Below are 71,760 nucleotides of genomic sequence, written 5' to 3' on the forward strand. Positions count from 1 at the left end.
TAGCCATCTTGTCTGGACCTGGGTTTTCATGTTGCCTCCCCCAGTCCCCCAGAGACTCTGAGCTCCCCCACAGCAGGGAAGATTTTGGAACCCCAATGGAATCTTTGTATCTTCAATTGTTAGCTTAGTGCCTGACACACAGTAGGCACTTAATAAATGCTTGTTGGCTGACTGACAAATGGGATTTCCAGGTTGCTGGGCCCCCAGGCAAGAATCTGAACAGCCACAGGGCAGGCTGGAGTGGCCTGGGTAAGGAAGGGCAGACCTTGTGGGGGACATTGGGACTGGACCTGGGCAGGCACTGATAGAGGGGAGTCCCGGGGAGGAAACTCACTTCTGCAACTTGGAGACTCAACAAGTTGCCTAGCTCTGAGAGGTCAGTTTTGGCCAGTAAGTGTCACTGTGAGATCTGAACCCAAGACTGCCTGACTTAAAGGGTCTCGCCTCCTCTTCCTTCTTCTCCTCCTTCTCCTTCTCCTTCTTCTTCTTCTTCTTCTTCTTCTTCTTCTTCTTCTTCTTCTTTTCTCTCTCTCTCTCTCTCTCTCTCTCTCTCTCTCTCTCTCTCTCTCTCTCTCTCTCTCTCTCTCCCCTTCTCCTTCCCCACCCCTCCACCATATCCCTCTGAAGGAAGAGCAGGTATAAGAATAGCAGAACCATCACTTTCATTATTTGATAAAGCAGTTGAGTAGGTAGGTGGATCAGTAGATAAAGCACTGTGCCTGGATTAGGAAGACCCGAGTTCAAATCCAGCCTCAGACACTTAATAGCTGTGTGACTCTAGGCAAATCATTTAACCTCTGTTTGCCTCAATTTCCTCAACTGTAAGACAGAGATAATAATAGCACCTATCCTCCCACAGCTGCTGTGAGAATCCACCAAGACATTTGTAAGATGCCTGACTCGAAGCAGGTCCTATGATAATGTTCATTCCCTTTCCTAAGATTGTTTTTTTGTCTACCACATCAGTCTTTGGACTCATGGTGAGCTTATAGTCATTAAGAGCCCCAGATTCTTTTCGTTACAATTGCTTTCTAGCCACACCTTCCTCAGTGTTCGTTTGGGATACTGACTTCATGAACCCCAGTGTGAGACTTTACATTTATCCTTGCTGAATTTCATCTTTTGGGAGTCAGTTCAGCTTTCTAGCTTAGTGAGATCTTTGGATCCTGACTGTCACCCAGTATATCAATGCTCTTTCCCAGTGTGGGCATCACCAGTGAATTTTAGAAACGTGTCACATCGCGGAACTTCAAAGGGGTTCAGCCTTAGCCAGCATCCAACCCAACCCATCCCTACTCAGGGATCTCCTACTACAACCTCCATGAAAAATGGTCTTCCAGCTTCTGCTTGAAGATCTCCTCCATAGGGATCCTTCTGCCTAAGATGGCCCATCCTTTCCTATCTCCCAGCCTAAATTTGTCCCTGTTTACAACTTCCATGCATGGCTCCAGCTCTGTCTTCTGGGCACAGACAGAATGAGTGCAATCCCTCTTTCACATGACAACATTTCATACACTTGGAGACAGCTCTCATCCTATCAGCCCCCTCACCATGTCTCCTGTTCTTCAGTCTAAATGGGTTCTTCAGCAGGATCAAAACCCTTCACCATACTGATAGCACTCCTCTCTTTAGAGTGATTATCCGTAGTAACTGCTGCTGTTTCCCTCCCTGCCTGATACCACGCCCTGGCTACTTCTTAAACAGGCCTATTCAATGAATGGGCGTTGCAAAGACCTTGGCCTAAAGGGTCCAAGGTCTCCCAGTGGATCCTGGGTCATCTCCAGTCATCATGATGAATATCTGGTCACTGGATTCAGATGGCTCTGGAGGAAAAGTGAGGCTGGTGACCTGCACAGCCCTCACTCACTCAAAACAAAGTCAAGTGCAAGTCATGTCATCATTTCTCTGATGGCATGGTCTTCTTTGGCAACAAAGGATGAACACAAGTGCTCCTCTGGACACTCTGGACCCTCACCAGCTTCCTGGAAGACTCTCACAACAGGTGTCCAGAACTGAAGGAAATGCTCCAGATGACATCAGACCTGGGCAGAGAATGGTGGGAACCATTATCTGGAAGACAGCTCTGCCTCCTAACACAGTCCAAGGTCCAATTGCATCAGCTTTCTGGCAGCCACATCACACCCCTGACTCATATCAAATCCTCAGTCATTGCTAAAAATGCAAAATCAGTCAGTCAGTCAAGAAGCAGTTCTGTTAATGGCTTGATAACTAAGGCTTGCCAAGCACTTGCCTCACAACAACTGACTTGGGCAGGGCATAAAAGGACTATTATTCCCATTCTATAGACCAAGAAACTAAGACTTGGAGTAGGAAGTGGTCGAGGTCAAACGAGCCAGAACTCAACCAAGTTCTCTGGATTTCCGGCCCAGCATTCTTTCTGTGACCTCATCTGCTGGAGACAGATTTGCTTTGACAGGTTTGCTCTGAGATCTTACTTTAGGGGCCACATATCCCACGATGCCCCTGAAAAAGGGATGAGGAGAAGGCTGGAGAAAACAAACAGGTCCTGTCCTTGGACCCTAGAGGAGATCCAAAGTAGACCCAGGCCCCTGGGGTGCATGGGAAGGTCATTGGTGCCCACTTACTCCCCTCCCCTTCCTTCCTCTACCCACATGCAGACATGTACACACATACACATGTCACACATACATTCACATGTATACACTCATGCATGCAATATACATACTTGCCCACAGATACACACTTAGAACATGCATGCATGCTCATGTATATGCACATTTACTTACTCATAATACATATATTCACATATACATATATACATACACAACACACCCATCCATGCATATACATATACACATACTCCCACATACACACTTAGACATACTCACACATGCACATACATTCACATTCACACATATACACATATATACATAAACACCCACTTATAGACTCACAATACGCTCACTCATATACACTTATGCATGCTCACACAGACACACTCACACACAGACACACGTAACACAGGCAGTACAGGAAGCTCAGAAGCATGAGATTTAGAGTCTGGACCTGAGACTCCATCCTACCTCAGCTTTAGAAAGCTGTGTGACCTTGGTCCCTTTCCCTCTCTGGACTTCAGGCCACCCCAAAACTAAGAGGACCAGGCCAGTCTAGATTCCTAACAGACCCTACCAGTCGCACATCTGCATGTGGAGTTAGTCCTCAGTGCAACATTGAAGAAAGGACACAGATAAGCTAGGGAGGGGAGCCAGGATAAGGACAAGGCCAAGAAGCTAGACATGCCCAGCCTAGAGAAAAGAAGACTTTGGAGAACTGGAAGACTGTTCCAGTGTGTGGCCAGCTCTCATTGGGAGTAAGGATGAGCCTTGGTCTGCTGGGTCCCCAAGGACAGAACCCAGAGCCTCGGGAGGAGGAGACAAAGAGGCAGATTTCCTGGCACGTAGTAGGTGCTTGCTAGTTCCCAACAGTCTGCTTCCCTGGCATGTAACAAGGACAGGAATGGGGACTGAGCCTGTGATGTCCTTGGTACAGAGAATTCCCAAGGGAGGAAAGGCAGGTCAGTGCCTTCTCTGAAACTTAGGAGTCTAAGGAAATGGTAGAAGTGAAACTCGAACCCAAATCTTCTTGGCTTTGAGGGCCAATGTCTCTCCACCATACCCTGCACTAGATGCTCACAAAGTGCTCATTAGTTGATAAAGCTTGCTGTCAGGAAAACCCCTCCTTACAACGACAGCTGTCATGAAGTCTAATGGAAGGGGCTGCCCCAGAGGGGGTGAGTTCCCAGTCCTTGAAGATCTTCAAGCAGAGGTGGGATGACATGCTGGGGGACTGGGTTGGAAGAGATGATCTTCGCTCTTTTCCAATGCTGAGGTTCAGTGACAGATGACCTCTCCAGTCCCAGACAGCTCAAAATCCACTAATCCTGCCCTCCTGGGGCCTGCTCAACCCACTGCCAGTTCACAATTGTACTAATTTTCCATCCAATCCTGACAGTTTTCCTGGCCCCCAGCCTGGTGAAATAGTACCTGAGTTTTCCTGACTCAGGCTCAAAAGGGGGAGCTGGCACTTCCCTGCCTGAAGAGCAAAATTGGAGGTTGCCAGCCAGAGACGATGTGATTTTTTCAGTGAGATTCCATGGCACCTTAATCACCCCTTGCTTGCCAAGTCCCTGGATCCCTTCCCCAACATCTGCCAAGAGGAGCTTGGCCAAGGAAAGGAGGCTGGAGGCATGGGGCCTCCAGGACTTAGTCCTAAGACCCTTCCAGGACCCCAGGGTCTGCTGCTGCTGGCTGGCCCTGGCTCAGGCCTGCAATGCTTGGGGCAAAGGTCATATTCACACTTAAGAGGGCCAGATGGGGCTGCCTTCCTCACTAGCCCCAGAAGGGGCTTGCAAACACCCAGGCTACAGGAAGCAGCAGATGTCTGCTGCCCACATACAGCCAGGCTGGTCCGGCCAGAGAGGATCCCAGACACCATGGGAAATAAGAATAGAAATAAAATCAGGTTTCAATAAGGAAGGGACCCTGAAGGGACTGTTTCATCTGGTCCTTTTTATTTTGCAGAGAAAGAAACTGAGGTCCAGAAAAGGGTCTTGCCCAACCTCAAATAACTCAAAAGCATCAGGGTTGAATTCCCCAAGCCACGGTCTCTCAGCGTCCCATTTCTATCACTCTTTAAAGTAAGTGCCTTCCTCACAATATTATCAAACATTAAACAATGCGCATCTATTAAACACTTACTGTGTACCAAGTAAAGGCAAGGTCCCTGTCCTCAGAAGCTTAACATCTAGTGAGGGAAACAGCACATCCAGGCATATCCAGGCTTATTCAGGACAAAACGAAGAGAAGGCAACTTTGGGAGGGAAGGCATTAGCAGCTGGTCAGGAGTGGGGAGGAGGGATCACAAGTGGCCTCAATGTAGAAAGTGCAACAAATTCCATCTTTGGAAAGAGGCAGAAGAGAAGAGGGAGTGCATTCCAGGCATGAGGGACTGCCTAGGCAAAAGTATGGAGATGGGATTATGGATTGTTGTGACGGGGGAAACAGGGATGATATGTCTGGAAGCAAAGTGTCTGGGTAGTACAGTGCAGGAAAGAGAGAGACAGGAAGCGTAGGAAGAGTACAGGTTGTAAGGAGCTTTTAAAGGCCAAATAGAAGGGAAAGGGGCAGGTGGGGGATTGGGGGGCAGATGGGTTGTGGCCACTAAGGATTTTAGGAAACTGCCTGAAGGCAGGGATGGTTTCTCTGCTGTCTGTTACCTTCCACTACCTAGCCAGGAGGAACTTAGAGGAGGTATGTAAACTATGCTGGGGAATCGATTGATTTCTTTCTGACTCCAGATCCCACTCACTAGGCAGGCCCCCATGAGATCACAGATGCCTTTGGGTTTGGGAGTTATCATATCGACAATAATGCATCCTGTAATAAAACTATTAATAAGTCTCGTTGCTCTGGGGCTTTCAGGTTTATGAAAGGCTTGCCCTGGGAAAAAACCAACAAACCTAGGAGGTAGGGAATGCAAGGCCCACTTTACAGATGGAGAAACAGAGGTTCAGAAGAGGGTTGGTAGCAGAACCCTATTGAGAGAAAGAGAGAGAGATTTGTCCTGACTCCCAAAAGACACATGGTGCCTCTTGGGCTCCTGGGGAGCATTCAATCTTAGTTAAAAATAAATAAGTTCAATTATTGGAAAGAGACAGGCGTGGGAGAGTATTTACTACAAGCAGATCGAAGGGAACCACTTGGGGGAAAGTGCTGTCTGAGAATGGAAAGCAGGTCCTGGTGGCAGGCACGTTTGCTACAGCCCTGGGGACCAGGGAGCTTTGCACTGTTCCCTCCTCCTGAGTAACCTGGACCAGCAATTCCTGGGGAATCCCAGAAGCTTCTAACTGGTGTGGATTCCAGTTAGCAGCTAGTCTGAGCTATCCTGCAATGGCTGACCTTGACATTGTCCCTGACGCCCCCCATCTCTGGTTCAGCGCCCTAAGAGGCTAAGGTCCTAGCCTGTCTCAGATGACAACAATTCTGAAAAGTCCAGTTTGTTGGGGTGCAGAGGGAAACATGACTTCCAATGACTTTCCCACTGATAACACAATTAGTGCCGAACATAAATCGTAGGCCATCTATTTTTTTAAAAAATTCTGTTTTAAAAACGTGCATCAGATGCAAGTTCAATTTCGCCCCATGGGCCATAAAGCCCGTTTTCCAATCATCAAGTGCTGGTTTCCTCACATTCTTGATTAATCTCAGGGACTTTATGTGGAGTCATTACATCTGGGCCTGGAAATAATCAGGGCAGATCCAATCAGCTCCACTCCAACCATCTCCAAGAAACAAACAGATATAAACAGGTTAGGCCAGCTCAGGACACACCAAGAGGATGGGACTGGGGATGGCAGGGACTCAGGCTACATCCTGCCTCCTTTCTGAGCCTCCATTTGTGCATCTGTAAAATGAGGGCCTTGATCGTTGCTCTAGATCATTGCCTGGATCATTGCCTGATCATTGCCTAGATCAATCCAGGGCCCTTCTCAGAGGTCTCTCTCCCGGTTCTGGCATTCTCCATTCTAAGACTCCTTCCAGAAAAGTCCCTCTGTGACCCTAGAGGTCATAAAAGGAGAAGAGAACAGATCACCAAGTCCTTCCAACCTCTGTGTCCTCCCGTCTACACTTTCTGCTGTATCAGTCCTTCATGAAATAGGGTAGCCAGAACTTGCCACATTAATACAGACAGAGAAGGGACTCCTGAACCCTCCTGGTCCAAGTTCTACCTAGACAAGAATGCCTTGGTCATACCATAACTGAGGTGTGGTCACAGAAGAGGGGGAACCCACCTCACCCTGTCCCCTGGCAGACCCTTCTACCTGGGGTCAGGTCTCTTTGAGGGGAGTGTTTCTCAACATCCAGAACCAATGAGACTCTCTGTGCCTTCCCCCCATGGCTCTTGGTTCTGCCTTACGGGAGCTAAGCATCCTTCTTCCATGTGGCTAAATGTTAGGAGACAGCGATCATGTCCCCCTAAGTTTTAGCTTTTCCAAGAAAACATGCCCAGTACTTTCAACTGATTCTTTCAGACAGCTAGGTGGCGCCGCAATGGATAAAGCATCCTCTTGAGTCAGAAAGAACTGTGTTCAAATCCAGACAGACACTTACTGGCTGGATGACCCCTGGACAAATCACTTACCCTCTGTCTGCCTCAGATTCCCTATTTGTGAAATGGGGATCATAATAGTACGTTTATCCCAGGAGATCAAGGGAGATAATCGTTACGTGTTTTGCAAATCTGAAAGCTCTGTATAGAATAGTGGTCATACGCACAAAGACACATACTTGCATATACACGTACACACACACATATGCATACATAAAGCACTCCAAAAGTCTTAGTGTCATTTTAAACTATTAAAACTTCACAGCTATACTAAGATTTTAGGGACAGTCCATTGAGTGAGTGACCTGTATGGATGTCTCATCCCCCACCAGACTAAGAGCTTCATGAGGGGAGGGATCCTGTTATTTCCCCCTCCCCAGGACCCACCACAGGGCTCCCATAGAGTAGGTGTTGAATCGGCCAAAGAGATCGAGGCCAAAGGCACAGCCATCTGCCAATCTGAAGCCCCCAGGAAGCATTTCTTTCCCACACAGAGTGGGCTTGGGGCGTCCACAGCATCTCCTGATCCCTCCTGCTGCCACTTTGCTCCCAATCCTCCAGTAACTGGTCTTTAAAAACCATTCTCATGATTACCAAGGGATAACAATGAAAATACTGTAATTGAATCTCTTGGAAAAAATTACCATTTTTATAACTTGTGCCCAGTTCCAAAGAGATAAATCAAATTTCTCCCTTATATTGCTTGACTCTGCTCAAAATATGTCAGGATGGGATTAATATTGTCCTTGATCATTGATTCAAGGCCTTTTATGAAGAAGAATTTCTCAGTTCTTCCTTTTCAGGAATCCCTGGCTCCCAGGGCAACGAAGGAGAACAGCGGGGTCTTGGGGACATCTGTCAGATTGGAGCCAGCCAGACTCTGCATCCATGGCTTCCATGCAAGGCTGGACCCATGTCTTCTGATGGGTGAAGCTTCCTGAAACAGGGAATGAGAAGTGGCAAGACCCTATGAGGGAAAGGACCCAGAATGAGGGTCTAGGTTTGAATCTTGACTGCTACTGACTATCCTTCTCAGAGTTTGCTTCCTCCTCTGTGAAACATGAATGATAATCCTCCAACTCCCCACCTCCAGGAATGTGGTGAAGAAAGGCTTTGTCAGCAAGAGATACTGCCTCCTACCCCAGCTAGTGGGGACTAATCTCCCAACCTGGAAGCACTTAGTTGTTGTCATTCAGTCATGTCTGACTCTCTGTGACCTCATCTGGGGTTTTCTTGGCACATTTGATTAATGAGGTCAGATTTGAACTGATGAAGTCCTCCTGACTCCAGGCCCAGCTCTCCACCCACTGCACCACGTAGCTGCCCCACTTTGTACTTAGGCTATATCTTATTTTAACTTAAGTGGGTACAGGTTCTTTCACCCCAAGAGAATAAAGGGAACATATTTTCACTTTGTCTTTTTATCCCCAGGGCCTGGCACATAGTAGGTGCTTGGTAAATTCTTAGAATGAAATGGAAATTGATAACATTTTTGTAAAGCAGAGGAGATAGGGATCAGCCCTTGTATCACTTTATGTACCTCAGAGCTATTTTTGGGGATCCCAGAATTTCACCATGGGCTGAAGGAAAGCCTTGATATCACCCCAGAGTGAAGGGGGACGGAAGATGAGAAGTCTGACTTCTCTGTTCTTAGGGGACATCTGCTTGACAAGGTCATTCCCAGGATCTTCCTGGAAATGATGGAGAGGTAGGGACTACATGACCATAGGCTTGTAACAGCGGGCATTCCACAGAGCATTTGTGGGAAGAGGCTTCTTTCACCCTGGCCCTGACAAAGAATATGTACAGCCAGTGACTTCTGGATGGTCTCTATGTGCACCATTGCCTTGCCCTGAAACTGGAGAAAGCTTTAAAAGGGAATGGCCCCAAAGCCATGAGGAACGCTGCCCACCAACAGGAGTGACTCGATCCTCACAGGGAGCAACCTTCTTTCTCTTTTCTTATACGATAAGGGTGGAGGAAGCTCTTTGATCCCTTCCCTTAGATTTCAGGTATGAGCAGGGAGGGAGAGGAGAGAGAATCCTCACCCCCTGGCAGCTATAATAGCTACTTATCCAACATGGCAGGGAGAACATGTACTGTCTAGGAAAGCCTGAGCCTAGATCCCAGGGCCTTAGCAGCCTCTCCCACTTTGGGTTTCTTTCCCTGAGCATAAGTGACCAGACTTCAGGACTTCTCAAGATGATGGCAGCCTTCCAAGCTCAGGAGTTTCTCGGTTCCTCAGTCAGGGCAGAAGATGACTACCCACAGAGGAATGAACCATGCAGACCGAGATGGACAAAACAGAAAGACCGACAAAATGTAGAGTGCCTTGAGAGGTGCAGAGCCAAGGTGCAGGTGAAAGGCTTGTTCATACTTCTGTATTTATATGATGTTTTAACATTTATCAATGTGTGGGGGGGAGTCTAGAATTTAAGCATTCCTTTTGTGGTGGAGAAAATAAATAGCTGTCCTCTACCTGATCTCCTTGGAACATTGAGTGCCGCTAGATGTGCCAGACACTGTGCTAGGGATATAAAAAAGGGCAAAGGGTAATCCCTGCCCTCAAGGACCTCACAACCTAAATGGGGAAGATAATAAGTACATAAAAACAAGCTGTATGTGAGATAACCAGGAAATAATTAACAGAGAGAAGGCACCAGAATAAAGAGGGACTAGGAAAGGCTTCCTGCAGAAGGCAGGATTTTAGCTGAGATTTAAAGGTGAAGCAGAGGAGAGAGAGCGCAGTCCAGACATGGGAGACAGCCAGAGAGAATGCCTGGAGCAAAGAGATGGAGTACCTGGTTGGAGGACAGGCTCCTCCCCTGAGAAAGCAGAGGAACAAGGATAAACTTTTCAGCTATAGCTACTCCTGGAAGACGTTGATTGAGTCAGAGGGACTGAGGAATCAGAGGTTAGGGCAGGATAGGAGGATGTGAGTCATCAGCACAGACAGCAACTAAATCTTTGGGAGATGAGGGGTTCACCCAGTGAAGTACAGAGGGAGAAGAGAGAACAGAACCCTGAGGGATGTCTATGGGTGTGACCTAGAGGAGGGTCCAGCAAAGGAGACAGAGAAGGAACCAGGATCAGAGAGGGAGGAGGAGAGTCCTGAACACCCAGAGAGGAGAGAGGATCCAAGAGGAGAGAGTGGTGAACGGTATCCAGCGCTGCAGAGGGGCCAAGGAGGAGGAGAATGGAGAAAAGGTCATTGGGTTTGGTCTCTTCTTATTCCCCATCAACACTAGACACTAGAGACACTAGACAAGAGTAAACCTAAGATTTATTCAAAAGATTGTCCCCAGGGTTCTCATCTGGAGTGGGCATACAATGAACCAGAGAAGACATTCAGAGTGCCTCTCTTTGGAGACTGAACCTGGTCCCTATGAGCCCAGAGGTGGGGCCTTTGATAGAGAGAGGTCATCCCTATGCCATGAGACTATAGGTTTGATGCGATCATAGATGTAGAGCTAGAAAGAACCTTCAAGGTCATCTAATCCAACCTTCTTATTTTACAGATGAGGAAACTGAGGCCCAGAGAGATTAAGCAACTCACTCAAAGTCACACAGATTGAAAGTTGCAAAGTCAGGATTGGAACTCAGGAAATAAAACAGTCTCCACAAGACTACACGTAAATAAACAAATATCTACATTTTGGATATTTGGGTTAGACTCAAAGAGTGGGGAAGTGATGGAAGGAAGGAAGGAAGGAAGGAAGGAAGGAAGGAAGGAAGGAAGGAAGGAAGGAAGGAAGGAAGGAAGGAAGGAAGGAAGGAAGGAAGGAAGGAAAGAAGGAAGGAAGGAAGGAAAGAAGGAAGGAAGGAGGGATTTACTAAGTGCCAAACTTATGTGCCAAGCACTGTGCTCAGCACTTTACAATTCTTACCTCATTTGATACAGTAACCATGAGAGGTAACTGCTATTTTGATCCCCGTGTCTGAAGCAGACTGGTGAAGTGACTTGCCCAGGGTCACACATCTAAGCTAGATTCAAACCTAGGTTCCTTGATGCCAAATCTGACCACATATCCTCCAGAAACCAATGCCCGCCTCCATGCTCTGAGGAGGCATCAGGGAAGGGTGTCAGTGAAGGACAGTCACCTCAGACAATTCTATTTTTTATAAAGAACTCAACATATAAATCTAAACATATATGACAGTGATAAATGTCACCCATGAAATCCTGACTACAAATCCTTTTGATGTGTGACCTTACTCTATGATGGACAAAACACAGGCTCCACATGGCCACACCCACACACAAATCCCCCTACCCACATGCCCCCCACATACGTTCCCACACTCACACACACACACACACACACACACACACACACACATACACACACGCCCCCATAAACATACTTACACTCACTCTCACACAAATACATTCAACCAAGAGCACATGGGGCTTTAAAGAATCATAGATTCAGAGATGAAAGAAGACCTCTGAGCTCATCCAATCCTTATCAAACCCTTATCTTGCAGATGGAGAAACTGAGGCCCAGAGAGATTAACTGATTGACCAAAGTTACCCAGGTAGCAGAGACAAGATCTGAACTCAGGTCGTCTATGCGAACCCAGTGCTCTGAACACTACACAATAGCACATGTAGAGGGATTTGGAACCACTTCCTTGGATAGACTCAAAGACTGCCTATTGATGGGCCAAGAAAGTCTCTAAAAGAGGGTCCCATGGATCAGCCCTTGACCTTGGATAGTTCAATATTTGTTTCCCTGATTTGGATAAAAATCTCAAGAGAGTAGATATCCAATTCAACTCAATTCAAGTCTCTATTCAAGGGCTTGCCTGAGAATAAAAAGACAATGGAAAACAGTCTCTGTTCTCAGAGGACCAGAGGAATGTAAGCATTCCACCAGGAAGGCCAATCTGGATCCAGGCAAGTAGACACAAAAAACACACAGAGTAGACACAAAGTATTTTTTTTAAATTGGATAATTTCAGAATTTAATTGGATTTTATTTGTTACTGGAAACAGTAACAAAGAGGGCCAAATCTCACCAGGAATTTTGCATGCTCAAATGGGAAATTCAACAGGGGGAATAACTGTCCTTTTTGTGAGCTCATCTTCTGAAATCTCATCTCCATGCAGATGGACCAATGCCTTCTTCCCACCCCCTCCTCCTCTCCCTGTGGATGGGGCAGGATAGGGAGGCAGGGAGGGAGTGGGAGCAGGAACATCCTCCCAAAGCCATCCATATTTATAGAGGCTCCTCAGAACATCCAGGCAGCTCCCCACTTTCCATCATCAATGTTATCCCACCTTCTTCTCCTTTTTACCACCATTTCTGTATCTATTGTCATCCCTCATCAGATTGTAAGCTCCTGTGGGGCAGGGGCTTTCCTATAGTTATTTGAATTCAAATCCTCAGCTCTTAGGACAGGGTCTGGCACCTTGCTGGACCTGAATGAAGGTTTGTAGTTGAAGGGACCTGCAGTGGAATGTATCTAAGGTTGGCCCCTGGGAAAGAATGAAAGGATTCTCTTATTGTTTTCAGTTCTATCTACTCGGTGTTCAGGCAGCTAGGTGGTGCTGCAATGGATAGAGCACCTAGCCTGGAGTCAGGAAGCCCTGAGTTCAAATCCAGCCTTAGACGCTTACTAGTCATGTAATCCTGGGCAAGTCACTGCTTGTCTCTATTTCCTCATCTGTAAAATGAGCTGGAGAAGGAAATGGCAAATCACTCCAGGATCTTTGCCAAGAAAACCTCAAATGGGGCCACAGAGTCAGACACAGCTGAAACAACTGAACAACAAGCTATTCCATGTTCACATATCCTACAATGCTTTTGTTTTATCATTGACGTGTTCTTCAGTCGTGCCCAACCCCGTCTGGGGTTTTCTTGGCTGAGATACTGGAGAGGTTTGCCTTTTCTCTCTTCAGTTGATTTTACAGAGGAGGAAACTGTTGCAAACAGAGTAAAGTGACTTGCCCAGGGTGACCCAGCTAGGAAGTGTCTGAGGCTGGATTTGAACTCAAGATGATGAGTCTTCCTGACCTCAGTCCTGGTATCCTATCCACTACACGACCTAGCTGCCCTATAATGCTAGTGTTCTATATTGTTCTACTTTAGAGTACCAGGTCTGGAGTCATAAAGACCTGAGTTCAAATCCAGCCTCAGATACTAGCAGTGTAACCATGCACAAATCACCTCAGTTGCCTCAGTTTCCTTCTCTGTAAAACAGGAAAGATAATAGCACCTACCTCCCAGGGTTGTTATGAGGATCAAATGAGATAAAATTTGTAAAGTCTCATAACACAGTACCTATTCATCGAATGGGTGTATCTCACTCAAAGTGAGACTGTGATTAGACCTTAGCCTGAAAGAGCCAGGGTCTCCTACTGCATCCTGGGCCATCTCCAGTCATCCTGATGAATATCTGGCCACTGGACCCAGATGGCTCAGGAGAAGAAAGTGAGGCTGATGACCTTGCACAGCCCTCCCTCACTCAAAGCAAAGTCAACTCTAAGTCATGTCATTATCTTGATGTCATGGTCCTCTTGGAGAGCAAAGAACAAATACACAGTGTCTGCACACAGTAGAGGCCATATAAATATTAGCTATTCTTCTTAGTATTTTTTTTTAATCAACTCCACAAAAACGAATTTAAGATGTGGTCACCTCTGCTCAAGGGCTCTGTCTCCCAATCATAATCGACAATGTGGGGATCAGGATCCTGCCTCATACAGGATAGGAGAGACTCTGGCAGAGCTTCCGGGCATAGAGGCTGAGGGCTGGCAGCCTCCAGAGAGTCTGCACACTTTCATGGCTTTGACGTTCACACCTGTGTGCTGTATACACTCAGATTTACATGTCAGGTTCTTTTATAAAAAAATAAAAGAGACACTTGTTTACAGTGACCGTCCTCCACAGGCACCTTCCTCTAAGAGTTTATCAGGCACCAATGGAGCATGCACCATCTCCGGTCCCTGGTGACTCCCAAGGGAGCACAATGGGAAAGACCTTAAATGCAGAGTCAGAATGAACCAGATTCACTTGGTACATGTATGCATATGTAATGCACATATATACATGCAGATGTATTTTGTGTGTCTTTGTGTGTGTGTACACATACACATATATGAATAAGGGAAGGGAATAAGCATTTATGCAGCACCTGTTATGTACAGGTGCTGTGATCAATCCTCTACAAATATTATCTCATTTAATCTTCACAACCACACTTGGAGGCAGGCGCCATAATCATCCCTGTTTTATAGTTGAGGAAACAGGAATTTGTATCCCCATTGCTTAGCATGGTGTCTGATACATAGTAGGTGCTTAATAAATACTGATTGATTGATTGATTAAACACAGATTAAACACTGCCCAGGGTTACACAGCTGGAAATTGAAGTTGGATTTGAACTCAGGTTTTCCTGACTTCAGCCCTAGTGTTGTATTCTCTGCACCACGAGCCACTTCCCTCTCCCTCTCTCTCTCTGTGTCTCTCTCTCTGTGTCTCTGTCTGTCTCTCTCTCTGTCTGTCTCTCTCTGTCTGTCTCTCTCTCTGTCTCTCTCTCTTTCTCTCTCTCTTTCTCTCTCTCTGTATGTATATATGTGTGTAAAATACATGTGTATGTACATATGTTGTTGTCCGGTTGCTTTTCAGTCATGTCTGACTCTTCATGACCCTATTTGGGGTTTTCCTGCCAGAGTGTTGTGGGTACCCACTGGAGCGTTTGATCTTTCCTTCTCTGGTTCATTTTACAGATGAGCAAGCTGAGGCAAACAGGGTTAAGTGACTTGCCCAGGATCATACAGCTACTAAGTGTCTAAGGCTGGATTTGAACTCAGTACTTCCTAACTCTAGGCTCAGTACTCTACCCACTGTGCCACCTAACTGCCCATGTATCTGTGTGAGCATGTATTTCTATGCATGATATAGATGTGTTTTGTGTGTATATACATGTATGAACATACATATTATATGTATGTGGGTGATATCTGTATATTGTGTATTATATGTGTATAGACACACATACATATATACATAATATATGGCATGTGTGTGTGTGTGTATGTCTTTAAGCAATCAGTTTTCTCTGGGCCTCAGTGGCCTCTGTAAAATGAAGGAGTCAGACTCAAGAGACTATCCAGTGTAGGGGGTACACCTGGAGACAGTAGACAGGGCACTGGACCTGAGTTTGAATCCTGCCTCTTGACCTTGTTTACTGTGTGACCTTAGTTATGTCACTTAATGTCCTTAAACCTCAGTTTCTCCCTCTGTAAAATGGGGTTGTTGGATGGGTGGCTTCCAAGATCCCTCCTAGCTTTAGATCTAGGACCTTGTGTCCCTAGGCAAGTCCCTTCCCTATTGGGGACAGGTTCACTATCTTGACAGCCTCTGGCGACCCCATGGCTTTCAACCCTCAATGAAAGACTTTCGGTCTGGCCCCAGTGTCCACTTGTTCATCTGCCAACCAAGGCCTGCCCAGCTTTCTGGACAGTCAGCTGTGGGGCAGGCTGCTCCTCGAGGCTATTCTCTGGGGCAGAGGGTCTGGGGAGCCAGGCTGGCCCATCCTCACAAGCCTCTCTAACTTGGTGGACCTTCCCAACCTTGGACTGCACTGATGGAGACTTTGAGTGCCTGGTCGTTGGAGGAAGATATTGGCACAGGTTTCCTTAAACATCCTGGCACCAGACTATGCTCTGGGACCCAGGTTTCAGCAGTAGTAGAGAAGAGCCCTGGGCTCATAGAGTTTTTCTGGGCCCCCGGCCAGCAACTGGGAGCCCTGGGGCATCCTTTGGATGTGGCTGAGTGTTACTGACCACCCCACAACTACCACCACCTGCCAGATTTCTCCATCCTTCTGAGTGGTCACACTGCCAGGGTCACAGGAAGCACCACCTCTTACCTGGGGAACATGGGAGCTGGCTGGCTGCCACATCCACCCTACTCTCCCTACCTGGTACTGACTTAGCAGGGCTGGAGTCTAGACTTTGTATTTCATAGGTATGAGGAACTTTCCACACCTGTGAAAGGCACTGACATATTTCTCTTTAACTCACAAAGAGTTGTCTGGAGCATTGAATGGTGGACTAGCTTGACCAGAGTCACACCACACTTCGGTACCAGAGGCAGGTTTTGAACCCAGGTCCCACTGTCTGGCTGTCATGTCTTGCCACCCATATACACACTTGCTTGTCCTGTCTGCATGTTGTCTCCCCAGCAGAAGGGATTCTCCTTAAGGGCAGGCAGAGACTTTCCTTTGTGTCTTGAGACCCCCAGCACCCAGTACAGAGCCTGTAACATAGTTGACATTTCGTAAGCATTTGTCATTTGACTGATGGATGGGACCGGAGGATGATGTCATCCTTCCCAGAAAGAATGTTTATCATTTTACTTGGGAAATGATGCCATGAGGCTGAATTGCAGACTCTGAGCTCCATCATCCAGGCTCCAGGTTTCAGTCTTGGGTTTCTAGGCTCCAGGTTAGCGAATCTTGGAATCCAGTTTCCAGATGATTGACTCCATGGTCCAGGCTCAGCGTTGGGCTCTGGATGCTGCCCTGTGAGCTCCAGGCCCCCAGCTGTGGGATCTATGCCCTGGCCTATGGCCGGGTCTTGCCTTCTCCGACAGATACACTTGTCTCTCTGTATGAATCACTTACCCTGGGAAATGAAAGGATCAATAAACAGCCTTTAATAGAAAACTGAGTGCACTGCTTACAAGCCCCACCCCCCAGTGGGCACAGGGTTCCTCAGCTGTGGACCCCACCCCCTGCATGTGGGTGAGGGAAGACCCAGAGCCAGGCACTCTGACATGCTCCATCTCAGCCCTGTGAGCCCTGGGCAAACATCACCTCAGAGAGCACGTGGGGGCCTGAGGGAACACCCTGGGGGAGGAGAGCCCTGGAGATGCAGTAAGTCCTCAGGGAGGCTGGAGGAGGGCCAGGATCACCACACCTGGAATCTAAAATATTGGGCTCAGATCCCACCTCTGTCACCTGTGGGAGTAGGGCAAGTCACGTAACCTCAGTTTCCTCATTTGTAAAATGAGATGGGGAAGGACTTTGGAAGAGATGACCTCAAAGGTCATCACGCTAACTGAATGACCCCATCCTGTCCCCAGCTGCCTCAAGTCATCCACGCTCCAGTCAAATTCCTCCTTCTCCAGTATTCTAGGCTTCACCCTTGGCTATTCTTGGAGAAAGATGCAGGGCCCAGAATCATACACTATCAAAGGATAGACTCAGAAAATGACAGGAAGAAACAGGATGTAGAACATAGAATATAGGATGCCAGAGTGGGGAGGGGACTTAGAACACAGAATGTTAGTGCCATGAGTAAAGCACTAGGAAGGGCCTTGGAACAGGGGATGTCAGGACTTGGGGGGGGCGGTCCTTAAAGTAGGGGATGTCAGAGCTGGGAGGGGGCTTAGGACAGAGAATATCAGAGTGGGGAGACCCCTTAGAACAGGGACCCAGTCAGGACCCACAGCATAGGCACCATGAACTGAATGAGAGGAGTGGTGAGGGTACCTGCTTCCCCTTTATTCTAGTTCTGAGATGCATCTCATTTATCCCTGTTTGCACCCATTATGTCTCATTTGTCCTCCCCAGTTTTAGGTGACAAAGGCCAGAGCTGAGCCTGTGTCCAGGAGGGAAGCCCAGAGAATATGGGACGCCTGGGATTCAAGCCAAAGGTAGGGTTTGGACTTGGTACTCAGGCTGTACTCTTTAGGGACTATGCTAAACTGTCTACATGTTTATTACATCCTTTTGAAGTACTTTCTTTGTAAAAATCTAATCCAACTGTTTGTAGTCATCAGTGAGGGTGGGGGAGAGAGCCAATGGCAGAAAGGTTGGAAAGCCCCAGCCCCCATCAGGGACTCAGAAAACCCTGGGGGAGAGGTGAAATGTCACACACTTGGCCATCAGCCCACGTGGGCCGGGATGGTCAGTGCTACATCATGCAATCTAACTCTCCCATTTTATGGAAGAGAAAAGAGAGAAACCCAGAGCAGGAAAGTACTTTCCCAAATCACTCAGAGAGTCAGTCACTGGGGTAATCAGAGGTCCTGTACCACTCAGGTTTCCCTCCAAAGGAGCGGACACTCCTAAGCTGAGGAGCTCTCTGGAAAGGTGATGAAGGCCGGGATGGAGGGTGGGCACTGAAAGGTCACATTCCAAATCCTCAGCCCCAAAACTGGATGTCTACCCTGGCCAGAGGAAGCTCTAGTTGGTCACAGGAGCTGTGGCCTCAGGAGTCGAGGTCTCAGGAACCAGGGTCTGGCCTTGTCTACCTTCCTTGGGGCTTGGAGGAAGCCAGGACCCACAGAGGGTAGGATGCCACAATCACCTCACTCACAGACAGAACCCTTGAAGGATTCAGAGCACCTTCCTCCACACAATGCCCAGTGAGGTGGGTGGAGGAAGAATTACTGTCCCCATTTTAGTGATGAGGAAACTGGAAGTCGAGAGAGAAAGAGACAGAGACAGACAGACAGACAGAGACAGACAGGCAGACAGAGAGAATTATTTGGTATTTCATTTGGCATATTCTTTCTAAATTTCATATCCTCTCTCCCTTCCCCAAAGAGTCAAAAACTCTTTGTTCTCCTGACCCCCAGAATCCAAGCCACGCCCAGCTCCCAGAGTCACCACATCTCAGAGTTGGGCAAAGCCTCAGAGGTCGCCTAGGACAACCAGTTACTGACCCACGTGCCCTGCCTAGTCAGCTTGCCACATCTGTGGGCTCTCCCACTACAGACATTTGCCCATTTCCCACCCAAGTGCCCCTGACCCCAACCCAAGCCCACTTAGTCTCTTGCCTGAACTATGCATTTGCTTCTACCTTTTTTAATTAGTTTTTTCAATTAACAAGCATGTGTTCACTGTCTCCTACCTCCAAAACGAAGAAAAAGAAAACTCCTATGACAATAAACATAAAAAAAGCAAATTCTGTCTTGATTGATTATTAGTAACAAGAGTTTCATGTTTTTATTTTTCACTTTGGGGAGGGAAAGGTGGGAGAAAAGAACGCTCATTTAATAACTTTATCCTAACTGGTCTTCCTGACCTGGATATGTTTTCTTGTTGTTATTTTTTAATAAAGGTGCTTATTGATTTGGGAATCTGTTCCTCTAAAGGCTGGAAGCAGGGTGGAAACGAAGTTAGATTCATATCAATTGAAAATCTGTGAATGAATGTAAATTGAATCATTTAAAATAACTGTAGGTGATATAAAATTTTGTTGTTGTTGAGTCATTTCAGTTCTGCTGATTCTTCATGACCCCATTCGGAGTTTTCTTGGCAAAGATCCTGGAGTGGTTTGCTATTTCCTTCTCCAGCTCATTTTAGAGATGAGGAAACTGAGACAAACTGGGTGAAGTGACTTGCCCAGGGTCACACAGCTAGTAATTTTCTGAGGCCAGATTTGAACTCAGGAAGATGAGTTTTCCTGATTCCAAGCCCAGCACTCTGTGTACTGCTCTACTTAGCTGCCTCAAACAATGTAAAATATCTGGGAGTCTACCTGCCAAGACAAACCCAGGACATATATGAACATAATTATAAAATTATATATTTATAATTATAAAATACTTTTTATACAAATAAAGTCAGATTTAAATAATTGGAGAAATCTTAATTGTTCATGGGTTGGTCTAGCCAATGTAATAAAAATGACAATTCTACCTAAACTAATCTACTTATTCCGTGCCATCCCAATTAAAAAAGCAAAAATTATTTTATTGAGCTAGAAAAAACAATACCAAAATTCACTTGGAAGAACAAAAGGTCAAGATATCAAAGGAATTCATGAAAAAATGTAAAGGAAGGATATCTAGCAGTTGCAGTAATTATGAAAACAACCTGGTTCTGACTAAGAAATAGAGCGGTGAGTAGAACAGGTACAGAAGACACAGTAGTAAGTGGCTGTAGTAATCTCCTGTTTGATAAACATAAAGATCTAAGCTTTGGAGATGTTAATTCACTATTTGGTCAAAATTGCTGGGAAAACTGGAAGGCAGTCTGGCAGAAACTAGGTATAGACCAATATCTTACACCATTCATGAAGATAAGGTCAAAATGTATACATGATACAAATAAGTATCAGAGAGTTATCATAAATAAATTAGAAGAACATGAAACATATTACCTATCATATTTATGGATAGAAGAAGAATTTATGAATAAACAAATAGAGAGCATTGTGGAATATAAATGGATCATTTCAATGACATTAAATTTAATTAAATTTAAAAGTTTTGTACAAATAAAACCACACAGCCAAAGATTAGAAGGAAAACAGAAAACTGGGGAAGGTGGATTTTACAGCCAGTTTCTCAGATAATGGCTTCTTATCTCAAATATATACACAATTTTGTCAAATCTATAAGAATATGACTCATTTCCCAATTGATAAGTGGTCAAAGGATATGAAAAGGCATTTTTGGAACAAGAAATCAAAATTCTCTATAGTCATATGAAAAATGCTCTAAAGCATTATTGATTAGAGAAATGCAAATTAAAATAACTCACAGGTATCACCTAACACCTATCAGATTGGCAAAATGATACAAGGGGAAAATGACAAATACACTGGAGGGGATGTGGAAAAATTGGGACACTAATACACCATTTGTAGAACTGTGAATTGATCCAACCATTTTGGAGAGCAGTCTGGAATTATTCCCAAAGAGTTCTAACACTGTGTATACCATTTGACTCACCAATACCACTACTGGGTCTGTTTCCCAAGGCGACCAGGAAAAAGGGGAAAAAATTATATGTTCTAAAATATCTGTAGCAGCTCTCTTTGTGGTAGCAAAGAGTTGGAAATCGAGGGGATGCCCATCAACTGGGGAATGGCTGAACAAGTTGTGGTATACAGTTGTGATGGAATACTATTGTGCTATAAGAAATGATGAGCAGACAGACTTTTGAAAAACCTGGAAAGACTTATATGAACTGACGCTGCGAAGTGAACAGAACCAGGAGAACACTGTACATAGTGACAGTCACATTGTGCTATGACTGGCTGTAATAAACTTACCTCTTCTCCGAAATTCAAGGATCTAAGAAAACTCCAAAAGACTCAAGATGGAAAATACTATCCACATTCAGAGAAAGAACTTTAGAATCTGAATGCAGATCAAAGCATACTATTTTCTCTCTTTTTCTTTTGCTGTTTTGTTTTGTTTCTTCTTTCTCGTGATTTAATGTGAAAATATGTTTAATATGAAAGTATAACTAGAGTCTATATCATATTGCATACTGCCTTGGGGAGGGGAGAAAATTGAAAATTCAAAATCTTATGGAAGTGAATGTTGAAAACTAAAAATTAATTAATTATTGAGAGAGAGAGAGAGAGAGAGAGAGAGAGAGAGAGAGAGAGAGAGAGAGAGAGAGAGAGAGAGATGAGCAGGATGCTTTCAGGAAAACCTGAAAAGACTTGCATGAAACAATTCAGAATGAAACAAGGAGAACGGAGAGAATGCTGCATACAGAAGCAGCAGTATTGTTTGAAAAGTCACTGTGAATGATTAAGCTTTTCTGAGTAATATGATTATTTAAATCAACTATGAAGGAAAATGCTATCTCTAAAGAAAGAACGGATGTGTAGAAGCATGGATGATATGGTTCCATATACATCTCTACATCAAATGTTGGCCTTCTCCAATGTGGGGGTAGGGGAGGGAGGGAGACAATTCAGAACTCAAAACGTAACCAAAAAGCAATTTTTTAAATCAGTAGATGAGATATAGTCTTGAGCCTAGGTGACTATATTTTTTTTATTTTGCCCTTTATCACATATCCTGTTCAAATACTAAGATCATGGGATTATAGATTTAGAAATTGAAGGGAATTTATAGTCCAATCTACTGATTTCATCAGTGAGATAACAGATCCAGCAACATAGAATGACTTGCCCAAGACTATATATGCAGTTGGCAGAGTCTGAATTTATAAGCTTCTAAGGCCGAAGCTCTCTATACTACCTCTCAAAATGAACCATTTTTCTATTCCCAACTAACCATTTCCATTTTCCATGAAGCCTTCCTTAGCTACTCCCACAGCCCTCACTGATTTCTCTGTCTTCTCTGTATTACACAATTTACCACTTGTAGATTGTCTTTTATGACTCGCTGTTACTTCATAGGTTATCTAATCTTCCCAATAAAAGCACAAGGTTCCTAAAAGAAGAGACCACATCTTTTAACTCCTTGTGCATCTTTTACAGGATCTAGAATAGTGATGAGCATGTAAGAACATAACAGACGTTGGACTGACCAGAAGATGGAGAGACTGAGCTACAAAGGGTTTGCCCTTAGCTGCATGAGAAAGGAAGGGGCATTCGTATTTTGATTTTAGTAAATGCTGACAATGGAAGGAGACGGGAGAAGATGGCAGGAAGATCCACAGACTGGCAAGCCTAGGCCAGCACCTTCCTTGCTATAGAAGATAGCCAAGAGATCTATCTGGTGTCCACCTGTCGCCCAACTCTTACCCGTGGTTCCAAGAAGCTGTAGCACACACAGCAGCCACACCCCTGTAAGCTATCTTGGTGGACAGGCCAAGTCAGGTTGAGAGTAACCAACGGGCCTGAAACCCATCTGTGAGTTGAAAGAGAGGGCATCTGTCCCAAACATGTGAAATCTTTCTCTGGTAGAATGGGAGGATGAGAACAATTTGTTCCACCAGTCATGAAGGCAGCTGAAGCAGGTGCTGTAGAGTGCTTAGAGCTTGGTCACACACCAAAGACACCAAGGCCATCCTTGGCACCTTGAGCCATCATGATCATCTTGACTTTTATCTTGCACTGGACTTCAATGACTCTGGAGGAGAGAGGGAGGTTGATGACCTTGTGCAGCTTACCTCCCTTAAATCCAATTCACACACAAGCCAAGACATCAATCACCCTGTGGTGGCATTGCTCTTCTTTGAAAATGAAGGATGGACAACAATTCAAATACAGTGTTCTTAACTAATGTCTACATGGAGATCCTTCAGTGGTTTGATTTTTCTGTGAAGGACAACACAAATCGTCATATAAAGCTCTTAAAAGCTATGCTGAATGCTTATGTTTTGTTGGTTTAGAAAGAGCTACAGGGGTATGCTAGTAAACGTTTAGCAACCATCTCTCAGGGGTGGGGGTAATGTAGGTATGACATAATTTTAAGTTGAATCTGGAGTATTAACATTTTCTCCATCACTTCCTTAAGCCTAGACAACTGACAAAACTATAAATTGAGCCCTCGCTTGTAGTGCTTGCTGATTTCTGAGAAGCAAATACTCCCCCTGAAAATTTCACAATGAGCCCCTTTGACATTTTAGAAGGCAGTCACTTTGAAGGCAGGTTGGGACCAAGGGTATCAGGACCTGGAGTGAAAGAAGTGAGTCAGGTAATAAAGGATTGGGTGTCAAAGGTCTCAAAACATGGAGAGTCAAGCAACTAAGTGACTAAGAAAGTCAGAGGCTCCACACCCCAAGCCAGGAATGATAGATCAGTGGATTTCACTTAAAATAAGAGATCTCCTTCCACCAAATAATAATTACAATTGTTCCTACTTCTCTAACAACTTATGGTTTACAAAGCATTTTTTTCTCACAGTAGCTCTGCTACATGCGTATGTTAGCATCCCCATATTAGAGATGAGGGAAGTGAAGTCCAGAAAGAAATGATTTTCTTAAGGTAGCACAGTAAGCAAGGTAGGAGATGGGAATCACTGCCAGGTCTTCAAAGCACACTTCTCTTTTCATTAACCACAGTGGGTCATTTGGTGGAAGTAACTAATTTCCTGGGAAGCAAAGATCCCCATCATGGCTATGACCTCGGATAATTTGTAACAGCAGCTGAGGAGAGGGTGATAGGAAGTTATTCAGGACTGCCAAGCATCAGTGACCATCCCGTTGCCGTCAGGCAAGAAAAACAGCTCGTGAGCTGCCATGGTTTTGTGACGGGCTCCAGTAGAGTTAGTTTAGTAGCTCAGGAGAAGGAGAAAAGAAGGTGGATGGTGGGGGTTACTGAGGCTGAAGGATGAAGTAGAAGATGAGGCAGAGGACACGACAAGGTAAGAGATTCCTGAGGAGAGGGAAGTGCCTCCTTAAAATGGCCAACGAGAGAAAAGGGCAGGATGACAAAGAGAGGAAAGCTGTGGCCAGAGCAAGGATAATGGGATAAATGGGAGCAAGAAACAGAAGGAAAAGGAAAAAAAGCTTGAATTGAGGGAGTAGAAGAAGAGATACAGGAGACTGAGATCAATCAGACCCTGCTCAGCCAGTGACTCTTGTGTGATCTTGAGGAAATCAACTTGATGGAGCCTCAGTTCACTAATCTGTAAAATAAAGGGATTGAACTAAATGATCTTGCAGGTACAGACCTTATATAGAGTACACATCCAGCTCTAAAATACTACAATCCCCAAATAACCAGTTTCTCATGGTTATGGGAACAACAACCTTCTCCTCCCTGGGGCTCAGTTTCCCCATCTATACACTGTAGAACTTACAGTACAATTGGCTAAAGGTGCTTCCAGCTCTAAAATCCTATGGGGATGCACCATGGTAGAGTGGAAAGAGTCCTGGAGTCAGGAGGCTTGGTTTGAATCCTGAGTCTGTCTGCTATGAGCCATGTGACCTTAGGGAAGTCCCTTCCCATCTCTCTGGGTTTGACTCTTCTCTGTAAAATTATGAAGCTGTATGCAATGATCACAGAGGTTCCTAAGTGGCACAGTGGATTAGAACACTGGTCTTAGAATCAACAAGACTCCTCTTCATGAGTTCAAATCCAGCCTCAGACACTTACAGCAGAGTCAATGACTTACAGAGTCACTTATTAGTAACTGGCCAAATCACTTCACCCTGTTTGCCTCAGTGTCCTCATCTATCAAATGGGGAAGGGTAACTTGGACTAGCTAGCGTCTGGGCTCCCTTCCAGGTCTAGAGCAGGGATCCTATGACCTGAGAACTTCCAGCGGACTTCCAGCTCCAGCAGCCAAGCAATGTGGCCTAGCAGACAGAGCCTTGATCTCACAGTGAAGAGAGAATCTGGCTCTGTCATTTACCAGCTGTGTGACCTTGAGAGAGTCATTTACCCTCAGTCTCCCCCATGTCAAATGCCTATAAGAACCCTTGCCCTGTTCCACTTCTAGCAGGAGTATTGTGAGCGTCCCATGAGATGATGGGTATGGAGAGACAGCTGGATGAACACCATAGGAAGTGACCTCTTTGCTACCTGGACGGTCCTGGAGTGCCTGACTGAGCCCCAGCTAGTCGACTTCTCTTTCTGGCTGGGAGCTGCATGCTCCTCCCCCTGGTGGCCATCTAAAGGAAAGTAGCTTCTCCCTCTCCCTAGAACTCTCCCTCTCCATCGCTCTCCTTTCCCTCCAAGCCCTGTCTCCAGTCAGGGGAGGCCCGGCTTACAAGGGAGTTTATGGATTCAGGCCTCGTTCTTTGCTCTAAGGGCTTCCCAGCTCTCACAGAGACATAGAATAAGAAGTCCCTATCCAATCCAACCCAGCACTGTCCAGCAGCTGCTGGCGTTGGTAGAGCTCAGTGACATGGAAATGGTTCTAGCTATTCATCTCACTTGAGCCTCACAAACACCTACCTGTAAGGCAGGCGCTTCAGGCATTATTAGCCCCATTATCATTATTCCCATTTTACAGAGAACAAAACTGAGACCCAGGGAGGCTAAAAAATGTTGCTGCTTTTGTTAGTTGTCTCAGTCATGTCTGACTCTCCATGACCCCATCTGGGGTTTTCTTGGCAGAGACACTGAAGTGTTTGTCATTTCCTTCTCCAGCTCATTTTGTAGATAAGGAAACTGAGGCAAACATGGTTAAGTGACTTGTCCGGGGTCTCATAGCTAATAAGTGCCTTAGGCTGGATTTGAACTCATGCCTTCCTGACTCCAAGCCCACATTCAGACACTATGCTGCCTCAAGAATCCTTTGTCAACTCATCATTCAGTTTTCACTTGCATTCTTCAGTGAGGGGCAGCTCACTACCTTCCAAGAAGCCATCCTTCACTTGAACAGTTCTAATTGATAGAACATTGTTTTTCTGACAGAAGGGAGGGAAAGTCCCATCTGCCCAGCCAGCCCACCCCAGCCTCACAATGCTGTTGGTGCGAAGGGAGACAGTTTCCCAGGCCTCCTCACTGGCTTGAGTCAGGGAAGTCTGAAAATCACAAGGTATTAAGGTGTTAGAAGGAGTTTCCATAAAATCCCATAAGCAACAAGTTGTGAATCGTTAGTCCTTAGTCAAGTTGAGAAGATTAAAGGGCCCTGGCCATTGGATTAAGGCAACTGACACCATATGGAAACTATCTTGTGATTGGATAAGAAAATCAGGACTCTGTGTAAAAGAGACCGATCATCCAGCCGCGGAAGACTCCTTGGGAGCACTTACTTCTTTGAGGTGGAGAGCTTTGCAGTGCCAGAGGGCAGCAAGGAGGGGACGGAAGGGAGATTTTCTCTCTTCTCCCTCCCAGCCCCCATCGGCTACGTCATCAGAGCTCCTGGACCAGTAAGACAGGAGGCCTCCAGCCTGGAGCAGACACGCCCCCAAGGATGGAGAAGGATAGAAGGAGCTTATTGCCCTGACAATGGAGCCCGAGGCTATAATGCAAAGTCACCTAAGCATTACAACTGGGCCAGAGGCTAGTTCTGGGAGTGCCTAGCATTAGCAGCTCCCTCTGCTAACAGACCTGGGCAGAACCCCGCAGTTACAGCTCCATCCCCTCCCAAAATCTGAGGCCCAGGGAGATCCCAGGCAGGAGGGAGAGACCCAGGGATCACTCAAGGTACTTTGGAGGTGTCTCAGATGCAAAGCTATGTACAACAGACTGGCCAGTGGTCCTGGGAACCAAGTGTGGCTGCTCTCAAACCCAGACAGTGCCCACACAACCCCTGTGGCCATGCCCCTATGGAACCCCCAGCAAGACCCCTTGGCTATATTAGTCTGTGCCCTAACAGGGCTACTGTTACCCTCTCTAGAGTAGCATGTCTAGACAGAGCATCTGACTAAGATTGTTGAAGCCTGGGGCTCCAAGAACCCCTCATTTCCTCCTGACACTCCCCAGGATCAGCCCCTTAAGCTTCCATGTATTACACTACTTTACTTCACCCTCTATACTGCCAGAATCACTTTGACTATGTACAAAACCAGTCATGTTTCTTCTCTGTTCAACAATCTTTGAGGGCTCCCTAATACCTAGTAAAGTTCAAACTTCTTTGCCTGATTTTCAAGTCCTTCTTCAACCTAATCCCACTTGTCTTTTCCAGGCTTATCTCCTCTGTGTACTAGTCTCTCCAGTCCAGTGAATAACTATCCCCCAGCTCCTCACTGCCTCCTAACATACGATGACCCTCTTGCATTTGGACCTTTGAGGACAGTTTTATTGTCTTTGGAATATCTTTCCTGTCCCTCCTTACTTGATGGGTTTTCCAGGAAACTTTCCTTGAACTTGCCTAAATTGTGGTAATAAATGATGATGATGATGGTGGTGGTGGCAGTGATGACGATGACGGTGATGACGATGTCAAGAATGATAATAAGTAACAGTGAACTGGAAGTAAGAAGAAAGTGAGTTCAAATTATGCCTCAGACACTCCCTATCTGTGCGATTGTGAGCAAGACATTTAGCCTCTCTGAGTCCCAATTTCCTCATCTGTAAAATGGGGAGAGGGGTGGACTCAATGGATATTAATGGATATTCCAACTCTAAATCTATGATCCTAATGAGCTCCTTGAAAACATGAACTGTCTTTTACCTTTCTTTGATCTGCAATGTTCAGTACAGTGCCTGGTACACAGTAGGTGCTTAATAACTGTTTATTGACTCATTATAATTAATTCCAGGCCAGCACTACTAGAAATTACAGAAATCCCTAAGGACCCCAAACTTATTGATTCACGCAGACTCTTCATTCAGTGATATGTGACATATCACTGCAGGCTGGGGGGAAAAGCACCTGTCTAATGTCTAGAAAGGCACCACTAGGTGGCTCACATCCTCTGCCAGCAGTTCCCTATCCTTCATATATTAGCAGATGTCAAATCCTCATTCCAGCCATGTAGACTCCAAAAGAGCCTTGAAAAGTCATTCATTGGATGGCACCAAAACCAGAGAATTACCTCTGAGCAGAGTGATACCCACAATTGCTTTTGGATGTAACAGAGACACATGCAAACACTAGAGCATCTTTAGCAGATGTCACCACTGCAAAGACTCATCACCTCTAATCTACAGAAAGCGGAAAGCTCTAAAATGCTGAGACCTGGAGAAGAAATTCAAACCATATAGGAGCAGGCTAGGGTGTGTGCCCTGCCCGTCACTCGTCTGCTGTGGAACTTGTCCCAAAGACACCTTCAAAACTCCTACTTTCCAATGCTCTTATCCAATAACCAAAGGTCGTTAGGTCATCCCTTTTTGCCACAGTCCACTGAGCAAGAAGTAGAAAAGAATAAAAGGGAAAAAGAAGAAGAAGAGAAAGAGATGAAGAAGGAGAAGAAGGAAAAGAGAAAAGGGGGAGGAAGGGAAGAGGAAGCACATTACGCACATTATTGCATTTGATTTTTAGGACAACCCTGAAGTAGATGTTGCTATTATGTCCATTTTACAGATGAGGAAACTGAGGCATACAGAAGTAAAGGAACCTGCCTAGGCTCACACACTAGTCTCAGAGGCAGGATCTGCACTCAGATCTTCCTGACTCCTCATACAGTACTCCATCCATGATGACCACACTCCTAAGGACCTTCCTCCATGCTCTCCCAGGGTCCCATGTTTGTATTGTCTGTGCAAGGTTGCAGTTATCAGGTTCGCGTTCTTTCCCCTCTTCTTCCCTTGAGGACAGAAATCTGATCTTGATTAACTTCTGGATTTTCCCAGTGCCTCCTGCAGGGCTCCGCACACAGCAGGTACTTCATCTTCCATGTTTCTTAGGCCCTGTTGGTGGACTAGATGATCCGGGGGCCCATGAGGAGGATGTCTACCCAGAGCCACACACACCCCTTCCTGCCAGAGCCTTCTAGGGAAAGATAACTTGATAAACATATTCCTGTAATTTATTAGGGGCTGAAAAATCCCCAAATCAATTTTCCTTGACATTCTTATTATCTCTCTCATTTTTTAAATAAAAAATGTGAGCTGTCCCACCCAGGGAATCAGCCCAAGTAAGGAGCAAGCTTCTGTGCAAGAGGTAGGGGGTGGGAGTGGGTACCTATTCTGGGGGATCCCTTGGCTGCACATGGGTGGTGGTACCCAGAATGAGCAGTGGACTCCCTAGGATCAAGGAGAGATAGGGGAGGGACAAAGCAGGACAGCCCATTGTCTCATCCTTTCACCCCAAATTAAAACCAGGGAGCTTCCCATCTGTCCTGGCATAAGCTCTGCATCTTTTCCCCCAAGCTCCTCATCCCCTCTGTATTAGCCGTTTCTCCCTCTCATGGACCCATCTTGTTCAAATCCACTTGAATGACAACAATCGCCATTCTAAGAGTGCTTCAAGAATGCTTTCTATAGCAAGGTACTATCCCCATTTCACAGATGAGAAAATTGAATAGCAAAGATGTGAAAAGACTTGCTCAGGGTCATGCAGGGAATCAACAGCAAAGCTTGGATGAGAATCCAGGGCTCCTAACTCCCAGTGCAATCTATTCACTTATTGTACTTACTACTTTACCTATAAGGATTGGAAGGGACCTATAACAGCAGTAATTAGCTCTTGTTAAGTCATTACATCATTTTAAGGCTCTCAAGGCATTCTACGTGCTTGAATTCATTTGAGCCTCAAAATAACCCTGTAAAGTGGATGTTACCGATAGTCTACAGCTATTTTAAACATAAGGAAACTGAGACCCAGAGTCCTTTGCCCTGAGTCATATAATTAGTAAGTGTCAAAAAGGGGCAGCTAGGTGGCACCATAGAGCACAAAGTGGCTGTGGGAGCCAGAAAGACTCCTCTCCCTGAGTTCAAATCTGGTCTCAGACACTTACTAGCTGTGTGACATTGGACAAGTCACCCAACTCTGCTTGCCTCAGTTTCCTCATATGTAAAATGAGCTGGAGAAGTAAATGGGAAACCCCTCCAGAATCTCTGCCAAAAAAACCCCAAATGGGGTCATGAAGAGTCAGATGCAACTGAAATACGATTGAACAATTACAAGTGTTAAAAGCAGGTCTAAACCCAGTTCAGCATTCTTTTCTGTGCTTCCTTGCAACAAAAAATGTCAGAGTTGGGAAGGACTTTAGAACAGGGAATGTTAGAGCTGGGAGATGAGAGAAAGAGAGTGCTTATTAAGTATTTACTATGTACTAAGTGCTGAGTTTCTAGGATTAGAGCAGAATAGAGGAGGACCCAGAGCAGGAGAGCAGAACTGAGAGGATCCTAAGAATAGGGAACATGAGCTGTCAGAGTTGGGAGGGGCCTTAGAACATAGAACATGGGCTGTCAGAGCTAGAACATGGGCTGTCAGAGCTGGGAGGATCTTAAGAATAGGGAACATGAGCTGTCAGAGTTGGGAAGGGCCTTAGAACATAGAACATGGGCTGTCAGAGCTAGAACATGGGCTGTCAGAGCTGGGAGGGGCCTTCAAGCACAGAATGTTAGTGCATTCAACAAACATTTGCTCCAAAGCTTCTACCCAGTTGGTGAGCCCAGGACTGGACCATGCAGAGAAGAGACAAAGGCACTGTTGTGAGGTCCATGACCTTCAGATGATAGCTGTAATCATGTAATCCTGTTTGAAACAGCTTGGGTTTTCTTCCCTGCAATTTCCTGAATCTTCTAGCTGCCAGACAAGAATGAGAAAACCAGGTCTTGGCTACGGACTGCCTGGGACTTTTCACATAGGAGCTGCTTCAGGTCATTTACTATCATGCTGCAGCAGTCCATAGAAAACCAAGAATCATGAGAAGCAAGGCAGAGAGAGACAGGCAGTTTGCAGAGGAATCTGCTACAGGGCTCACTTAGAGACATGGCTGGGGGACTCCTCTTCCCCAGGTAACATTGAGTCATTACTGCTTCTGACCCCAGAGCCTCCAGGTATCAGCCGTTAACTCCACAGACGCCTGCCTTTGCCCAGCACTCAGCCAGGATCATGACCTACTGGTCTAGCAACCCATCGATCAGTCAATCAACAAGCATTTGCAAAGTGTTGTTCTGTGCCAGGCACTGAGCTCTATGCTGGGGGTACGGAGCCAGGGGCAGCTGAACACTTGGTAGGAAGCAGAAAGGAGCCTTCATGTCAAAGTCCACTTCCTTCCTTTACTTCTATTGAATTCATGGTTAATATGCACTGAATCCAGATGTGAGCCTCTCATGTTCTGAATGAACATTCATTTTATGTTTGATATGAATCTTATTGGGAAAGGGGACGTGATCCGAGCAAATCAGAAGTTGTGAATTATTGTCGGAATATGTTCATACCCAGACTGGATAGGACCAGACTTTGGCTTTGGCACAAAAAAGAACTTTGGTAGCTTGAGTCCCTGGCAAGTCTCTACCTAGGCATGCGCTGTGGAGGGCATGCTGGAGGAGACTGAGCCTAGAGCACCACCTGGTGGTTCACATACAGCACTGAGTCACTGCCCCTAGGGCCACCCTTCTACTGTTCTAAATATTGGGTCAAAATGAAACACAAAGTAGCATATCAGTATTTCAGTGGTTTAAAAAAATAGCGCCAATTTGTATAATTTCAAAATTTTTTTATTTTGCAAAGAATTTTTCTAACACGTGCCCATTTTTCACATGAGGAAACTGGGGCTCAGAAGAAGTCCCTTGGTGCTTGTGACTTGTAAAAATCAAAGGCAGAATTTGAGGACGGATCACTTGACTCCTGGGTGTCCTTGGGCAAGTGGGTTTGTTTCTTTGGGTCTCAACTTCCTTCTCCATAAAATGAGGGGGGTGGACTGAGTGAACTCCAAGGTCCCATCCAGTGCTAAATCTATGAGCTAGAAGCCTGTTAAAGTTCTCTGCTACAACAGGCTGCCTCCCCAGGGCTGTTATGGATGTGGAAGAGGGGTTAGCCTTCTTCAGCTTACCCCCGAAGGTCAGTACCAGGGCCTTTGAGTGAAAGTTCTGGTGTTGTTGCTCAGTCATTTTCAGTCTTGTCTGACTCTTCGTGACCCCATTTGGGGTTTTCTTAGCAATGCTACTGGAATGGATTGCCATTTCCTTCTCCAGCTCATTTTATAGATGAGGAAGCTAAGGGTGAAGGGACTTACCCAGGGTCACACAGCTAGGAAGTGTCTGAGGCTGAGTTTGAACTCAGGAAGATGAGTCTTGTTCAGGGTTTCTTGTTCAGGATTAGACTCGATGCCTCTGTGATGACTCTGTGACCCTGTGACTTGTGGCCTCCAAGTTCTCTCAACTTGGACCTTCTAGGGCCATTTTCCCTTATGTCTCCTTAGGCAACCCTCCATCCCCGACGCACTCAAAGGGCTGTACTGGGGACAAGGTGATCCGGGTCCCAGAAGCCCTTGGGTCACTGGCTCTGCTGGCTTCAGTTCACATAGGGCCGTGATGTTATGGAAGGAGAAGGAATCCTTGGATTCCCAGGACTCGGACACCCAGCTCTGCTCCTCCCCCTCCGTGAGCCTAAATTTCCTCCTCTGTAAAGAGAGAATAAGAATGGTTAATAAAGTGAGGCACAGTGTGGCAGAGAGACTAAAAGGTCAGCCTGGAAGCCAAGAAGAATGAGCCCAGGTCCTACCCGTTTGACCCTAGGCAAGTCATTTCCCTTCCACCTGCCTCAGTTTCTTCAACTGTAAAATGAGGGTGATAATCGCAACCACCTCCTGGAGTTGTTATGAGGATAAATCAAGTGATTTGATGCCTGTGAAGCATTTGGCACAGTACCTGGCACACAGTAGGCACTTAATAACTACTTGTTTCAACTCCCTCATTTTACAGTTAGGGAAACTGAGGCCCAGCATGATTCAAATGACTTGCCCACAATCACACAAGAGGCAAGATTTGAATGTAGATCATCCTAGCCCAGAGCTAGGGCTCTTTCAATGTCTATACTCTCTGATTCCCAGGATTGCTGTGAGGAAGGGATGCTGCTAATTACTCCCTTGAGAATTACAAACCATTTTCCCCATCAGTGGAGAATTAGTCCCATTTTGCAGATGAAAGAAACTGAGGCTGAGAGAGTGGAGGTGTTTTGCCGTAGATCAAGCTGTTACTGAGTGGCAAGGGTCCCAAGCCCAGCACTCATTCAGCTGGACCAGAAAATGGAGGATGTTCTACGCTACAGACAGGATCCAGGAACCCGGGGCCAGAGCTACCCCAGGATGGAAGAAGAGCTGTGGAGAGATACATCAGCCCCCTCCTCTCAGTATCAAGGGGAACCAGGAGAAGATTGGGAAAACCGAGATTCCCAGCCCCGCCCACCAAGCGGGCAGGTGTGCACCCAGGGCGTCATGGCAACCAGGGGTCAGAGGAGCGGCTGCTATGGCAACAGGCTGTCCGGAGAGGGAGACACAGCTTGGTAACTGGGACTTCTCTGGAGAAGGAAGCTGAACAGGAAGGAGAGAAGGCAAGAGAGAGAAGAGGAATCAGATCACTCAGAGCCACAAGAAGCTCAGAGGCCCCTCAATTCACCCATGGGGAAACTGAGACTTAGCCAAGGGGAGGGAACTTGTCCAACTGAGAATTAATAGGGCCATTATAATGGCTCTTTCTGCAGGGCTTGGGAGGGGTGGACAGAATAGGGTCTGCAACTTCCTCAGTAGAAACTCCCAGCGAAGCAACTCCCTCTACCAATATCTAGAGTTGCACCTCTCCTACAATTCAGTCTTAGAGAATTCACTGAGAGGGAACTGCAGTGACTTGCCCAAGGTCACACAACCAAGGCATATCAGAGGCAAGCCTTTCTCTAGAAGCCAGGTCTCCACTCTAAGCAAGATCTCCATTCACTCTGCCAAAAGATTCCCTACCCTGTGAGGTAGGGCGTGAAAGGCTTTGTATTCCTCTTTAAGGCAGGCGACATTTCATCTTCACTTTTGTCTCTGCATCCTCGCCCCCCAGCACAGGGCCCTGGCACATCGTTGATTGGTTGAATTTGCTGAGCCTCCACCAAGGAAAGGACTTACTCGTGAGTCATAGAACCAGTAGGGATAACAGCCAACAAGCATTTATTTAATAAGTGGCTAAGGGAAGAGTGGAGAAAGGCCCTGGCTCCCTCTGCCTTTGCCCATGCTCCATCACTCAGTCGCCTAGGGGGAGAAAGAAAAGCCCCAAGTCTCTAGAGGTGGCTTCCTTCAGAGAAGCCCCAAGTCCACAGGGCAGTGGGCCAGGAGGTATGGGAATCCCCTAGTGCTTTGCATACATTTGCATGGTGAATTACAAACTAACCCTACTTTAGGGTAGCTCACAGCCCTCTCTGGGTGGTTCTGGCTTCTCCCAAATGCCTCCCAGCAGCTGGAAGCTGACTTCCATCTGGCCTACATGTGCCATGCAGCCAGGGGATGGACCATTCTAGGACCTGAGCAAAGTGACCCAGCCTTGCTTTTACTCTCTCTGCTCCCCCAGGGGACTCTATCCCCCTCAATGACCCTGCACAAACCTCATAATAATGGCTGTTATTTATATAATGTGCTTTAACATTTGCAAAGCAGTTATCTCATTTCATTCTCATTACATTTCTGTGAAGTGTGGTTATTATCCCCATTTTACAGATGGGAAACCAGAGACACTGAGGTTAAAGTGACTTGACCAGGGTCACACAGCTAATAAACATGAGTCAGAATTTGAACTCAGGTCTTTTGGACTCTTATCTTAGCTCCTTACTCTTATCTTACCGCCCATTCAAATCCCCACCTTCTAGAACTTTGCCATTCCCCAAATGATCGTCTCCAACCCCTTCTTCTCTCTGTGTCCTAGGCTACCCCCAGTCTCTGGACCTCCCTTTGGGGCTGAGGCCTTGATCCTCCTGTCAGTTTCCTGCTCCTCACCACCAGTCCCCTCCCAAAGTGTGGTTCAATTCCCTGAGGACTCACTGCCATCTTGTGGTCATTGTCAGAATTCTCTGCTTTGGTCAGATTGTGTCCAGATGTGGGACAGTGACAAGCTGGAATGTGTCCAGAGTTGGGTGAAAAGGACTAGGGACTAAACCACTGAGATAGCAAGATACAGTAGAAAGAGGAGTCAAAGGTCCTGAGTTCGAATCCCCAGTTTGCCACTTGGTGACCTTGATGAACTTGGGCAAGTGACCTCACTTACATGGGCCTCAGTTTCCTAATATGTAAAATGAAAGGATTGGACCAAATAGAGTCAACATCCCTCCTGGCTCTAGATCTAGAATTCTCTGGTTTGATGATGGGTTAGGCTTAGGTTATCAGTGGTCTGGGTTGGAGTCCTGCCTCTGACACATTAAGGCAGCTGGTGAGTTAATCACTTAATCTCTCAGCGCAGCAGGCAATGATCTAAGATTCTAAATGGCAGAACCAGGGCTTATCCAAGTGTCCTCCCCAAAGAATTCCCTAAACCAAGAAAATCACAGGTCCCTGCCCAAACCAAAAATAATTCATTCACAAAAGAGCAGGAACTAGGGTGGAGCAAAGGGACTTTGATCCAGGGTACCAGATCTAGAAGGCATTGAAAGTGTTTGCAATCCTGGTCACTCCTCTCTCTCATTGCTTCCCAGCTACACTTACCTTTCTCTCAGCTGGCCTTCCACCTGCAGTCTAGGGGCTCTGTTTTCCCCACCATCACCACCATGGATGGACCAGGGGTGTGCTTATAAATATTTAACAACTGGCTCTCCAGGGGAGGAATGTACACTTTACTCATGTTTAAGATGAATCTGCATTGTTAACATTTTCTCCATCACTTTCTTAAATCTTTCTTAAATCAGCAAAACAATAAATCCAGCTCTGGTTTGTAGCATTTGCTGAGTTCCAAAATGTAAATGCTCCCACTGAAAATTTGATAATCAGCTTTTGTGATCTGCTTAGAGCTGGCTCCAGCATCCCCTTGACCCTCCCCTGATCTGAAGGTATCTTTCATATCACTCCTACTTTCATCTCAGATGGGGCCTCCCCCCATGGCTCACTGTAGCATGAGGGGAGGGGCAGGAAGGGGGGAGGTAGAAACGTGGTTTCCTTGAAGGCTGTGCCAGCAGAGGACAAGTGGTTCTGTAATCAGAGAACCTGGGCTCAAAATCTGTCTTGGGTTTATGGTCTAACTAACTAACCTCCTTGAGCCTCAGTTTCCTCACATGCAGAATCTAACAAGATTTGTCAAGGGTTTAGTATTTGTCAGGCCTATGTCCAGGACTGAGAATACAAAGGAAGGCAAAAAGAAGCCCCTGGCCTGAAGGAATCCACATTCTTATGGGGGACACAACTAAGAAGGAAGGAGGGAGGAAGGGAGGTGTCCGGCCTAGAGGCCGATGGGCAACCCGAGTCTTACCTTTCTTGGTCTTCGGTGGCCAAACCGGATAAACGTATGAGAGAAGAGACTTTCCAGAGTAGAACAAGGGTTAGGCTTTATTCAGGATCTTGGTTACATGTGAGGGTGAATTCTTCCTCAGGAGAGAGGAATCCTCCTCCTCCCAAGGAGGCAAAGATCGTACAGCAAGAGAATGGGAGTGGGAGAGAAGAAGGGACCCTCTGCCCTCTAAGGGCCCCTCAGCGTGAAGAGCGCCTTCAGGCTTTCCTGACCCTTCTTAAGCTCTCCCGCCACATAGTTTGCACCTGAATACCGTGCCTGCTCTCAGCCCTTAGCTAGACAACAACAGGTGTGCTCAGACCATGGATTAATCTCAAGGGTGGGATGCTCTCCCCAGCAAGTTTCCCATGGGGAAGAGGCAGGAATGCACGAAATAGCCCGGGTCTCACCCCTCAATTCCCAGCTGTTCCCTGGGGGGCCTCATGAGAACTCTGAGGTTTAGAAGTCCTCACTTTTACCTGCCTGAGACTGTCCACATGAAACTGAGCTTACACCCCCCAACAGGGAGGGAGGGAGGGAGGAAGGAAGGAAGGAAGGAAGGAAGGAAGGAAGGAAGGAAGGAAGGAAGGAAGAAGGGAGGGAGGGAGGGAGGGAGGGAGCAACTACTATGTGCCAGGCACTGTGCTAGAACCTTGGGAAATAAGTGCCATTATCATCCCCATCTCTTTCCTTTTCCTCTGTTTCCTCATCTGGAAAATGAGACAGTTGAAGGGAAATGATTTACATACACATGTGTACACACACACACACACATACATACACACAAACACACACACACACACACACACACACTGGCTATCACCACTTCCTTGGAAAAAACAGCAATAAATGACAATGTTGGGTTGTCAGAATGGCTGATCCCAGGAGTCCCAGGGAGAAAACCGCTGGCTCCTCCCTTCTTCACATGCTGGTGCTCTGAGTGGGGAACATTGCATATGGCGGGCATGGGTCACAATAGGTTGGTTCTGTTGGTTCTGTCTTCTTTCTTCCTCTGATTTCTCTGTGTAAAGCAATTGATGTAAAAACAAAAGATGGCAGTAAACACTTAAAGGTTTGTTTTCTTTTAGTAGGGAGGAGGGGGCTAAACCAAATGATGCTCACCAGATGGGTGAGTTGGCAAGTTCATTTCTCTTCTCTGGGACTCAGTTTCCTCATGCAAAATGAAGGAGGTTTGTCCTTTCCACCTCTAGCTAGATGGACTTGTCCAGCCCCAACCTCCCTGCTAACATTCCATCTCTAAATGCCTATCAGACATCTTGATGAATGACCAGGTGGCATCTAATATCTCCAAAATAGAACTCATTCTCTTTCCCCCTAAACCTGGGGCAATTTGAGGAATCCTGAATTCCTCACAGTCTCACATCTCCAACCCCATATCCCAATATCCATCACCAAAGCCTGTCAGTGTCACCTTTGGACCATCTCCTGAATATATTCCCTTCTCTTCTCTGACACTGCCTCTTCTTTAGGGCAATCTTATCACCTCATGTCTGGACTATGGCAGTAGCTGCTGAGGTTCCACCTGTCTCAAGTCCCTCCTGACTGCAGTCCACCCTCCACTCAGCCCTAAAAGTGGTTTTGCTAAAGTAGAGTTCACTCATGTCACACACACACTCCCATTCAATAAACTCCCATGGCTCCTTATCACCTCCAGAATCCAATACAACATGGTCTGTTTGACCTTCAAAGCCCTTCCTAACCCAGTCCCCTCCTCCCTCTCCTGTCTTCTTGCCTGTCACTCCCCAACAGGTCCTCTTCAATCCAGTGATACTGACCTCCTAGCTGGTCCATCTCCCAACTCTTGGTCTTTGCTCTAGCTGTGTCCCTTATGCCTAGAACACTCTCCCTCTTCAGCGATGCCTTCTGTCTTACTTCAAGTCCCAATGAAAACCCTGCTCTGTGTAGGAAGCCTTCCCTAATCTCTTGATTCTAGGACCTTCCCTCTGTTGATCACCCCTAACTTGTGCATGTGTCCATTGTATGTATAGGTATGTACTTGTATGTACACTGTTTGCTTGTCTCCCACTAGACTGTGAGGTCTATGAGAGGGAGGAATATCTCCTGCCTTGCTTGTGTATCCCTGGTACTTAGCACTGACAGTAGGCATTTCATGAATGCTTGTTGACTGACTGGCTTTAGGATTTTATGAAATTTTGTCACCTTAAAGATCCCCTGACAGATTTGATGGTGGAATTATCGGCAGCAGGCAAGGCTGAAAAGAAGACTCTGAGAGAAGACTCCCTTGTTCAGGACTCTGGGCCTATTGTGACACCCCCTTGATAAGTCTTCCCAAGCCCCGCCCCTGCCTCCCCAGCCCATTATGACAAGTTATCGACAGTGATTTGGGCAGCTACAGTGAGGACTGCACAGCATTGTCGATATAGGAGTGGAGGACTGAGGTCAGACATCAAGGCCAGGGTGGGAAAGCGAGTGGGGAGGAGCCTTGACACCCTGGGAGACCAAAGCTGAAAAATAGGGAAATGGAGCTGTCCCTGTGCTCAGCCTGTCCCACCCGCGCCCCCACTCCTCTTTCCCAAGCAGCAGCTCACATCTGTCTCTCTCCTGGCAGGATACATGATGGATGATGATTCTTGGATTAATCCACATGGGGAATTGTAAGTAACCTAAGTCATTAGCTCCATCCCTTAGACCTGCGTAGGTGAGGAGCAGGTGCTCAGAGAGACCTGGAACCCAGACCATGGGAAGAATGAATGAGTGAGAAGAGAGGGAGACCCTCAGCTCACTCATCATCCTGTAGGATCAGGAAGGTTTAGGATTTGAGGCTGGAAGTGACCAGGTCATGCCCAATCCCTTCAGGTCTAGTTTAGCCAGATGAGATGCAGGAAAAAGCACTGGATTTGGAGTCAGAAAGCCCTGTAACCTTACTTCTGTAAATTGAGTCCTCATCCACAATGTTGGATTAGATATGGTTTAAAGTGACCTCCCTTTCCCCTCCTTGGAAAACAGTGGCAGGGGTTGGACTATATAATCTTTATGGGCCATTCCAACTCAGATGCTCTGTTTACAAAGACCTCTACCTTTTCTTGTCTCAGGAGCATTAAGAACAGAGATTTGGTGCTGATTTAGGCCATCAAAAGTATGGGGATCTGGACAGAAACCCAGAGACCAGGCAGGAGCCTTAAGGACAAGGCAGACAGAAGCCAACATCTCTGTCCAATATCTGTCATCTCAAGTTTGTGGGGAGAGGCAGGAGGGAGTGTTTTTTTAAAAACTACTGCAACTCTGAGTCTTGCTACAGAGACAGAAAGGGGGAAAGTAGATAGAAATTCAGAGACAGAGACAAAAGTCATGACAAAGAGATATAGAAAGGGAGGGAGACAATAGATTTGAGAGACACAAAGAACAGAGACTGAGACAAAAACAGAGATGACAGCAAGATAGAAACAGAGAAGGAGGGAGAATTAGCACAGAGATAAAGACAAAAATGGGCAGAGATAAGAGAAGAAAGAAAAGCAAAGACAGAGACAAAGAGGTAGAAAGGGAGGGAGAAAGAAAGAGGTGTGAAGGATAAAAATAAGGGCACTGGCAAGAGACAGAGAGGAAAAGACCATGGGAAAAAGAGAGAGGATAGGCAAAGGAAGAAGGTGGGGGAATCCAAGGGAAGGGGACTAGTCCTGGTTAGTGAGGAAGAAGGCCAACCCCAGATCTTCTATGGGAGCTAAGTTTCTGGGAATTCCAATCCTGGATCTTTCTCAGCCAATAGTGAGGGCTCTCTCTCTCTCTCTCTCTCTCTCTCTCTCTCTCTCTCTCTCTCTCTCTCTCTCTCTCTCTCTCTCTCTCTGTCTCTCTCTCTCTCTGTCTCTCTCTGTCTCTCTCTCTGTCTCTCTCTCTCTGTCTCTCTCTCTCTCTCTCTGTCTCTCTCTCCCTCTCTCTCCAGAAGAGCCTATCCCAGGCTTCCCCTTCTATCTCACCCTGCTCCCTGGTCCAGGAATGTCAGAGGACAGTTCTCTGAAGTTCCAACCTGGAACACTCAGCCTTGGTCCTAGGGACAGATATGAGGGGGCTGGTTCTAAGGAAGTCAAAGGCAAATCCCTTCCCCCAAATTACCTCTGTGTGTGTGTAGTGGGCTTGAAAACTGATAACTTCATGTACTTCCTGCCCTACCTCTTACTCTCCACCAGTTCTCAGCCCCACTAGATACCATTTCTGAGCCCCACACCCTGCCAAGTCCCCAACCTCACACTCTGTCCCTGAGCCCACACTGCACCTTTAGTCTCCCATTATTTGTATGCCCTGGGCAGACACACACACACACACACACACACACACACACACACACACACACACACACACACCATGTCCTTGAGGCTACACTGTATGTCTCCTCTCCCCTCCACCCTCCACTCCTTCTGTGTGTCTCATCTTCATAGCATGGCCCCAAATCATGCCAGGTCCTGGACACTTATCAGCCTGTACCCTTGTCTTCCTCCAACAGCAGACAGAGGTTACAAGAGTACCCACCACCTCCACCACCACCTCGCCCACCACCTATGCAGTCACACTCAGTCTCAGGCCAACCTCGCCTTCTTCGATGCTCAGTAGTGAACCTGAGCCCCTATGAGGAGAGGAATGCCATTCTGGAGCTGGAGCAGGCCAACCAAAGACTGGTAGGGGCCCCCTGATCCCAAATCACCCTAAACTCTCCCTGTGCTAAGCATTCCTGGGTAATGAGTAGAGAGTCAAGTCAGGAAGAACTCCATTAAACTTCTCCAGGGCAAGCCCCCTCACTTCTCTGCACCTTAGTTTCCCCATATGAAAAATTAGAGAACTGGGCTTCAGGTTCCTTCCATCCTTCCATCCATTCATGTAAGATCCTGTTGGGATCCCAGCATGTGAGAAAAGGAAAATACAAAAACACATGCTCTGGCCTGGAAGACAAAAGAATGCCAATCAACCAACAAGCATGTATTAAGCACTTACTGTGTGCCAGGCCTTATGCTAAGTGATGAAGATGCAAGGTTGTTGTGTTTGTCCTTTGTTCTCAAAGAGGACTATGACATCAAGATGATGACATGACTTGCAGTTGACTTTGATTTGAGTGAGGGAGGGCTGTGCAAGGTCACCAACCTCACTTTCTTCTCCTGAGCCATCTGGGTCCAGTGGCCTGATATTCATCAGGATGACTGGAGATGGCTCAGGATGCAATGGGAGACCCTGACCCTTTCAAGCTAAGGTCTTATCACATTCTCACTTTGAGTGAGATACACCCATTCAATGAATAGGCTTCTTTAAGTAGTTGCTCGAGGGATGGTTCCTTTAATCAAAAAAAAAAAAATCAAACTGGGAGGAGAAGACACTCAGGGTTCCTGGGTAAAAAAGAAATAATTACTATTTACTATTTAAATCCATTCTGTGCTAAGTGGGTGGGGACTTGTCCAGTCTATGATGTCCAGAGGGAATTGGGTTTGAAGCTTGATCTTTGAGCAAGAAATGCAACCAGTAAACCCAAAGGAAAAAAGAAAAACTGCCTGATAAAAAGTCAAAAGTTGAAACAATTCCTGTCCTCCAAAGCTTCTTTTCTTTGGGGGAGGGAAGGAAGGAACATGTAGATATGTGGGTAGATACAGAATATATTGTATGCACAAGGTAACCTGGGGTAGAGGCAGGGCACTAACAGCTTTGGAATAAGTGAAGGAAGGCTTATGTAGGAAATGATACTTTAGTTTGGGTCTTGAAGGAAAATAAGACTTTCCAAAAATGAGGGTGAGGAAAAGGGAGGGCATTCCAGGCATGGGATACAGCCTGGGCAAAGGCACAGAGATGGGAAAATGAATATCTGGTATAAAGAACAGCAAGAAGACCAATTTGACTAGACTTTAGAGTACCTCAAGGGAAGTGATGTATAATAAGGTTGGGAAGACCAGGCTGAGGTCAAGTTTTGAAGACCTTTAAATTCCAAACAGAAGAATTTATTATATTCAAGCCCCAAAGTAATAAGAAACCACTGGCATTTATTGATTACAGGGGTAAGACAGTCAGTTCTTCAGTTAAGGAAAATATTTCAGCAGCCGAGGAAAGGAAGGAGAATAAGAGGCTGTGATCTGAGTCCTTTGGAGAAAGATCTAAAGTAGGCAGCCATCGAGTCAGTGGGGGAAAGAAAAGGGGCAGAAACAATCTATGTTACGATGGTAGAAACAAACAGCAAGATTGGCTAGTGTGAGAAAGAGTGAGCCTGCCAGGGAGGCTGCCAATCTGGGTTATTGGGAGGATGGCGGTATCACTGTCATCACCACACATCTCTAGCCCTTTCAGGTTTGCGTGTCGTCTCACTTGATCTTCATGATAACTCTGTGAGGTGGATGCTATTATTTTTATCCCTATTTCACAGAAGAGGACAACTGAGGGTAAGAGACTACATAAACAGGGGAAAGCACATGGATCAAAGGCTATTAAGCCTTTGGGAACTATTGATGTCACCAAATGGAATAGTGTTGAGGGGAAGGAGAAGAGGACTCAGAATGAAGCCTTAGACAACACATGTAGTTAGGAAATAGGACATGGGAACATGATAGCAAAGTGTACTGAAGGACAGGGAAGAGGGAGACCAGGAGGGACCAAGAAAGGCAAAAAAATCCAGAAGAAGAGGATGACCAACTGTGTCAATGGCTGCGGAGAGCCAAGAAGGATAAGGATGCATAAAAGGCAGTTTGATGTGGCAATTAAGAGATCTTTGGGAAGTGTGGAGAGACTCCTAGGTGGTGAAGTAGATAGAGCCCTGATCCTGGAGTCAGGATGAACCTGACTCATGTGTGTGTGTGTGTGTGTGTGTGTGTGTGTGTGTGTGTGTGTGTGTGTGTGTGTGTGTGTGTGTGTGTGTGTATGTCCTGGGCAAGGTAGCCTTTTTTCAAGGTATTTGGCTAAGGAAGGAAGGAGAGCTATTGAATGATAACTAGCAGAGGTGGTAGGGTAGGGTCTAGTGCAGTTTTTTAAGGATAAGAAAAATGTGGGGGAATTTGTAGGCAGCTGGGAAGGAGCCAGTAGAGAGGGAAGTATTGAAGATTAGAAAGGGGAGTGGGAGCTAGTCATGGAGAGATGTTCTAAGAAGACAGTTTCCCCTTCTCATTCATCTGCCCTGTTAATAGACCTGGTCTGGGGAGTCCCAGACTCCACTCTGAGGTGGGGGCTTATTCAGGGACAAAGATGGGATCCAGGGCTTCCAGAGAGGAGACTGACCTTGATGAGGAGAAGAGTCACTTCTCCATAAGAGATTAGGGTTAAAGAGAAAAGAATGCAGGATGCTGAGGGGTCTCTGCCTATCATTTCCACAAATCAAAAGACCAGAGTTCTAAGCCTCTGCCATTGACCAGCTGTCTTGGGCTAGCCTTGACTCCACTTCATGGAATAGGGATGAAGAGCTTGGGACTTGGAGTCAGAGGAAATTAGTTCAAATTCCTAGTCGTCCTACTTGTGTAACTTTGGGTACATCCTTTCCTTTCTCTGGGTCTCAGTTTGCCAATACGTAAAATGAGAGAATAGGTGAACTTTAAGGTACCTTCCAGCTCTAGGGATATGGGTGACCTCAAATATGCCTGCTGATGTTGTCCAAGGAATCACACACACACACACACACACACACACACACACACATTGATGCACACACGCATATACACACACACACACACAATGAAGATAAGACCTTTGGGGCTCTAGTCTCTGAGTCTGAATGACCCTTTCTTGACTTTAAGAGTTCATAGAGTACTCAGATCTAGAGAAGACCCCAGAGACCATGTCATTCAACCCTCCCTCCCCCTTATTTTATGGAGCAGGGTAAGTAATTTGTTCAAAGTCACACAGCAGTGACATGTACAGATAGGATTTAAACCCGAATCCTGGAGGCTTCCTGGCATCCTCAGTGACACAGATGAGGATTTTTTGTTGTTTTATAAGCCACAGGGAGCCCCTCAAGGGCCCCTGAGCACGGTACCACCTATGTCATAATAAGAACTCATTTCTTCAGTGCTGAAAGGTGTTTTTTATTGCTTCACAGTTGCTTGGTAAGTTGGGATGACAAATACTTTGGGCCCATCTTAGATGAGAAAATTGTGGCACAAGAAAGCTAAAGGACTCTCATATGAGACAGTCAGGTGGCCAAGTGGGCAGAGATAGGATTGGAACTCAGTTCTCCCAACCCCTTGTCCAAGATTCCACCCCCTGCACCATGATGGTTCCAGGAGCTATGATAAAGAGGGGAGTGCCTCTGGATGTAGAATCAGAGGACCTGGGATCCAGGCCCTTATTTGTTATGTACTAGGTACATGCCTTTGGTCATTTTACTTAAGTTTTTTTACCTCAGTTTCTCCATCTGTAAATGTAATCATTCAAGTAGGGATTTGCTTGATTCTTGGTATTTGTATCCCCAGCACCCAGCATTTACTAGCATATGCCAAGTGATTAACAAATACTTGTTGATGGATTAATTGGCATAGATTCCCTGTTCTAAGGCCCCTCCCAGCTCTGATGCCTCATTTTAGGTGCCCTCTCTGTATTCATAATGTTGACAGGCAAAGAAGGGTGGATTGGGGCACTATTTCCTTTGAGTTTTAATCCCAACCCCATTTTCCCAGGCCTGGGCATTCTTGGAACTTACTTCCCTCATATTCATATGCACGATGGCTCCTTCTCCTTTCTCTTCTTGATGCCCTCTCCTCTACCCTTAATCGCAGCTCTAGAGGGTCCCAACCTCTCCTATGAAGGTAGGGTTCACTACCTCAGGGACAGGAAGGGACAGGACTGAGGCTGCTGAAAGGACCTGAGCTCAGAATCCAGAGCCAAACTGTGGGCAGATCTTAGAGATCCTAACCACGGCCACAGGGAGAAATGCAAAAGGAAGAAAGCATAGAAACATCTGCTTGTCAGGTTGATGGCAGGGCCCAGGCTCAGTGTTCCCATCAGAAAAATTAGCTCATTGGGCTTCTTCCAATTTCTTGGGTTTTAGAGATGAAAAGAACCTGAAGTCATCTAATCCAACTCCTCCATTTTGTCGCTGAGGCCCAGACACCTTATAGAACTTGCTTCTAACATCTTGCAGATACTGAGGAGTATAACTAGGCAGCTGATCTGGGTCCACTGACTCAACCTCTCATTATAGAAAGATATGAACCAGGAGCTGAGGGGACAGCTGGAAGACATTATGGAGCCAAGGGAGACGAGGCAGGACTTTATTCCCATGTGCCCCAACCATCAGCGCCAGTTACAGATCCTGGCCTGGGTGAGGTCCTGTGGAGGAGGGGGTAGGGGTGGGGACCAGGACTCTTAAGCCAGAGAGGGGAAGCTGGGCCAGAGGGGTAGAGAACCTGAGAGAGGAGGCAGAGGTTGGGGGAAGAGGGACAATGGGTCAAAATGGGAGGGCTCCCCCCTCCCCTGGCCCAGCTGTGATAGATAAACATTGTTGGGGGCTCCTTGGAATGCCCAGGAAAAGGACTATTCCCAGATGGTGGATGAGCCAAGGAGAGTTGAGGTGCTAAAACAAAAAATCTACCCTCATGAGGACACCTTCACGGAAAAGTCCCAGGTAAGACAAAGAGGAGCCACTTGTCCCAGCCAAGGCTGTCTTATGTTGCTGGTCCCCATTGACCTCCCATCCTAGAAGTAGCTCTGACCATAGAGGCAGCTCACTGGGATGGAAATCACCCTGGGCTTCAGGACCTCTGGGATAAGTCATGGCTCTGACAATACCAGGGTTGTGCTGGACAAGGATCTGAGCCTTGATTTCCTCAGAGTTGGATCACATGAGCTGGAGGGTCTCCCCTCCATGTTCCTAAGGGCCCATCCAGAGAGATGCCTGAGGAAGGTAGTACCATGGCTAAGAACTCTGGGTACTGGGATCATCTGGAGAGGGGGAGAAGAGGTCCTTAGAGGTTCCCTGTGCCCCATTCCAGGCAGGAAGGACCCCATCTCATTCACCTGCAAGCACTAGTACTACTACCAGATGTTTCTCCACTCCTCCTGATTCTCCTCTATTCCTCCCACCCACCCACATCTGCCTACAAGGAAAGGCATGGAGCTTAGGATGGGGTTGGCAGAGGATAATGAATATTGAGTTCAGGTTTAAGCCCACTGATATGGGGTATGACCTGCCTTCCCCAAAATTCCTCCCCTCCCATGGGATGGCACTCTGTTCCTTGGCACTGTCCCCACCTGAGAGCAGTTCACAGCCCAGGTTACTGTACTGCCCTCCTAAGACTTCCCCCTTCCTAACTCCCAGAAAGAACTGCATAAGAGGCGGCTGTCCTTTGAAAAACAGAAGACATCCATCACAGAGGTAACTTACCAATCTCCTCAGGTGGGCAGGATCTCTAAGGGTCCCCTAGTCCCTTCCCCAGCCTCCTGACCAAACTGACCTCAACTGAACCCCAGCCCCCCCCCCCCCGACTTTGTTCCCAGTGTGGGTTGGTGGGAGGAAAGCAGCAACTAGACCTGGGCCAGGGGGCAGCTACAGTCTGAGTCCTCACTGCTCCTGCGAGTGGCCCTGCCCTGGAGTTCCTCTGAAATACTAGCAGTAATGGTAATCACAAAAACCACAGTTACTGCTCCCATTTTAATGTGCTTTCAAGGTTTGTCAAAGCTTTGTGGGTGTGAAAAACGCTCAAGGCTGTAGTGGGCACCAAGGGCCTCCCACAGTCTGGGGTCAGGAGATCTGAGACTGAATCCCGGATATGTGCCATGGAATAGAGCTGTGTGAGCCTACACAAGCCCCTCCTCTTCTCAGGCCTCAGTTTCCCCACCTATCGAAGTGAAAGAGCTTGACAAGATCTCTTGATAAGGTCCTCTAAACCTCAGACTCCTAGATGAGTCTTATCTCCATTTTACAGATGAGAGAACTGGGGGCCAGTCTCCTGTGATTTGCCCATAGTAACATCTGGCAACATCAAGTCTTCTAATTCCGTTTAAGACTCAGTTTCTAAAGACTAAAATGTTCTCCTAGATTCTGCTCCTCCGTCTCTAAGGATTTCAGTCTCCACGTAATTCTAAGAGTCTGACACTGTATTTCTGAAGAGTGAAACCTTTGGAAAAGTCAGATACTGTTTCTAAAGTAGTTTGTCTCTAAAAGTCTAAGACAGTGTGTCTAAAATTCTGATACCTTTTTCTTAGAATACTTTGTTTCTAAAATTCTAAGAAATATTGTTCTATAGGATTCCAATGTTAACATAACTCAGGAACACACTTATGCTAAGATACTTTGTTATAAAAATTCTAAGATTTAATTTGGGGGATTATTAGATTTTGTTGCGATGGTTCTAAGCAACTCTGTTTCTAGGGATATTGGATATTTTGTCTCTAAATTTGAGAGCTTAATCACAAGACTCTAAGGGTTGGATAGTATGTTTCTAAGGATTGGAAACACTTTTAAAAATCTAAAACCATTTAAAAAATACTTTGTCTCTCAGATTCTAAGATACTTTGTTTATAAAATCCTGCCATACCTGAAAGCAATTCATTGAGGGATTTGGTGAGGCCACAGGGTGGTTCAGGATGAACCACCAGGGGTTGGGCCTGGAGTCAGGCAAGACCTGAGTTCAAATCCTGCCTCAGATACTTACTAGCTGTGACTCAACAAGTCTCTTCACCTCTGTTTGCCTCAGTTTCGGCATCTGTATAGTGGGGATAATATAAACACCTTCTGGACTTTGGATTAGGATCAAATTATATCTATCTATATTATATATATATATATATGTACATCTACACTATGTACATATATATACATATATGCACATGTATATGTGTCTGTGTGTGTCTTCCTTCTAAGAGGAAGGCAGGGTTAGCGTAGTGGAAAGAACAGAGGCTGGGTAGTCAGGTCTTGGTTCACAATCCATCATCATTGGGTGTGTTCCTGATTGAGTCACTTGCCTTTGCTTTAGGTCCCACTTGGGCCAGATCGCCTCTTAGCTCCTGTGAAGCTCCGAGATCCTGTGATGCTTTTTTGACTTTAGCTTCTTCCTCTATAAAATGAGAAGAATGATCTTTGCATTAGTTCCTATGGAGGAAGTATTTTGTGAGAGGGACAGCTAGGTGGTGCAGTGGATAGAGCACCACATCTGGTCAGGAAGACCTGAGGTCAAATTCAGTCTCAGACACTTACTAACTGGGTGACCCTGGGCAAGTCACTTAACCTCAGTTTCCTCATTTGAAAATGGGGATGATAATAGTATTTGCCCCCAGGGTTGTTGTGAAGATCAAATAAGATAATAATTCTGAAGACTTAGCACCGTGCCTGGCACATGGCAAGAGCTATATAAATGCTGGCTATTATTTATTGCTGTTGTGGCTTCTGTTCTAGATCTAGAAAAGGGACCAGTTGTCGGCATGACTCAGCCGCTTAAGGCTGTGGCCAAGTGTGGAGTCTCTGCACCACCTCGTGGCCGTGCTTGGGAACTGCCCCTTCCTCAGTTTCTTGGTGCCATCTCAATCTCCCTCACCCCACCCCACCCCACCCAGAGCTTCACTTTTCTTCTTGCCTCAACATCTGAGGTTGCAAGGAGCCTTAACGATCATCTGGTCCTCTTTTTATATATGAGGAAAAGAAAGTTGAAGGAGGGTCACATAGCTTGGAAAGGGCAGAGGCAAGATTTGAACCAAATTTCCTCATTCGGAGGCCACTAGGTGGTGCTGCAGTGGATAGGAGAAGCAGGCCTGGAGTCAGAAAACTCATCTCCCTGAGTTCAAATCTGACCTCAGACACTTTCTAGCTGGGTGACCCTGGGCAAGTCACTTCACCCTGTTTGCTTCAGTTTCCTCATCTGTGAAATGAACTGGGGAAGGAAATGGCAAACCACTCCAGTATCTCTGCCAAGAAAACCCCAAAAGGGGTCATGAAGAGTCAAACACAACTGAACTTTATTCCTCATTCTAAGTTGAGTCCTTTTGTCATCGTACCAGAAAGAGGGGACAGGAAATTGATAGTGACAGAGAAGATAACTCTTAATTCTAGAGCAATGTGATGTTGATGACCTAGGTACTTTCCTCACAACAGCTCTGTGAGGTAGGTAGTCATCCCCATTTTAAAGATGAGGAAACTGAGGCTTAGCGATATCTGTTAAGGGACTTTTGACTAAGATCCTACAGCTGTCAGAGCCAAATATTATGCCTTCTGCCTCCTAGAAGAGTGTCCTAGGGCATGCTGTCTGCAGGCTTCCCAGTGTAGAGCCCACCATGGTGTGTGGAGTGGGTTGTGGAAGAGGTGTGAAGAGTTGGATCAGCTCCATGAGTTGCTCAGGTCTTCTCTTCCTCTTTGCTCAGGTGTGGGATGGCATGAGTGAAGTTCATATGTCCTTGACTGACCAGGCTGAAGGACTTCTGGTAGGCTGACCTGTCTGTAGGGTCGAACTGGGGAGGGGGGCAGAGAAAAGGACTATTGGCCACAGTCAGGCCTCTGGAGAGCCCCCCAGCCAGGCTAGGGCAGGAACAGAGGCAAAGAGTTCTACAGGGGACCCAAGGTAGGGGCCTGGGATCAAGAGAACTATTTCCCCCTCCATAAAAACCAAGACATTCCAAATTCATTTCCCCAGAGACTGAGCAACTCAGAGAAGCATCACCCACACAGATCCTCAAAGCATTTAGGGCAGAGGGATGTGCTGAGAGACCAGATGACAGTGGCCTGGGGGAATGAAAGAGGAAGCTGAGCTGGGGGGATGGAGAGATGGCAGAAGGATGGGGGCAGCCAGCCAACAGAGGGCAGTAGAATGGAGAAAGAGACAATATAAAAAGAGTAGGGAATAGGGACAAATAGACCAGAAGAAGCCAAGGGTTAGTGGCCAACTGCAGTGGGACGGGGAGATTGGCAGGAGAGGACTGAGAAAAGGCCAGCGCTCTTCCCTTTGTTCTGGGTTTCAGAATCTCAAAAAAGATATTCGAGATGTGTTAGATGAGGTGGAAGATATCCGGATGGAAATTCTTCGGTGAATATAGACAGGCAGCATCCCTGCTGAATGGAGTGATGAGCCTGACAGAACTGCCCCCTTCCCTCCTGGTACCCCCCCCCCCAAGATAGCTGGAGATCAGGAGCTTCTGGGCCTTATTAACGACCCCACCCACCCCAGATTCAGATAATGAAGGAAGTGGGGCAGGGGGGGGCAGCATGACAGACATCATCACCACCTTCAGCCCCGAAATCCTTCCCCTCCCCCAGTCACATATCCAGGGAGAGCAGAACTGTGCCCATGGAAAACTGGATTTCCCAGGGTTTCTGGAACAGTCTCTGCTATCTTGGATTTGCACAGGGACAGGGCCCAGTGCCAAATGCTGACCAAGAAAGGCAGGAAAGAAACGAAGGAGACAAAGGTGAGCATACTTTCCACGCTTCCCTGACCCCATCAATTTATTCACGAAAGCTCAATATTTTCTAAGTGAGGCAGGTGGGCTCAGGGAAAAGAGCAGATTAGGCCTGCCCTGTCCCTAACTCACTGGATGATCTTGGGTAACTTCCCCTTGCTGCACCTCAGTTTTTTCTACCAATAAAATTCCAGGCAGCTACGTGGCACTGCAATGGATGCAGCCCTGGGTCTGGAGTCAGGAAGACCTGAGTTCAAATCCAGTGTCAGACCCTTACTAGCTGTGTGACCTTGGGCAAATCACTTTAACACTGTTTGCCTCCATTTTCTCATCTGGAAAATAAGCTGGAGAAGAAAATGGCAAACCACGCCAGCATCTTTGCCAAGAAAACTCCAAAGGTGGTCACAAAGAGTCAGAGGTGAATGAAATGACAGAACAGAAAACAAGAGTTCTGGGAGAAGGGGAGAAAGTTTGGGCTTTATTTCCCAGCCTTTCCAAGTATGAAGCCCTGGAGTAGTCCCCCTTTTAATATCAGAAAGCTTTATGAACCACAGACACACACACACACACACACACACACACACGCACGCACGCACGCACAGTGTTTTATGTTCCACAAGTTGGGATTCACCAGGCTTGGTGATCTAAGCCCTTTCTCAGCTCTCATCTGTGTTCTATGGTCTGAATTTCCTGAGTCCTAGACTGGTTACGTGGCCTGCCAATTTCACATGATCCCTTAAACTCTTCTCCCTAATGCTGTTGTAACCCACTGCAAAGTTAGGGAGTAAATCTGACTTTGGGCCCAGTGCCCTTTCACAGATGCCCACTTTTTAACCTTGGCTTTTTAATGAGAAATACACTTTTTCTACCTGGATGCTGTCCCCATAGCGGGCCAGTTTTGATGAATTAGTAAGAGAGGTTTATAATGAATGTATCAGTTGACTGTAAGTAAAGGGTTGGCCATTCAGAGTAATGGCCAACAGGGAAGACAAGGTTAAAATCAAAGGGCCATCGTCTCTCTGAGTCCATGTTTCCTGCAAAATAAGTTTGGTCTAAATGATCTCTAAACTCCTCCTAACTCTAAGCCCAGAATCCTGGGATCCTCAATCGCTTTATGTCTCCAGGCCTCACATTAAAATGGAGGAAGGTAAATTGGATCCTCTTTAAGGTCCCTTCTAGTTCTCAGCCCCCACTAAGCTCCTCCCTCTCTCCTTCTGCCTAGCCATCTCAGCCACCCTCTCCTAAAAAAGAAGACAACCAGAGTTGTTCCAGGTAGGTGGAGCTGGTCTTCCTTGGCATACTCATCCCCAAGGGCAAGGACACTCAAGGGTGGTTGTGTCAGCATCACATCAACACACCTTCCATCCACTGGAGTCAGTTCAACAAGCTTTGACATCCATTGGTGATTGTCATGCTAAATAAGGTACAAATACCAATGGCAGGGATAGGGGAAACAGATGTGGGGAGAGGTGGGGAGAGAGAGAAGTCTCCAGTGGAATGCTTCAAGGATCTAACTATTCTTATGAGTGACTTGGATAAAAGTGTAGATGAAATTTCCTGAAGACAGAATACTAGAGGGATGGTTAATGAACTGAATTGCTGAATGAGGATACAAGTAAAGACGTGGGCAGGCTGGAATACTGAATTAAATCTAATCCAAGGACATTTAATAGGAATAAATGCAGTCACATGCTTGAGGGTTTGGGTTTTTTTAATCAACTTCACAGGTTGAACATAGGGAGATAGCAGATGCCTTAAAAAGATCCAAGGGTCTTAGTGGACTTTGAGATTCATATGACTCAGCAGTATGGTGCAGCAACCAAGAAAGTTAATAGGATCTTAGGTTGCATTGAGAGGCAGAGTGTCCAGGAATAAAGAGGTGATAGGCCTGTTTTCTTCTGCACTGATCAGGTCACCTCTGGAGTTCTGGGCCCCACATTTTAAGGAGGATATTGGTAGACTGGGAAGTGTCCAGAAAAAAAGGCAACCAGGTTGGGTGAGGGGCCTGAAGTCCATGTTATAGAAGGATCAACTTAAGGAATTGGGCCTGTTTACCCTAGATTTCTAGCATGAGGAGAGGACCTGGTAGCTGGCTTCCTATATTTAAAACACTATTAAGTGGATAGAGGGTTGACTCGATTCTAACCCTTTTTCTGCTGGGCAGAAACAGGGGCACCAAATGGAAGTTAACAGGTGGTAGACTTCCAATTAGCAGGAAAAAGAGCTTTCTAATGATTAAGACCCTCCAACAAGTAAATGGCCAGCCTCTAGAAGTAGTGAGCTGCTTGTCATGGGAGTGATTCAAGTAGAGGCCTAATGCCCCACCATGAACATTTCAGAAAGGCTTTCTTCATGGATTGGGGGGAGGGGGGTGGGCCAGATGCTCTCTAAAGTACTAACACTGATGGAAGCATTCTAAGCTATAGGTGGTGAGTGCTGAGAACATAGCCCATGAGCCAGTTCTTGATCTCTTTAGGACCAGAACTCCTAACCCAATCCTCAGTGTACCTAAGAAGTATTGGGGGCAGGGGTCTGCAGTTCTCTTCTGCAAATTCAATTAGTTGTCCGCAAACCCCTCAAAGTTGTAGATTCATAGAGTGTAGGTGGAACACAGAATGTCAGAGTTAGAAGAAACCTCAGAACAAAAATTGTCTGGGCTGGAGAGGCTCCTAGAACGTAGAACATAAAAGGTCAGAGTGGGGAGGAACCTTAGATAACATTTAGTCAAAGTCTCTTATATAACAGGAACCTAAAGCCAAGGAAGGCTTTGCATCTCACCCAAGGTCACATAGAGAATCAGTGACAGAGATGGGAGTCCTATGCACATCCTGTGCAGGGCCCTGTGGAGGGCAGTATTAGGGAGGGACTTCATCCGTACTTCTTCTCCTCTTCCCTCCTGTCCCCTCAGGAAATCCTGGACAGTCTTGACCAAAGCAGCCTTGGGCCTGTTTGCCTGCAGTGTTCTATTTTACCTCTACGGATTGAGCCCCAGTCCCCTTGAGAGCCTTCTTGCCTCATTCATTAGCCAGAGAACAATCTGGGGCTTCCGGACCTGGTGCAACCCTTTCCTCAGGGTGGAAGTGGATGACTTCCTGCCATTTTAGGCCTAGAGCTCCATTCAGGGAGGTGAGTCATGTTGCCAAACAGGAGGCGGGTTTCTCCTCATGAGCATGCCCACACCTGACTGCCCCTGCTAGAGAGGGCACAGCAAAAATAGGCTTCAGTCTACCCCCATCCCCTTGCCTCATGAGGGCAAAAACTGAGAACTGGAGTGAATGCCCACACTGCAGAGACTGCCTGTTAATAGCAGGAGCAGAATTCTAACCATGACATCATTAACTTAGAGCCATATGGGACCCGAGGCCTCTTGTTCAACCCCTTCATTTTACAGATGAGTAAACTGAGGCACAGAGAGGCCAAGTAAATTTGCCACAGTCATAAGGTATCAAGAGTCAGAACCAGGATTTAAATCCAGTTCACTGGACTCTAAACAACAAACACTGGAAGTTCCTCCCTGCCCCCTCCAAGTCCCGATAGCCTTTGAGTTTCTTAGGGATACCATTCCTAACAACTCCTTCCACCTTTTGTGGTGCCATTTGATCCCTGCCATGGCCCTGTGAATGAGGCAAAGAATTAACCCTTACCCTTCTATAAATGATGGAGAAACTGATGGGAAAGTAGCTTGCCCACCATCCCACCCAGCACGTATGGGGCAGCAGGAAGCCTGAATACTAAGTCTCTTGATACCAGGCTAGTATTCTTTCTAGAAGAGATTTTACAACCAGGCCTGTCTTGGGGAGGGAAAGGGGAGAGGTGCTGTCCCTACCAGGGAAGCACAAGTACTGGGGCTTATGCCTGATTTTGGGGGGGGAGGGGGAAAAGGAGTTGTATGGAAAGGTCTTCATGCAGGTGAGAAGGAGAAGGACTGGAGGAAAAGCACTAGGTTTAGATTCAAGAGACTCCAAGAGGCAGTGTTCACAATTCTGGGTGACTCTGGGAAAGTCTTCCCACTCTATCTCTCCCCTCTCTCTTTTCTCCTTCTCTCTCCCCTCTGTCTCTTTGTCTCTCTCTCTGTCTCTGTCTCTCTCTGTTTCTTTGTCTCTCTGTCTCTTTCTGTGTATCTCCTTGTCTCTGTCTCCTCTTTCTCTCTGTTTCTGTCTGTCTCTCCCTCTCTCTGTCTCTCTCTCTCTGTTTCTCACTCTCTCTGTCTCTGTTTCTCCCCCCTGTCTCTCCCTCTCCCTCTCTCTATCTCTGTCTCTTTCTCCCTCTTTCTCTGTCTCTCTCCCTCTCTCTCTGTCTCTGTCTCTCTCTCCCTCTCTTTCTCTGTCTCTCCCTCTCTCTTTCTCCCCCCTCTTTTCTTTCTCTCAATCTCAGTTTCCTCCTCTGCAAAATAGGGTAATACTCCTTACCCTACATGCTTCATAGCAGGGGAATTCTGAGGAAAGCACTTTGCATTTGGAAGAGGAGGATGTGACGTTCGTACAGAGCATACAAAATGGAACTGTAACTAGTGGAAAGAGAAAAGACATTGTTGGCTGGGTGACCTTCTCCAAGGTCTCTGGGTCTCAGTCTCCTTCTCTATGGAGGGCATTGGATGAGCCAGTCTCTAAGGGACCACCTGGATTTCAGCCTCTGGCCAGGTCCTAAGAAGGGCTGGCTGGACCAAAGTGGGCAGGGGTGGGGAAGAAAATGCCCCTGGGTCCAAGAGGAGGCACAGCTGACTCCATTTTCCAGGGAAGAAGAGGACATGGCCCACTTTCCAGGCTGCCTCCCTTTTCTCTGAAGTTGATGGGAACCAGCTGTGGCCTCCCTGCCCTGTCCATGCTGTTCTGTCGGAGGGCTGGGCCCTGGAAAGCATCACATAGAGATTTCTGATATTTGAGATGACGTATGTTTGTGTTTTTGTGTGTTTCTCCTTGGAATTATCCCTGCTACTATGCCCCTTCTCCTCAAGGTCCCAGACCCCCCCATTCCTGACCAGTTTCTCTCTCCCTTTCTCCTCCCCCCAATCTCTGCAGAGGTGAGGTGACCCAGAGAAGAGGCCTGGGAGGTGAATGGCTGAGGGGGGCAGGGGGGAGGGGAGGAGATGGCATTGGGAGGTCTTAGGAATCACAAAATCTGGCCTCCAGTTTGCTGAGTGAGCCTGGGAAAGCCCCTCCCCCTCTCTGGGCCTTCACTTCCCATTTCTCAAAAGTGCTGAGCATTGAGAATTGTTGAGATGGTTTTGTCTCCTTGCTTTTCCAGAGATTGAAACTGAGGCCCAGAGTGCAGAAATGCTGAAGGTCACATAGTGAATTAGAGTCAGAGCTGAGGGGTGGGGTAGGGGGTAAGGGGAAGCCTGGGTTCCTTACACAGAAATAAGAGAGAAAACAAGGCAGGCTCAGGCTGTTGTGACAGGACATCTGTTACAAACATTTCTCTTTGTGTGTGTGTGTGTCTCTCTCTCTCTCTTTCTCTTTCTCTCTCTCTCTCTCTCTTTCTCTCTCTCTCTCTTTCTCTCTTTCTCTCTTTCTCTTTCTCTTTCTCTCTCCCTCCCTCCCCATCTCTCCCTCCCTCCTTCCCCATCTCTCCCTCTCTCTTTGTCTCTGTCTCTCTCTCTCTGTCTCTCTCTGTATCTCTGTCTTTCTCTCTCTCTCTCTCTCTCTCTGTCTATCTTCCTCTCCCTCCCTCCCCCCATTAGAAGCTGCACACTATTCTCCCTCTGGAGACTTGGGCCTGTGGTCTATAGGGCTGCCAGTACCTGATATCTACCCTGGACATTGAATTCTCTGGTTCCAGTAAAGGGGATGCTTGAAACTCCTCTGGGATGGGATGGGGAGGGAGGGCTCGGAGGAGAAGGAGAGGGCAGGAAGCACCAACTTTCCCTAGGATCTTGACTCTAGGAATCCCAGGCTTTACCGTGTTCATCTTTTCCCCATCTCTGGCCAAGGTCAGAAAAGACATGGGGGTGGAGAGAGGCAGCAGACAAGTCTCTCAGACCTTTAAGAAGACAGCAAACCAGCCAAGGTAGCAGAGCACCCTGTGAGGGAGCTAGCAAAAGTTTTACTATACCCATTTTTCAGTTGAGGAAACTGAGGTGCAGAGGAGGAAAAGGGACTTCCAGAGCCTCAGAGCCATGATGTTTCCAAGCAAGAATTTAGGATGAGATTACAGGGTCTGAAAAATGTCACTCTGGGCTTCAGTAAAGTGGAAATCAGACAAATCAGCTCATGAAAACTGTTGACCTGAAAACTTTGTTAAGAAAAGGCAACAGGCTAATGCATACATTTTATGATTTAATTAATTAATTGATCAATTCCCTATTAAAGAAAACAGTAACATAATGCATTATGGAGCCAGAAATGTTCTGGCTACCCAGTGCAGAAATCTTCTGGCCTATATACATTTTGCCGTGAGAAAGAAACTCTCTTAATTAAGCAAACCATAAATTCAGTAAGACTGGACAATTAACAAAGCAATGTTGGTCAGGCCTTGGGATTTCAAGCTGGGTAAGCATATGTCTCGGTGATAAGGAAAGAAACCCCACCACTAGTAAGTGGCAGGCTTCCTCCCTTAAACAGATAATTGACATAGGAAAGGGTAAACAATGTTCAATAGAAATTATGATCTAAGATGTCTATATTTTCTTTATCATTAATACGCCATAACATAGTATATGTCTATAGATCAAAGGAAAGTCCCATTATTCATAACATAGTATGTGTCTATAGATAATAAGATTCATCAAAGGAAAGTCTCATTATTCATCAAAGGAAAGTCTCATTATTCAAGATATAGTGTCTTAGGTTAAAGGTCTCCTTAAGGAGTGTGGAGTCGGCCTTGGCTGGCTTTTGCTGACATAGGAAGAGCCACTCTCTGAGTTTACTTCAGAGAGAACAAAGAGATTATTCTAAAATTTTATATTAAACATTATCAAAACCCAAGGTGTCCCGTGCACTGATGCTCTTGAGAACACACACACACACACACACACACACACACACACACACACACACACACACACACACACACACACACACACACACACACACACACACACACACACACACACACACACACACACACACACACACACACACACACACACACACACACACCATGACCTCAGAGCCTGCAGGCTTGACAAAAGGCATGCAGACATCCCTGAATTCCCTGCGTGCACCCCATCCCGCCCCCTCCCTGGGAACACCTTGAGTTTCACATCCCCTTTCCTCCAAGCTCATCCAAGGGGCCCCCAGGGCCAAGCTGTTCAGAGAAAGTAGTGGACTCCAAGGCCCAAAGCCCGCCTTCTTCCCTGCTGAGCTCCTGCTGCTGAAGGCAGAACAGATAAACAACTTTATTTCCCTCGGCATCCACAGTGTGTACAATGTTCAAACTGGGCGTGAGAAAGGAAGGCAGTTATTTTTTTTTCCAGGGGGAATAGCAGCCTGGGGAGAGGGGAGTCTGAAGGGAAGTGTGGGGCCCCTATGCCCAGAGCCCAGCTCCCAGAAAGCTCCCCATCCATTCCTCACAGCCCCCAGGCTCAATGCATTGCCTGGGACACCAGCTGTCAGTTTACAATGGTCACAAAGGCCCCTGGGCTGTAGCCCCTGGAGGCAGGATCCTGGCCAAAAGGAGTTGGGAAAATCATTAAAGGGAGCTGCATGGGCCTGGGAGGTGGGGGGAGGGGGGAGTGGACAGAATTGGAGGAGTGAGGGGGCCTCCCAGATCTTGCTCAACCCTGGCTCAGACTGAAGGAGAGGCCCCTTCCCACTTCCCCAGGCCACCTTGGAATGTGACACTTTTCCAGAAACCCCAAAGCCTTGAGTAGGAAGGATGGGGATGGGGAAGGCTAGTCCAAGCACCAGGTTCAGTGCACAAACCAAGGAAGGCAGTGGGCACACTGCCCTTGCCCCCTACACCCAGGGTGCACACCTGGGGTGCACACTGGGGGTGCAGAGAGGCAGCCCCGTTGGCTGAGGAAGCTGGTGCCTCCCACCACCTCTGCTGAGGACAAAGCTCTGGGAAAGCTCACTTGGAAACCTCAGATCCTAAGGAGGAGCAGCCAGCTGGCCATGGCTCTCTCAGCTCCCCCCTGCCCAGGGGATGCACTTCTCCCAACTCAGCCCCCAGCTATTTCCGCTTCAGAAGACGGTCTGGTCCGGGCCACAGCTGCTGGCTTTGAGATGCCATGGCTGTCAGAGGTGATTCGGAGACCTTTCATCTCCCCCTCCCCCATGCTGGCCTTTAGGCCGGGAGGAAGATGCTCCTACTGAGGACCTGGCTGGTGTCCCAGTTCTAGAGACAGAATGAGACACAGGTTCTCGGACATGGCCCATGTGTGGGCTTGCTTTGCTTAACTGTACTTGTTATAAGAGAGGACTTCAGTGGGATGGGGGAAGAAATAGCAAGTACTGTGTATCAGGTGCTTACACCTGATTGGGACAGCTAGTGGCACAGTGGTTAGAACACCTGGCCTAGAAGATGTGAATTCAAATCCAGCCTCAGACACTTAATAGTTGAGTGACCCTGGGCAAGTCACTTAATCCTGCCTGCTTCAATTTTCTCATCTCTAAAATGATCTGAAGAAGGAAATCCAAACCACTCCAGTATCTGTTCCAAGAAAATCCTAAATGGGGTCATGAAGAGTCAGACAGGACTGAACAACAAAAAGCATTGGGTGCTTACTATAAGCCAGGCAAAAGAAGGTGGTCCCTGCCCTCAAAGAGCTTCCAATCCATTGTGGGGAAGAACCTGCAAACATCACCTCCAATCAAATGGCCCATAGACAAACTCAGCAACTAAGCCCAAACCTTCCCCATTGCTGGCAATGACACTGCCATCCTTCCAGCCCACAGCCTGGAGGTGTCCCTCACTGCCCATGTCCAATCTGCTGCCAGTGTCTGCCTTCAGAACATCTCATAGAATCCACCTTCTGCCCCTGACACTGCTGCCATCCTGGCACAGACCCTCACCTCATCAAGCCCAGAATACTGTTAACAGCCTCCTGGTGGTTCTCCCAGGCTCCAGCTCATCCCCCACCCAGCAGTCCAAGTGATTCTCCCAAAGAGCAGGTCTGACCATGCAACCCCCTATTCCATCAACTCCATTGGGCGCTTACTGATACCAAATCTGCTCTTTGGCTTTTAAAGCCTGCCCTTGTTGCCCTCCCATCCTTTCCAGTCTTCTTATACCTGACTCACAGCCACATATGTGGAGATCCAAGGACACTGGCCTCCTGGTTGTTTCTCAGACAAGACCCTCCATCTTCTGGTGCCAAGGCCAGCACCTTCTCTGGCCATTCCCTAAAACTCTCCCTCTTATCTCAGTCTCCTGGCTTCCCTGGGTCCCTTAGTCCTAGCTAATATCCCACTGTCTTTCCCAATCACCCTCCACGAGACCGCCTTCTCTAAGATTTCCAATTTGTCTTGTTTGTACGTAATCGCTTGCTCATCTCCCCCGACAGATTGTGAGCTCTTTGAAGTCCGAGATGGGATTTGCTTTCCTTGTATCCCCAGTGCTTAGCAAAGTCCCTAACATACAGTAGGTGCTTAATAAATGTTTACTGACTGACTTCTTATAGAAGTTTGGAGTCTTGAAGTAAGCTGGGGAGGCCAGGAAGGAGCGATTGTGAGGGATGAGCAATGGGGCACGACCAGGAATGTCTTGTGGGGACTGGGGCGCCCAACTTCCAGAGCCCCAAGAACGTGATTTCATCCCTCCACCGGGGAAAGTCAGCCCTGCCCCCGCAGTGCCTGGGCCACTAAAAGATCATGGAACCTGCTCAAAGTCACCCAGAAAGCGGGGGGTCAGAGGCAGAATTGAACCCAGCCCATCTCAGCTTTAAGACCTGCCCTCAAGGCACCAGGCACTTTAAGAAATGGACGTTAACGGTTTACAATTTCACACATAGTCTTCTATTTTTCTTTGTATGTTGAAATGTTCATTTTTTTATATTTGTTAAGCTCATCATTTTATATAGTTTTTTTTTGAGGGAGAAAGAATGTGTTTGAGGGGCTTTTGACCAGAGTCAGAAGGAGAGCCTCTGGGCCACACTGGGACAAGGAAGGAGAAACATCTGGAGATCTTATTTCCTCAGTCATGAGCTCAGCTTCCTAAGCTCCAAAATGCAGGGGACTGGTACTGGGGTTGGGGGAGGGAGGAGAGAGGATCTCAAAGGATAGCTCCATCCAGCTGCTAATATTAGTAATACTGAGGAAGCCCTAGTCAGGAAGAGGCTCCCTGCTGGGAGAACAACTCCCTCCCCAGCTCTGGCCCTGGGTTGTGTGGCTAGAAGAGTGAAGGACAGGGAATGAGGGGATGGGGGGGAGCATGGAGATAAGTGACCCTAAATCTGACACAATTCGCCCATAGGCATTTTAAAATTTTATTTTTAATTTATGAAATAAAACAAGTATTTCCCCAAGTATTTATTTAAGCACTTCCCATGTGACAAGAACTGTGCCCAGTGCTGGGAATTCAGAACAAAAAAAAAAAAACACCAAAAACTGGCACCTGTTTTTGAGGAACATTTTGTAGTGTGAGAAATGATACATATTTAGGTACATACAGATACAGACAAGGCAGCTGGAGATGGGGAGGGGGCCTAGAAGCTTGAGGGATGGGGAACTCATACACTACCTTTTGTGACCTCAGTGTCATGGTTGTCAGCTCTCACCCCACATTTTCCATCAGTGGCCAGGTCTTGTTTCTGTCTCAACAGCTTTCAGATCCACAAACTAAGGTGCCTTTTATGAAGGGACATCAGAAGCTTCCATGAAAGCCAGGGCTGCATCTACCAGGCTTTGGGAGAATGACCTACCCTTCTTCTCAGAGACCTGATGACCCTAGGAAGGGGTTTGGTCTAATTCCAATCTAATTCTGATAGTAGGGCAAACTGGTACTCCCTACCAATGCCCCCCTTTCCTTCTCTCTCTCTCCCTCTCCCTCCCTCTCTCTCTGTCTCCTCTCTGTCTCTCTCTGTCTCTTTCTCTCTCTCTATCTCTCTCTCTGTCTCTGTGTCTCTGTCTCTCTGTCTCTCTGTCTCTGTGTCTCTGTCTCTCTCTTTCTGTCTCTCTCTGTCTCCCTGTCTCTCTCTGTCTCTCTCTGTCTGTCTCTCTGTCTGTCTCTCTGTCTCTCTGTCTCTCTCTCTCTCTCTCTCTCTCTCTCTCTCTCTCTCTCTCTCTCTCTCTCTCTCTCTCTCTCAAGTTTAGGTTTCTTTTCCATAAGGTCTATCACAGTCTTTTCTCTCCTTCAGAGGAGGAAAAGTTGTCACAAATGGAAACTCACTGATATAAGAGCCCCATGCCAACTCTGGCCTATGAAGAATGAAGTGTGAGAATTATCCCCAGAGGAAGAGAATAAGGCCAACTCAGAGATAGCATTCAAATCTATATCTCTCCTTACTTTCTCAAAGGTATAACCAGGAAAATTTCACCCCCAAGTTAAGCATGTAGTAAATATCATTAAACACTTTTTCAAACCAGCTGTTTAAGAGAAATTAAATGGGGAACAGAAAGACAAGGCCATGTCTGTTGTGGAGAGACAGAGTCCCTATGACATCAGTTTCCCATGGACAGACAGACCCTTGGATAGATGGGGGTGTGGAGTAATTGGGAAAAACCAGAAATCAGCTCATCTACAGCCTGGCTACAATAAAGAGAAAGCTGGTAGCCTTCTAATTTACTAGGTATTGTTGCTAACTAAGTTTGAGGTATTCATTTGATCCACACTCTTAAAAGTAGAACTTGCAAGCCCCTATCAGTGCCTTTACCTTCAACACTCAGCCAGTTGGCACAATTAGCACAAAGCCTTTAATGAAACGGCATTGTATGAAGATAAGTAACAAAATATCTCTCCCAGAAACCTGAGGCACACTCAACCTCAATTACAGGCAGCATCAGTGAGAAGACTACACCCACACAGAGGCCACTAATAGAGAAATTCCCAGTAGGGAGCACATGGTCAGGCCAATTCACCTTTTTGTCTTTTCTTAAGATGTCTTTGGGATACTTCCTGCTGGGCACATCTCTGCTAGGCCCCTGGGTGAGTTCTTTGCTGGTCTCTGCCTTGCACTTCAGGCACTAGGATCTCTCTTCTTTCACCAACTTGGCTCTCTGCACCTGTTCTGCTGTGCGAGTTCCCTGCAAGATGCCATTGTGGGGAGGGAGATGAAGAAATCTCCCTGATCCTCCACTTTTAAACTCACTGTCCTATATCCATTTACACACATCAGTGAGTGAGTAAAGAAATATTTATCTTTGCCAATCAACAGCTGAGCTTCCTGAACCTTGTCATATATATTCAGATGGTGCTCAACATATGAAGTCCTTCTATCCTGCAAATAGGATACTCAAAGTCTAATCTCATTGTCGCAATCAACCCCTCAATATTCCCTAAGATATGGTACCCTAGGGATGAAGGTCCATGGCTCCCCTCCTTAAAGCTCCATAAAACCCCCTCTTTCTAACTGAGGCCCAGACAGGTTAAGTACCTTGCCCAGTCACACAGGGAGTAAATAGAGCTGGGATTTGGATACCTAACCAGCTGCCACATGGCTCTAAACTAGGTCTCACCAGAGGTTGCTAAGGGCTCTGAGAAGAGTAGACATGAATCTGAGGAGAGCCTGCTCCAAGGAGGACCTGGTGCCTTGGAGAGCTTCCATGGTCCCTGATCCAGGGCTGGACCCCTTACACCCCTCCTTCCCTCTCCATCTCACCCTGCCTCACCTTGGCATAGCAAGACTAAGGCTGAGGACCAGGCCCCAGGCCCCAGGACTTAGGAGGCTTCAGGAAGGCTGAGTTAGTAAGAGAACAATGCTCTGGCTACCCAAGTCAGACCTCAGAGAAACCAGAAGGAATTTTGTAGGGCAAAAGGCAGAATTTCTCCTTTAACTCTCACATACTCACTACTTCTACAGCTGCTGGGCAGGCTCCTAGCCTACTTTCCCCTCTCTCCACTGGCTCCCCTCATTCTCAGAAAAGAAGTCCCGAGCCCCATGCAGACCTGAGACTGGGTTCACCCCTCCTGGAGACCCCAGAGCCTTGGCAGCTCTTTGTCAGGGGACAATCTGCCCCTTGGCAGACAGGAGTCAGGAAGAAACCACATCTCAGGGGGGCCATGCCAGAGTCTCCTATGTCTGCATAGACTGGAGCCACCTCCTCGGAGTTACCAGATAAAACTGTCGAATCTCACAGGCCCATTCATGGACCCAAGCAGCCCAACCTGACATTGAACCATCAATGACTATTCTTTAGGTCCCACCATTTAATTAGCTTCAAATCGCCTGTTCATATTCTTATCTGGCCAATGTCTCCCCATGTGACCCGCAAGAACAGAATGAGAGATTCTGCCATGTAGTGTGTTCAAATCTGGGTGAATTTTATTTATGGCATTCGCTTGATTGACCAGAATATTATTTCAACTAGATATTTGGAAGGATCTGCCATCTCATCAGTCAATAAGCACATCTTGTCTACTATATATGAGGCAGGGCAGATGGGTGGCTCAGTGGATAGAGTCCTGGATCTGGAGTCAGGAAGATTCCACTTCCTGAGTTCAAATCTGGCCTCAGAGACTTCCTAGATATGTGACCCTGAGCAAGTCACTTCACTCAGTTTGTCTCAGTTGCCTCATCTCTAAAATGAACTAGAGAAGGAAATGGCAAACCACTCCAGGATCTTTGCCAAGAAAACCCCAAATGGGTTCACAGAGAGTCAGACACAACTGAAACAACTGAATAGATACTAAACACTGGAGACTCAAAGGAAAAGTAAAATAGTCCCTGTCCTGTTAGAGTCTACATTTTATCAGGGGAGGTGAAATGAGCTTGTAGTTCTAAACAAAACATAAGCAAATCACATCCCAGGTGAACTTGGAGGGAAAGGAAAGGTTTTCGCTATTGGGTGGAGGGGTGCAGTGTTGGGAAACCATGTAGTCTAAGAGATGCGGGTGAGTAGAGCATGGAGTGCCTTCCAGACAAGGGGAACAGCCAGTGCAAAGGCATGGAAGCAGGAGATGGAGCATCACATATAAGGAACTGTAGAGTATTGGAGAAGAGTAATATGTCATACATGACATTGGAAAGCTAGGGAAAGGGTCAGGAAGAGTCTACTTCCACAACATCCCCCACATCTGCTACCTTCATTTGATAAAGCGTAAGCTTCTCTGTGTCTCTAATATTCAACGCAGGACTGACGGCACAGACTAGGTTGATTAACAAGTTTGCTGATTAATCGATGCAGGTTTTTATCTCATCTTGCCTACTACAAGAGCCTTCTAAATTGTTTCCTCATTTCTAATCCCTATCAACTAAGTTTCACAATGGGTGGAGCCCTAGATCAGTCAGGATGACTTGAATTCAAATTCAATTTCATATAACTAATTACTAGCTGTGTGACCCTGGACAAGTCACTCAACCTTTTTTCCTTATCTGTAAAATGGGAATAAAAATATCACTTACGTATTGTGAAAATCAAATGAAATAATCCTTGTAAAGTGTTCTGTGACTCCTTCAGACACTGTATAAATGCTAGCTGTTATTACTATTACCACGGATAATCAACATTTCAAGTAGCTACCATAACATTGCTAAGATTCAGTTCTGTTCTGCTCAAAGTCTTCAGTACCTCCATACTGCCTGCAGAAATATAATACCAACTGCTCATCTAGAGGTTGAAAGCCTCCTACAGTCTGGCTCCCATGTACCTGTCCAAAGTCAGTTTATATGACTCCCCCTCAGATCCTCCACATTACAACCTAACTCACCTGGTTCATCCACCAAGTTCATACTCAACCTCTATTTGTCAGCCCCCCATGCCCAGTGCACAACCCTTTCTCACTGTTGCCTCTGGAAATCCCCAGCTTCCTTCAAGAGTCAGCTCCTTGATCTCAAAGCCTTCTCTGAGGCCCCCACTTAGTACTTTCCCTCTTCTCAGCTTTTCTATTATCTACTTATCCCTTTCTGTGTTTAATCCTAGTCTGGTCTGCAAAAAAAATGCTAGCTCTCTGAGGGTAGGGATGGTTCCATTCTATCTTTGAATCCCCTAGTGCTTTACCCATAGGGAACACTTAATTACAAGTGTGGTCCATTGAGCTGGGTAGAGATTTACTGAGGCACAAAGGGTGAAGAAAGAGGATGATCAAGGACCCATAAAGTGATTTTGAGAATTGCCCACACAGGTGATAATGAATGAGGGTCTTAACTGGGTAGGTGTTAATGTGAGTAGAGAAGGGGACAAATGTAACAAATAGTGGGGAAGCATAATGGCCAGGAGAGTTCAAAGAAGCACCAAGCTGTTGACGATGGGAGATTGGGGGAATCCTGGCAACATCAACACAAATGGTGAATAGGCCATTATCCTCAGAAGGAGGGCAACACAGTCAGGCAGGGCTGGATACTGAGTAATCCACTTAGAGGTGACTTGGGAAGCTTTTGGATTCGTTGTTTCCTGAACCACTTCCATTTGTGGCCAAGGACAACCTGGACTCATCGACTTTATTGACCCACAGAGGTCTGGTCAGTATCCTTTGGGGCAAAATATCAATAAAGTTCCGCTTCCAGAAATTCAAGACTTTCTATTGAGGAATGGGACATGCTTTGCTCCCTCCTTCCTTTCCAGTCATGATGTTCTCTGGCTTCCTTCCTTCTTTGCCCTTTCCCAAAGAGAAAAGCAATGGCCCAGGATTACTGTTTACATCATTAGGAAAAAACAATCAGCATAGCCCAGGTTTGGGGGACTAGATTCCTTTCATCCTGCTCACCATTTTAATGAGCTCATGGACAAGAACCTTTGTCTACCCCATGGTTAGACATATTTAGCCTCCTGTGGAATGGGCCCACTGCAGCTGATGTACCCTAGGTTTCTGTCTAAGTCTCCTATCCTGGCTCCTCTATTCCTTGAGATAAAAGACTTCTTGCTTTTTTACAATGAGGTTAAATAACCCTAAAATAAAGCTGAAACTAGCTAAGCTTTTTTTCACATAAATTTATTTATCTTCAGTTTTCAACATTCACTTCCACAAAATTTTGAATTTCAAATTTTCTTCCTATCTCTCTCTTACCCCCACTCCAGGAAAGCATGTATTCTGATTGCCCTTTTCTCCAAACTGCCCTCCCTTCTATCACCACCACCCCCATCCCTTTCTCTTCTATTTTCCTGTAGGGTAAGATAGATTTCTATGCCCCACTGCTTATGTATCTTATTTCCTAGTTGCATGTGAAAACAACCTATAACATTCATTTTTAAAGCTCTGAGTTCTACATTCTCTCCCTTCCCCCCTCCCCACCCACCTTCATTGAGAAGGCAAGCAATTCAATAAAGGTTATATAAGTGTGGTCATGCAAAACACCTCCATAACAGTGATGTTGTGAAAGACTAACAATATTTCCCTCTATCCTGTACTCCATTTACTCATTTCCCTCCTTTGACTTGTCCCTCTACCAAAGTGTTTGCTTCTGATTACCTTTTCCCTCAATCTGCTATCTCTTCTATTATTCCCCACTTCTCTTATCCCCTTCCCCCCCTGCTTTCCTGTAGGGTAAGATAAACTTCCATACCCAATTGAGTGTTCTATGTTATGCCCTCCTGAAGCCAAATCCAATGAAAGGAAGGCCCATTTATTCCCTCTCATTTTTCCCTTCTTCTCTTCCATTGTAAAAGTTTTATCTTGCCTCTTTTATGTGAGATGATTTACTACATTCTGCCTTTCCCTTTCTGTTTCTCCTAATACATTCATCTCAATCCTTAATTTTGTTTTTAGATGTCATCCCTTCACATTCAGCTCACCCTGTGCCATCTGCCTCTGTCTCTGTCTTGCTCTGCCTCTGTCTCTCTCTCTCTCTCTCTCTATATATATATATATATATGTATGTCTGTATATAAACATATATACATACATATACATACACACACAGGTATACATATACATATATTCCCCCCAACTATCCTAACACTGAGAAAGGTCTCAAGAGTTACAAATATCATTTTTCCATGTAGGAATGTAAACAGTTCAACTTTAATACGTCCCGTATGGTTTCTCTTTCCTGTTTATCTATTCTTGCTTCTCTTGATTCTTGTATTTGAAAGTCCAGTTTTCTATTCAGCTCTGGTCTTTTCAACAAGAATGCTTGGAGATCCTCTATTTCATTGAAATTCCATTTTTTCCCCTGAAATATGATAGTCAGTTTTGCTGGGTAGGTGATTCTTGGTTTTTCTTGCATCACTCTCATTTCTCTTCCCAATTTTTCCTCCACCTCTCTTACTTGATTTTCAAAATCCTTTTTGAGCTCTTCCATGGCCTGAGACCATTGCATACCTTTTTTTGAAGGATTTGGATGTAGAAGCCTTGACTTTGATGTCTTCCTTTGATGATATGCTATGATCTTCCTCATCCAAAAAAATAGAAGAAAATACCTTTTCACTAAGAAAGTAACCTTCTCTAGTCTTATTTTTCCCCATATTGGGGCATTTTCCCAGCCAGTTACTTGATTTTTGAGTCCTTTGTCAAATGCAGAGTATACTACCCTAGGCTTCAGAGGTTTTGTGCCTCTGTTCTCTGAGATATCTCTAGAAACCTGTAAGTTCTCAGTTCCTCCAAGGTGGCACAATCAAGGGAGAGGAGTTTACTCTTCTCCTGGCTGGTGCTCTGATCTGTGAGCAACCACAAGCACTCTTTTCTGCCCTGGAACTGTGAGTAGGATTTCCTTTCCACAATCACCACCAACTCTGCCAGGCCAGCAATCCTCCTCACCCCAGGACCACCACTCAGGGGTGAGACCCAGATCAGATATTCCCCCAGGGTCTTTAGGTCAAGGACTCCAAAAGTGAATGATGCTGCCACAGTGGCTGTCACCACCCTGGGGCTGGGGCTGAGGTTGGACCACATTCCTCCTCACCCAGGTGAAAGAGCTTTCTTACTGACCTTTGAAGCTGTCTTTAGCATTTGTGGGTGGAGAAATTTGGAAACCCACAGCAGCTGCCCATGATTCCGCACCCTGAAGCCTGCTCCAATCCTGTCCATGTGGTGCAACCTACACTGGTCTGCAGTCCATTCCAAGTCTGGTGTGACAGACCTTTCCTGTAAGCCTTTCAGGCTGTCTTGGACTGGAAATCTGTTTCATTCTGTCATTTTGTGGCTTCTGCTACTCTAGAATTTGTTTAGAGTCATTTTTTACAGGTATTTTGTGGGTTATGGGGGGAGAGCTAGAGCAGGTCCATCCTTCTACTATGCCATCTTGGTTCCACCGTATGATTCTTGGTTTTAATCCTAGCTCTTTTGACCTCTGGAATATCATATTCCATGCCCTCCAATCCCTTAGTGTAGAAGCTGCTAAATCCTGTGTTATCTTGATTGTGTTTCCATGATACTTGAATTGTTTCTTTCTGGCTGCTTGTAATATTTTCTCCTTGACCTGGGAACTCTGGAATTTGGCTACAATATTCCTAGGAGTTTTCCTTTTGGAATCTCTTTCAGGAGGTGATCAGTGGATTCTTACTATTTCTAGTTGACCCTCTGATTCTAGAATATCAGGGCAGTTTTCCTTGATAATTTCTTGAAAGATGATATCTAGACTCTTTTGTTGAACATAGCTTTCAGGTAGTCCAATAATTTTAAATTATCTCTCCTGGATCCATTTTCCAGGTCAGTTGTTTTTCCAGTGAGATACTTCACATTATCTTCTATTTTTTCATTCTTTTTGTTTTTGTTTTACAATTTCTTGATTTCTCATAAAGTCATTAGCTTCCACTTATTCCATTCAAATTTTAAGGAATTATTTTCTTCAGTGAGCTTTTGGACCTCCTTTTCCATTTGGCCTATTCTACTTTAAAAGGCATTCTTCTCTTCTTTTTGGGTTTATTTTGCCACTTGGCAAATTAGTCTATTTTAAAGGTACTATTTAAAGGTATTATTTTCTTCAGCATTTTGGGGGATTTCCTTTAGCAAACTCATTTTCATGATTTTTTCATCACTCATTTCTCTTCCCAATTTTTGCTCTGCTTCTCTTATTTGATTTTCAGAATCCTTTTTGAGATCCTCCATGGTCTGAGAGCAATTCATATTTTTCTTTGAGGATTTGGATGTAGGAGTTTTGGCTTTGTTGTCTTCTGGCTGTATGTTTTGAGCTTCCTTGTCAACAATGACATAAGAAAATATCTCTTCACTGAGAAAGTAAGAATCTATAGTCTGTTTCTTTTTCCTGTTTGCTCATTTTCCCAACTAATTATTTGACTTTTGACCTTTGCTAAGTGGAGGGCTCCAGAAACAGCCTCCACTTCAGCAGTGACTGCAGCCATTCTGGCACTGGGGCAGAGGCCAGGCCAGGGCTGGGGCTGGGACTGGGGCCAGACCACTCTCCCCTCTCAGTAAGGTGAGAGATCTGTCCCACTGACCTTTGAAGCTGTCTTCAGTGTTTGTGGGTTTAGAAGTCTGGAATCCACAGTAGCTGCCAGTGATTCAGTCCACACCAGTATGGCCCATGCTGAACTACATTCTGCTCCCAGCCTGCTACCCTTCCAATCTACCTTCCAGATTGTCTTGGGCTGGAAATTTGCTTCAGTCTGTCATTTTGTGGCTTCTTTTGCTCTAGAATTTGTTTAGAGTCATTTTTTACAGATTTTTTTGGGTTTTGGGGGAAGAGCTATAGCAGATCTCTGCTTCTACTCCACCATCTTGGCTCCACCTCTAGCTAAGTTTTTGTAAGAAATTATAGAGGAGCTGCTACCCAAGTCCACCTTCCCCATCTCTGGCCCTTGACATTTTTCTTGAAAAGTTTTCTTTCACTCTTTAGTTACATAAGACTGAATCTAACAGAGAGAGTAGAGAGAAGAGGGCCCAGGGCAGAACATCTAGAAACATCCATGCTGAAGATGTTGGCCAATAAAAAAGGAGAAAAAGAAGAAGCAGATAAGGATGTGGCAGGAGAACTGGTACAGTGGGAACAAACGGTGACTCTAAAGGCAAAGGACCAAATCCCATCTAATGATAATAAGACAGTTAGTACTTTGTAGTTGTTGGTCCTTTAGTTTCCAAGAGGACCAATAACATCAGAGGGTGACGTCCTGACTTGCTCATGAATTGGATTTAAGTGAGGCAAAGTTGTACAAAGTTGTCAGCCTTACAGTCTCTTCCAGAGTCATTGGAGTTCTATGGCAAGACAAAAGTCAGAAAGACTGACCATGGCCTAGGATGCAGTGGATGACCTTGGGGTCTTCGCTGTCTGAACAAGCTCTAAGTGCCTCAGCCACCTTCATGGTCATTCGAACAAATGGTTATTCACCCATTCTGCCTGTGTAAGTCTTCACATGCTTGGGGTAGACACCCCCCAGCAACTCCCCAATGGTTCTCTTCAACATGATTTAGCCTGTCTGCCAAGACACTTTATTGTGGTGTGGCTGTTGACCATGCTACAGCTGCTCAGAGCCACAGGTGAGGGCTGGGTGAAGGTGGACACCAAAGGTGCATGAGAAGCCCTGAAAAAGGCACTGAAAAAGCCCTCCCTAACATCAGAGGTGCTGGTCCTCCTTGAACACCATACACCCCAACGCTTATATAGTATTTTGCAAATATGATCTCATTTTATCCTTCCAACAACCCTGGAAGGTAGATCCTATTATTATCCCCATTTTACAGAAGGGGATACTGAGACAGACAGCAGTTAAAGGACTTTCCCAGGGTCACACAGCTAGTGTCTGAGGCTGGACTTTAATTTGGACCTTCCTAACCCCAGCTCTAGCCACTGTGCCACCCAGTGGCTTATTTCTGATGTTCATTACCAGTTGGACCTTGAGCAAGCCACTTAACATTCATGAACCTCAGTTTTCTCATCTGGGGAATGAAAGGGTGGAACTAGATGACCTCTGAGGTGCCTTCACTCTAACCCTAGGTCTTATGAACCAAATGTGGTG

The 71,760-nt window shown here is 46.3% G+C and overlaps 1 protein-coding gene across 6 annotated transcripts; it reads left to right on the plus strand.

Annotated features, from left to right (window-relative positions):
- The first annotated feature begins 38,750 nt into the window (after positions 1-38,750).
- On the plus strand, positions 38,751-55,757 carry CCDC188 (coiled-coil domain containing 188). 6 transcript variants are annotated; one of them, XM_072599730.1, is made up of 12 exons: positions 38,751-38,982; positions 39,153-39,198; positions 41,040-41,211; positions 45,693-45,812; positions 46,017-46,115; positions 46,809-46,865; positions 49,844-49,903; positions 50,438-50,502; positions 50,785-50,884; positions 52,098-52,147; positions 53,784-54,001; positions 55,610-55,757. In XM_072599730.1, exons 2-11 carry the CDS (start codon positions 39,158-39,160, stop codon positions 53,977-53,979), a joined length of 960 nt encoding a protein of 319 aa, XP_072455831.1. In that variant the 5' UTR covers positions 38,751-38,982; positions 39,153-39,157; the 3' UTR covers positions 53,980-54,001; positions 55,610-55,757. The 6 variants fall into 6 exon arrangements, with proteins under 6 accessions (XP_072455831.1, XP_072455833.1, XP_072455835.1 ...); XM_072599732.1 differs by having other exon boundaries at positions 50,824-50,884; XM_072599734.1 differs by lacking the exon at positions 45,693-45,812.
- The last annotated feature ends 16,003 nt before the right edge of the window (positions 55,758-71,760 follow it).

This window comes from Notamacropus eugenii, chromosome 4 (genome assembly GCF_028372415.1).
Source record: "Notamacropus eugenii isolate mMacEug1 chromosome 4, mMacEug1.pri_v2, whole genome shotgun sequence".
Classification (NCBI taxonomy): Eukaryota; Metazoa; Chordata; class Mammalia; order Diprotodontia; family Macropodidae; genus Notamacropus; species Notamacropus eugenii.

Coding starts and splice junctions, on each gene's coding strand:
- CCDC188 (XM_072599730.1), top strand. CDS start 39,158: ATGATGGATGATGATTCTTGGATTAATCCACATGGGGAATT. Junction 45,813..46,016: donor AGTTACAGATCCTGGCCTGG/GTGAGGTCCTGT, acceptor TGGAATGCCCAG/GAAAAGGACTATTCCCAGAT. Junction 46,866..49,843: donor AGAAGACATCCATCACAGAG/GTAACTTACCAA, acceptor CTCTTTGCTCAG/GTGTGGGATGGCATGAGTGA.